The sequence below is a fragment of the Arachis ipaensis genome, chromosome B4 (genome assembly GCF_059453495.1).
Source record: "Arachis ipaensis isolate K30076 ecotype BB chromosome B4, ASM5945349v1, whole genome shotgun sequence".
Taxonomy (NCBI): Eukaryota; Viridiplantae; Streptophyta; class Magnoliopsida; order Fabales; family Fabaceae; genus Arachis; species Arachis ipaensis.
The window spans coordinates 53,588,358-53,660,446 of NC_142439.1; the positions used below are offsets into that span (position 1 = coordinate 53,588,358).

Below are 72,089 nucleotides of genomic sequence, written 5' to 3' on the forward strand. Positions count from 1 at the left end.
AAACATAAAATTGCATTAAAAGGAAATTAGATCCAACAATGGTTCATCAACATAAAAGTAACAAAATAAGGGAAATGAACTAGAGGAACTAAGAAGATTAAGATGTAACAACAAGAAATTAAAAGGGAAGACTAAATCAAAACAAGAATTGAAAATTGGGTTTAAGAAAATTAAACTTAAACTACCCTAAATTCTAGAGAGAAGAGAGAGCTTCTCTCTCTAGAATTCTACCCTAAAACATGATGAAAACTAAACTATGACTACTTGGTTCATTCCCCCCTCAATCCTTGGGTTCAATAGCATCAGAAATGAGTTGGATTGGGCCCAAAATGCTTCAGAAATCGCCCCCAACGAGTTGCTTAAAGTGGACCCACGTTGATCCATTGGTGCACACACGTACAGTGCGCGTGCGCGTCCCTAAATGCGAAGCAACTATAGCAAATTTTATATCATTTTGAAGTCCCAGATGTTAGATTTCCAACGCAACTGGAACCACCTCATTTGGACCTCTGAAGCTCAAGTTATGATCAATTGAGTGCAAAGAGGTCAGGCTTGACAGCTTTGCGGTTCCTTCATTTCTTCATGAGTTCTCCCACTTTGCATGCTTTTCTCCTCGCTTCTTCCATCCAATACTTGCCTTCTAAACCTGAAATCACTCAACAAACATATCAAGGTATCGAATGAATTTAAAGTGAGTTAAATTTAGCTATTTTAAGGCCTAAAAAGCATGTTTTCACACTTAAGTACAAATTTAGGGAGAATTACAAAACCATACTATTTCATTGAATAAATGTGAGAAAAGTTGATAAAACAACCCAAATTAAGCACAAGATAAACCACAAAATCAGAGTTTATCAACAGCACAAGCACCAACACTCTTAAGATTCCTGGAAGTTCCAAAAGATTGCAAACAAACACGTCAAGAAGAAACAAAGCTACTATAATAAAGACTCAAAAGGCCACCCGAGAGTCGACCTCAAGAGTTCAACAGCATTTGTTTTTCTAAAGAAAGCTGCTAACAAAAGCAACTAAAATGTCAAAGTCAAAAAGAACTACTAATTACAAAAAATCCAGAATACCCAAAAAGTCGGGTCACGAGATACCAAAGCAAAACAAAAACTACAAAGGATTCAAAGACTCCCCAGTGGCGGCATCTTGGGGTGACGGAGGACAAGTCGCAAGAGGGACAGCATCAACTGTTCCATCCGGCCGAGTCAGAATCTAAACATCAAGATCAGACTCGGGATGGCCGACCTCAGGTGCAGGAGCTGGGGAAGTCTGCACAACAGAAGCTTTGGTGGATGGCACTAGAGGTGGATCTACATCATCAGAATCTTCATCCGGGGCAGGGACGATCTTCTCATTTTCCATAATATTGTCCAAACTGAAGAGAGACAGGTCGAGATCGGGAGCAAGAACTCGGACCTGATCCTTCAAATTCTTATAGGCAGAACTCACACTGCCCACTAGAAGGCCCTGGAGCTCAGCATAATCAGCTTGGGCAGATTCTAACCTCTCCCTGAGCTCTATCATCTCACCATAAGTCCTAACATTGCTATCCTTATGCTGCTGCACCATCTCCTCAGCCAGATTTGCAGAAGCCACCACAGCAGTAGCCCGGGTCTTCTCACCTTCCAACTCTTTTTCCAGCTTTGCCACCTTCACCTCAAGTCCTCATTTAACCCCTTGATCCGGTCGAATTCCGACTTGGCCTCTTCCATAAAAGCCTTTGTCACATGAACCGGAAAATCCTGGGCAGTTCGGTATAAGGCTGCTCCCATGTGTGCCATCTTAATACTGCTTCGGGTAATGAAGTCCAGATGACAAAGAATGGATACATCATCAGTAGGAACAACACCATAAGGGGCGATTTGATGATCGACAAATCCCACAGCATCAAAATCAAGGGCGTCCAAATTAACAGGCTCTACAGTCCTCTGTCTTTTTAGAGGAGGGCCGCCAGTGGGAGAAGTGGTAGCAGCAGAAGTCTGGGGAGAATCAACCAAATGGATCTGAGGAGTAGGAATCGCCCTCCTCGGCCCAGAGGTACTCAAAGTCGGCTTTTTAGGAGGGACCTGAGAAGATCCTTCCCCAGCAGGCTTAGCCGAGATGTTCTGGGCAGCTGTAGCTTTCCTCACCTTCTTAAAGGCCTTCATGGAATCATTATTCTTAACCACCTCTGAGAAACACAGGAAAACCAAGTTAAAAAACTGGAAGAAAAGAAACAAAAGCAAGTAAATAAAGCGAAAAAAAAGAAGTCGACTACTACCCAGCTCAGCTCGGAGAAGGGAGGGGTCCCTTAAAAATTTTTTTGTCGAGATAGGGGGACTGCCCCCAAATCTCCTCCAACACATTCACAAAAGCCTGCTCGACCTCATCAAGCATCTCCCATGAATATCTAGACACCACAACATTCTTTTGCCAACATAAGGGGAAGGTAGGTTCATTATTCGGCTCTAAAAAAATGGTCGAGCTCCCTCAAAAGCTCGGATGTTAAAAAAGTAGTTCTTGAAGTCCCTAAAGGACTCATCATACATAGAAAACACTTTATGTCCTTGGGTAGACCGAAAAGAAATCCAAGAAGCTTTCTTTTTGGAAGTCTCAGGTTTGGTCAAAACAAAGAGGTAAAGAAAGAGAGTTTGAAAAGGCTTGACATCCAATTCTTGGCAAAGCAACTGAAGGATCTTAATAAAGCCCCAGGAGTTTGCATGGAGCTGGGACGGAGCTACATTACATGACCACAACAGATCGGTCTCGAAAGAGGTAAAAGGAAGGGAAATGTTCATTTGGCTAAAGAAGTAGTCATAAGCAAAAAAGAAGGGACGTTCCCCCTGGGTCAGAGAAGGAAAGCAAACCCTCTCGTCAAGGTCAGGCGCTACCAACTCGTAATTCTTCTCCTGATCCCTACTACTACAGATTCGGTGATGTTTTCTAAGCTCCATGCAGTATTCAGAGTTAACCACTGAAACACACATTAGGACGAGGGAGTCCAGCCAGTCAGACAAGCCCTCGGGGACTTTGGAAGATGTCTCGACAATATTTTTGCAAGAAGACATGGGTCAACTAGTCCTACAGCGAGAAAAAGAAAAATGGGTTACTGATGAGCGGATAATTTATACCCTTTTTGGCACAATTTTTATATAGTTTTTAGTATGTTTTAATTACTTTTTATTATATTTTTATTAATTTTTATTCAAAAATCACATTTCTGGACTTTACTATGAGATTGTGTGTTTTTCTGTCATCTCAAGAATTTTCTGGCTGAATTTGAGGAACCTGCACTCGAAGTGGATTTTATGGGGCTATAGAAACCCAATTGGCACGCTCTAAATTGCGTTGGAAAATAGACATCCTGGGCTTTCCAGCAATATATAATAGTTTATACTTTGCCTGAAATTTGATGGCCCAAACTAGTGTTCAAAGTAAGCCTAAAACATCTTGGCGTAAAGCGTCCAAACTATCACCAGAATTGGAGTTAAACGCTCAAAATGGAACCAAAGTTAGCGTTTAACTCCAGGAACAGCCTATGCATGTGTAAAGCTCAATGCTCATCCCAAGCACACACCAAGTGGGCCCCGAAAGTGGATTTCTGCACTATCTGCACTTAGTTACTCATTTTCTGTAACCCTAGGTTACTAGTCTAGTGTAAAAATTACTTTTGGAGATTTATTTTACGTCTTTTGACCGTCTAGTCATTTGACCGTCTTTCATCTTTTCACGTTTGGAGGCTGGCCTCACGGCCATGCCTAGACCTCTTTCACTTATGTATTTTCTACGGTGGAGTTTCTACATCCCATAGATTAAGGTGTGGAGCTCTGCTGTTTTTCATGAATTAATGCAGTTACTACTGTTTTCTATTCAATTCACGCCTACTTCTTCTCTAATATATACTCTCATTCTTAATTCAGTTAAGTCAGAATGAAGGGGTGACCCGTGACAATCACCCAATCTTCATTACTCGCTTAGCCAAGGTCGCGTGCCTGACAACCACAAAGCGATCTACATGATGTTCAACATAGTCATTGGACGACAGTTGGAGTATATTCTCTTGGGTTTCTAATCTAAGATTAGAACCTTCGTGGTATAGGCTAGAATTATTGGTAGCCATTCCTGGGATCCGGAAAGTCTAAACCTTGTCTGTGGTATTCCGAGTAGGATCTGGGAAGGGATGACTGTGACGAGCTTCAAACCTGCGAATGTTGGGCACAAGTGATAGTGTGAAAAAGGACAAAAGTCCTATTCCAACACTAGCGAGAACCGACAGATGATTAGCCATGCAGTGACAGCGCATATGGATTTGTTTTCATCCGAGAGGATCATACAGCTTGCCATGGAAGGAGGTAACGCATGGTTGGAACAAGGCAGTAGGAAAGCAGAAGTTCAGAAGCAACAAAGCATCTCTAGACTCTTATCTGAAATTCCCACCAATGAATTACATAAGTATCTTTATCTTATTTTATATTTCATTTATATTTTAATTATCAAAACCCCATAACCATTTGAATCTGCCTGACTGAGATTTACAAGGATGACCATAGCTTGCTTCAAGCCGACAATCTCCGTGGAATCAACCCTTACTCACGTAAGGTATTACTTGGACGACCCAGTGCACTTGCTGGTTAGTTGTGCAGAGTTGTGAAAAAGTGTTGAGATTACGATCGTGCGTACCAAGTTGTTGGCGGCGTTGAGATCACAATTTCGTGCACCAAGTTTATGGCACCGTTGCCGGGGATTGTTCGAGTTTGGACAGCTGACAGTTCATCTTGTTGCTCAGATTAGGTAATTTTATTTTATTTTAAAGCTTTTTATTTTTGAAAAATTTTCAAAAAAAAAATGAATTCTAGAGTTTCAGATGATGCTTTTATCATCGCAGGAGCTAGTTGATTCCCATCAAATCGGTTGTTGTATGTAATGTCCTGCTGAAGCTTGGCTAGCCATGTCTAATCTTTTTTTAGACTGAAGCTTTAGACTAACATTGCATTATTCCTGGAATTCCTATTAAAAATTTTGAATTTCTTATTTTTCTTTTTCCAAATTTTTTTCAAAAAATCCAAAAAATTTTATAAAATCATAAAAACAAAAAATTTTGTGTTTCTTGTTTTAGTCTTGTGTCAAATTTTAAGTTTGGTGTCGATTGCATGTTGGTGCACGAAATTGTGATCATCAACAATGGCGCCAAAGGCTTGGTGCTCTCAAACGTGAATCACACTTTGTCACAACTTCGCACAACTAACCAGCAAGTGCATTGGGTCGTCCAAGTAATAAACCTTACGTGAGTAAGGATCAATCCCACGGAGATTGTCTGCTTGAAGCAAGCTATGGTCACCTTGTAAATCTCAGTCAAGCGAATTCAAATGGTTATGGTGAATTGATAATAAAAATAAAAATAAAATATAAACTAGGATAGAGATACTTATGTAATTCATTGGTGAGAATTTTAGATAAGCTTATAGAGATGCTTTCGTTCCTCCTGAACCTCTGCTTTCCTGCTGTCTTCATCCAATCATTCCTACTCCTTTCCATGGCGAGCTGTATGTTGGCCATCACCGTTGTCAATGGCTACATCCCGTCATCTCTGTGAAAATGGTCCAACGCGCTGTCACTGCATGGCTAATCATCTGTCGATTCTCGATCATACTGGAATAGGATTTACTATCCTTTTGCGTCTGTCACTACGCCCAACACTCGCAAGTTTGAAGCTCGTCACAGCCATCCCTTCCCGGATCCTACTCGGAATACCACAGACAAGGTTTAGACTTTTTGGATCTCAGGAATGGCCGTCCATGGGTTCTAACTTATACCACAAAGACTCTAATATCTGGGACTCGGTCCCCTGTATTAGATATCTAAGAGATACTCATTCTATCTCATCTTCATGTAGAACGGAAGTGGTTGTCAAGCACGTGTTCATAAGTGAGAATGGTGATGAGCGTCACATAATCATCACATTCATCATGTTCTTGGGTGCGAATGAATCTTAGAATAGGAATAAGCTTGAATTGAATAGAAAAACAATAGTTCTTTGCATTAATACTCGAGGAACAGCAGAGCTCTACACCTTAATCTATGGTGTGTGGAAACTCTACCATTGGAAATACATAAGTGATAATGGTCCAGGCATGGCCGAATGGCTAGTCCCCATAAAGGTCTAAGATAGCATAAAACTGATCAAAGATCAAATTCAAAGACTCTGAATACAATAGTAAAAAGTTCTATTTATACTAAACTAGTTACTAGGGTTACAGAAATGAGTAAATGGTGCAGAAATCCACTTCCAGGGCCTACTTGGTTTGTGCTTGGGCTGAGCATTGAGCTTTACACGTGTAGAGGCTTCTCTTGGAGTTGAACGCTAGTTTGTAACCTGTTTCTGGCATTTAACTCCACTTTGTAACCTGTTTCTGGCGTTTAACTCTTGAATAGGGCAGGAAGCTGGCGTTGAACGCCAGTTTGTGTCATCTACTTTCCAACGCAATTTAGAGCACGCCATTTGGAGTTCGTTAGCTCCAGAAAATCTACTTTGAGTGCAGGAAGGTCAGAATCCAACAACATCTGCAGTTCTTCTTCAACCTCTGAATCTGATTTTTGCTCAAGTCCCTCAATTTCAGCCAGAAAATACCTGAAATCACAGAAAAACACACAAACTCATAGTAAAGTCCAGAAATGTGAATTTTATTTAAAAACTAATAAAAATATACTAAAAACTAACTAAATTATATTGAAAATTATGTAAAAACAATGCCAAAAAGTGTATAAGTTATCCGCTCATCACATGTTTTAATTTTTCACAAAATTTTCGAAAACTCATGCATTGTGTTCTTCATAATCTTCAAGTTGTTCTTGATGACTTCTTTGTTTGATCTTTACATTTTCTTGTTTTGTGTCTTTTCTTGTTTTTCATATGCATTTTAGAATTAGAGTAAAGTATCATTTTTGTCCCCAACGTTTGGAGTAAGTCCCAAAGTTGTCCCTAACGTTTCAATCGTCCTATTTAAGTCTTTAACGTTTTAAAATTGACTTAATGTTGTCCTGCCGTTAGGGATCCGTTAACAGAATTGACGGCGGGACAAAATTGAGACAATTTTGAAATGTTAAGGACTTAAATAGGACGAAAACGTTAGGGACAAAAACGATACATAAAAATAAATTTAATTTAATTTTATCTTTCAATAATATTAATTTTTTACTATACATAGTATTCAATTATTTTTTAATTACATCTAAATAAATTACATTTAATCACATTACTTTCATTTTAAATAAATTTATTTTTTTATAATTTCAAAAAATTTTCATACATTAGAGACAAAAGTAATATGATTAAGTGTAATTTACTTAGGTGTGATTAAAAAATAATTAAATACTATGTATAGTAAAAAATTGATATTATTGAATGATAAAATTAAAATTTATTTCTATATATCATTTTTGTCCCTAACGTTTCAAAATCGTCTCAATTTTGTCCCGCCGTCAATTCTGTTAATGGATCCTTAACAGCAGGATAACACTGAGTCAGTTTTGAAACGTTACGGACTTAAATAGGACGATTGAAATGTTAGGGACAACTTTGGGACTTACCCCAAACGTTGGGGACAAAAGCAATACTTTACTCTTAGAATTATTAGTGTCTATAGATTAAAATTTTTAAGTTTGGTTTCTTGCATGTTTTTCTTTTCTTAAAAATTTTCAAAAATGTGTTCTTGATGTTCATCATGATCTTCAAAGTGTTCTTGGTATTCATCTTGACATTCAAAGTATTCTTGCATGCATTATTAATTTTGATCTTAATTTCTTGTGTTTTGCATCATTTTTATGTTTTTCTCTTTTCTCATTAAAAATTCGAAAATAAAAAAAATATATTTCCCTTATTTCACTCATAATTTTCGAAATTTTGAATTGATTCAGTCAAAAAGTTTTAAAATTTAGTTCTTTCTTGTTAGTCAAGTCAAAATTTCAATTTAAAAACTTTATCTTTTCAAATCCTTTTCAAAAATAAAATCTTTTTCAATTTTTCCTTAATATTTTCGAAAATTTTAAAATTTGATTTTCAAAATCTTTTTCTTATTTTTATTTCATATTTTCGAAATTGATTGCTAACATTTAATGTTTTGGTTCAAAAATTTTCAAATTGTTACTTGCCTATTAAGAAAAGATCAATCTTTAAATTCTAGAATCATATCTCTAGTTTCTTGTTAGTCAAGTAATCAACTTTAATTTCAAAAATCAAATCTTTTTAATTTCCTTTTCAAATCTTTTTCAAAATGAATTTCAATCATATCTTTTTCAAAATTTAATTTCAAAATCCCTTTTCTAACTTATTATCTTTTCAAAATTGATTTTCAAATATTTTTAAATTAACTACTTAACTTTTTGTTTGATTTTAAAAGTTTTCTTTTTCAATCGTATCTTTTTCAAAACCACCTAACTACCTTTCTCTCTCCAATTTTCGAAAAATACTAACACTTTTTCAAAAGTCTTTTTAATTAATTAATTTAATTAGTTTTCAAACTTTATTTTATTTCTTCCCTTAATTTTCGAATATTAACTAATAATTAAAATAAAAATAAAAATATTTTCCTTTTATTTTAATTTAAAATTCAAATTCTCTCCCCCTCTCATCTCTTTCTATTTATTTATTTATTTACTAACACCTCTCTTCTTCTTATAATTCGAACCCTCTCTCCCTCTCTGTGTTCGAATTCTTCATCTTCTCTCTTCTTCATTCTATTTCTTTTATTCTTCTGCTCACATAATGGAATCTCTATACTGTGACATAGAGGATTCTTATACTTTTCTGTTCTCTTCTTTTTCATATGAGTAGGAGCAAGAATAAGAACATTCTTGTTGAAGCTGATCCGGAACTTGAAAGGACTCTAAAGAGGAAGCTAAGAGAAGCTAAAGCACAACACTCTGGAGAGGACCTGACAAAATTTTTCGAAAAAGAAGAAGGGATAGCCGAACCCAACAACAATGATGGAGATGCAAGGAAGATGCTTAGTGACTTTATTGCACCCTCTTCTGACTTCTGTGGAAGGAGCATCTCAACTCCTGCAATTGGAGTAAACAACTTTGAGCTTAAGCCTCAATTAGTCTCTCTAATGCAGTAGAATTGCAATTTCCATGGACTTCCATTGGAAGATCCTCATCAGTTTTTAGCTGAATTCTTTCAAATATGTGACACTGTTAAGACCAATAGAGTTAATCCTGTGGTCTACAGACTTATGCTTTTCCCCTTTGCTGTAAGAGACCGAGTTAGGACATGGTTGGACTCACAAACTAAAGATAGCCTGAACTCTTGGGAAAAGTTGGTCAATACTTTCTTGGCCAAATTCTTTCCACCTCAAAAGTTGAGCAAGCTTAGAGTGGAAGTCCAAACCTTCAGACAGAAGGAAGGTGAATCCCTCTATGAAGCTTGGAAAAGATACAAGCAATTGATCAGAAGGTCTCCTTCTGGCATGCTTTCAGAATGGAGCATCATATGCATACTCTATGATGGTCTGTCTAAATTGTCCAAGATGTCATTGGACAACTCTGCTGGTGGATCTCTTCATCTGAAGAAGACGCCTGCAGAAGCCCAGGAACTCATTGAAATGGTTGCAAATAACCAGTTCATGTACACTTCTGAATGAAATCCTGTGAATAATGGGATAACTCAGAAGAAAGGAGTTCTTGAGATTGATACTCTGAATGCCATATTGGCTCAGAACAAAATATTGACTCAGCAAGTTAATATGATTTCTCAGAGTCTGTCTGGAACGCAAGCTACAACAGGCAGTACTAAGGAAGCTTCCTCTGAAGAAGAAGCCTATGATCCTGAGAATCCTAGAATGGAAGAGGTGAATTACATGGGAGAATCCTATGGAAACACCTATAATCCTTCATGGAGGAATCATCCTAATCTCTCATGGAAGGATCAATAGAAGCCTAATCAAGGCTTCAATAATAATAATGGTGGGAGAGCATGGTTTGGCAATAACAAACCTTTTCCATCATCTTCTCAGCAACAGACAGAGAATTCTAAGTAGAACCACTCTGACTTAGCAACTGTAGTCTCTGATCTATCTAAGACCACTCTTAGTTTCATGACTGAAACAAGGTCCTCCATTAGAAATTTGGAGGCACAAGTGGGTCAGCTGAGTAAGAAAGTTACTGAACTCCCTCCTAGTACTCTCCCAAGCAATATAGAAGAGAATCCAAAAAGAGAGTTCAAGGCCATAAATATAACCAACATAGCCGAATGCATAGAGGAGGGAAAGACAGTGATTTCCAGTGAGGAAGACCTCAATAGACGTCCACTGGCCTCCAAGGAGTTCCCTAATGAGGAACCAAAGGAATCTGAGGCTCATACAGAGACCATAGAGATTCCACTGAACTCACTGTTGCCATTCATGAGCTCTGATGAGTATTCTTCCTCTGAAGAGGATGAAGATATTATTGAAGAGCAAGTTGCTCAATATCTAGAAGCAATCATAAAGCTTAATGCCAAGTTATTTGGTAATGAGACTTGGGAGGAAGAACCTCCATTGCTCATCAATGAACTGAATGATCTAGTTCAACTGAAATTATCTCAGAAGAAACAGGATCCTGGAAAGTTCTTAATACCTTGTACCATAGGCACCATGACCTTTGAGAAGGCTCTGTGTGACCTGGGGTCAAGTATAAACCTCATGCCCCTCTCTGTAATGGAAAAACTAGGGATCTTTGAGGTGCAAGCTGCAAGAATCTCACTAGAGATGGCAGACAATTCAAGGAAACAGGCTTATGGACTTGTAGAGGATGTCTTAGTAAAGGTTGAAGGCCTTTACATCCCTGCTGACTTCATATACCTAGACACTGGGAAGGATGAAGATGAATCCATCATCCTTGGAAGACCCTTCCTAGCCACAGCAAGAGCTGTGGTTGATGTGGACAGAGGAGAGCTAGTCCTTCAATTGAATGAGGACTACCTTGTGTTTAAGGCTCAAGGATCTTCTTCTGTAACCATGGAGAGGAAGCATGAAAAGCTTCTCTCAATACAGAGTCAAATAGAGCCCCCACACTAAACTTCTAAGTTTGGTGTTGGGAGGCCACCATTAAGCTCTGAGTCTCTGTGAAGCTCTCTAAGAGCTTCACTGTCAAGCTATTGACATTAAAGAAGCGCTTGTTGGGAGGCAACCCAATGTTATTTAATTATATTTATTTATTTTCTATTGTTATTTTATGTTTTCTTTAGGTTGATGATCATGTGAAGTCACAAAAACAACTGAAAAATCAAAAACAAAATGAAAAACAGCATTAAAAATAGCATACCCTGGAGGACAGACTTACTGGCGTTTAAACGCCAGTAAGGATAGCAGAATGGGCGTTTAACGCCCAGCCTGACAGCATTCTGGGCGTTAAATTCCAGAATGGGCAGTAGTCTGGGCGTTTAACGCCAGAAAGGGCTGTCTGGCTCTGGCTGGCGTTAAACGCCAAAAATGGGCATTTGGCTGGCGTTTAACGCTAGAAATGGGCAGTAGAGTGGTGTTTAACGCCAGGAAAGGTAGTAGAGCTAGCGTTAAACACCAGGTTTGGCACAGAATGGGCGTTTGAACGCCAGAATGGTGCAGGGACTCAAATTCCTTGACATCTCAGGATCTGTGTACCCACAGGATCCCCACCTACCCCACCTCTTCTTCTTTCCTCTTCAAACCTTTCCATAACACTCTTCCCCAAACACCATTGACTAATCACCTCAATACCTCTTCCCCAAATACCCTTCACCTATCAAATCCTACCCTCTTCCCCACAACCTCTACACCACTTATATCCATCCATCATTAAACCCCACCTACCACACCATTCAAATTCAAACCATTTCCCTCCCAAACCCACCCATTCATGACCGAAACCCCCCTCTCTCCTACATTATATATACCCCTCCTCACTACCTTCAATTTCACACAACATACACACTACAACCCACCTTGGCCGAACCTACACCAACCCTCCATCTCCTCTATTTCTTCTTCTTCTACTCTTTTCTTTCTTCTTTTGCTCGAGGACGAGCAAATCTTCTAAGTTTGGTGTGGGAAAAGCTAAAGCTTTTTGTTTTTCCATAACAACTAAGGGCACCTAAAGCCGGAGAAACCTCTAGAAAGAGGAAAGGGAAGGCAATTGCTTCCACCTCCGAGTCATGGGAGATGGAGAGATTCATCTCAAAAGTGCATCAAGACCACTTCTATGAAGTTGTGGCAAAGAAAAAGGTGATCCCCGAGGTCCCCTTTAAGCTCAAAAAGAGTGAATATCTGGAGATCTAACATGAAATTCGAAGAAGAGGTTGGGAAATTCTCACCAACCCCATTCAACAAGTCGGGATCTTAATGGTTCAAGAGTTCTATGCTAATGCATGGATCACTAAGAACCATGACCAAAGTGTGAACCCGAACCCAAAGAATTGGCTCACAATGGTTCGGGGAAAATACTTGGATTTTAGTTTGAAAAATGTGAGGTTAGCATTCAACTTGCTAACGATGCAAGGAGACCCTCACCCTTTCACTAGAAGGGTCAACTTTGATCAAAGGTTGGACCAAGTCCTCTTGGACATTTGTGTGGAAGGCGCTCAATGGAAGAGAGATTTAAGAGGCAAGCCGGTTCAACTAAGAAGGCTTGACCTCAAGCCCGTGGCTAGGGGATGGTTGGAGTTTATCCAACGCTCTATCATTCCTACTAGCAACCTATCTGAAGTTACAATAGACCAGGCTATCATGATTCATAGCATCATGAATGGAGAGGAAGTAGAAGTTCATGAGATTATATCCCTAGAACTCTACAAGGTGGTAGACAAGTCTTCCACTTTGGCAAGGTTAGCCTTCCCTCATCTTATTTGTCACCTATGCAATTCAACCGGAATTGTCATAGAGGAAGATACCCTCATTGAAGAGGACAAGCCCATCACTAAGAAAAGGATGGAGCGAACAAGAGAGCCCAATCATGGACCTCAACAAGAGCTTGAGAAAGTTCCTCATTATGAAATCCCTGAGATGCCTCAACGGATGCACTTTCCTCCACATAACTATTGGGAGCAAATCAACACTGATGAGCGGATAATTTATACGCTTTTTGGCACTGTTTTTAGTATGCTTTAGTAGAATCTGGTTACTTTTAGGGATGTTTTCATTAATTTTTATGTTAAATTCACATTTCTGGACTTTACTATGAGTTTGTGTGTTTTTCTGTGATTTCAGGTATTTTCTGGCTGAAATTGAGGGACTTGAGCAAAAATCAGATTCAGAGGTAGAAGAAGGACTGCTGATGCTGTTGGATTCTGACCTCCCTGCACTCAAAGTGGATTTTCTGGAGCTACAGAACTCAAAATGGCGCGCTTCTAATTGCGTTGGAAAGTAGACATCCAGGGCTTTCCAGCAATGTTTAATAGTCTATACTTTGAACGAGTTTAGACGATTTAAAAGGGCGTTGAACGCCAGTTCTATGCTGCTATCTGGAGTTAAACGCCAGAAACAAGTCACAAACCAGAGTTGAACGCCAGAAATACGTTACAACCTGGCGTTCAACTCCAGAAAGAGCCTCTGCACGTGGAACATTCAAGCTCAGCCCAAGCACACACCAAGTGGGCCCCGGAAGTGGATTTATGCATCAATTACTTACTTCTGTAAATCCTAGTAGCTAGTTTATTATAAATAGGACTTTTTACTATTGTATTTGACATCCTGGATTGTATTTTTGATCCTGTGATCACGTTTTGGGGGCTGGCCATTCGGCCATGCCTGGACCTTTCACTTATGTATTTTCAACGGTAGAGTTTCTACACTCCATAGATTAAGGTGTGGAGCTCTGCTGTTCCTCAAAGATCAATGCAAAGTACTACTATTTTTCTCTTCAATTCAACTTGTTCCACTTCTAAGATATTCATTCGCACTTCAACCGTAATGTGATGAACGTGACAATCATCATTATTCCCTCTGAACCCGTGCCTGACAACCACTTCCGTTCTACCTTAGATTGAATGAGTATTTCTTAGATCTCTTAATCAGAATCTTCGTGGTGTAAGCTAGATTGATGGCAGCATTCATGAGAATCCAGAAAGTCTAAACCTTGTCTGTGGTATTCCGAGTAGGATTCTGGGATTGAATGACTGTGACGAGCTTCAAACTCGCGATTGCTGGGCGTAGTGACAGACGCAAAAGGAGGGTGAATCCTATTCCAGCATGATCGGGAACCTCAGATGATTAGCCATGCTGTGACAGAGCATTTGGACCATTTTCACAAGAGGAGGGGATGTAACCATTGACAACGGTGATGCCATTGCATAAAGCCAGCCATGGAAAGAAGTAAGACTGATTGGATGAAGACAGCAGGAAAGCAGAGGTTCATAGGAACGAAAGCATCTCTATACGCTTATCTGAAATTTTCACCAATGAATTACATAAGTATTTCTATCCCTATTTTTTGTTTAATTAATATTAATTTCAAAAACTCCATAATCAATTATTATCCGCCTGACTGAGATTTACAAGGTGACCATAGCTTGCTTCATACCAACAATCTCCGTGGGATCGACCCTTACTCACGTAAGGTTTATTACTTGGACGACCCAGTGCACTTGCTGGTTAGTTGTATCGAAGTTGTGACAAATTATGAATTGAGATTAGAGCACCAAGTTTTTGGAGCTATTACCAGAGATCACAATTTCGTGCACCAAACACCTCCTTAGGAGAATTAAGTTCCAACATGGGACAACTAAGGGTGGAGCACCAAGAGCATTCCATCCTCCTCCATGAAATTAGAGAAGACCAAAGAGCCATGAGGGAAGAGCAACAAAGGCAAGGAAGAGACATAGAGGAGCTCAAGCACTCCATAAGATCTTCAAGAGGAAGAACTAGCCGCCATCACTAAGGTGGACCCGTTCTTTAATTTCCTTGTTTTATTTTTCTATTTTTCGTTTCCTATGCCTTATATTTTATTTATGTTTGTGCCTTTATTACATGATCATTAGTGTCTAGTGTCTATGCCTTAAAGCTATGAACGTCCTATGAATTCTTCACCATTCTTAAATGAAAAATGTTTTAATTGCAAAAGAACAAGAAGTGCATGGTTTCGAATTCTATCTTGAAACTAGTTTAATTATTTTGATGTGGTGGCAATACCTCTTGTTTTCTGAATGAATGCTTGAATAGTGCATATTTATGAATTTGTTGTTTATGAATGTTAAAATTGTTGGCTCTTGAAAGAATGATGAAAAAGGAAAAATGTTATTGATAATCTGAAAAATCATAAAATTGAGTCATGAAGCAAGAAAAAGCGGTGAAAAAGAAAAAGCTTGCAAAAAAAAATTGGCGAAAAAAAAAAAGAAAAAAAAAAGAAAAAGCAAGCAGAAAAAGCCAATAGCCCTTTAAACCAAAGGGCAAGGGTAAAATCAAAAAAGGATCCAAGGCTTTGAGCATTAATGGATAGGAGGGCCCAAAGGAATAAAATCCTGGCCTAAGCGGCTAAACCAAGTTGTCCCTAACCATGTGCTTGTGGCGTGAAGGTGTCAAGTGAAAAGCTTGAGACTGAGTGGTTAAAGTCGTGGTCCAAAGCAAAAAAAAAAAGTGTGCTTAAGAACCCTAGACACCTCTAATTGGGGACTCTAGCAAAGCTGAGTCACAATCTGAAAAGGTTCATCCAGTTATGTGTCTGTGGCATTTATGTATCCGGTGGTAATACTGGAAAACAAAATGCTTAGGGTCACGGCCAAGCCTCATAAAGTAGCTGTGTTCAAGAATCAACATACTGAACTAGGAAAATCAATAACACTATCTGAATTCTAAGTTCCTATAGATGCCAATCATTCTGAACTTCAATTGGAATTCATTGTATATTCTCTTCTTTTTATCCTATTTTGTTTTCAGTTGCTTGGGGACAAGCAACAATTTAAGTTTAGTGTTGTGATGAGCGGATAATTTATACCCTTTTTGGCACTATTTTTATATAGTTTTTAGTATGTTTTAATTACTTTTTATTATATTTTTATTAGTTTTTATTCAAAAATTATATTTCTGGACATTACTATGAGTTTGTGTGTTTTTCTGTGATTTCAGGTATTTTCTAGCTGAAATTGAGGGACCTGAGCAAAAATCTGATTCAGAGGCTGAAAAAGGACTACAGATGCTGTTGGATTCTGACCTCCCTGCACTCAAAGTGGATTTTATGGATCTATTGAAGCCCAATTGGTGTGCTCTCATTTGCGTTGGAAAGTAGACATCCTGGGATTTCCAGCAATATATAATAGTCTATACTTTGCCCGAGATTTGATGGCCCAAACTGGCGTTCAAAGTCAGCCTAAAACATCTTGGCGTAAAATGCCCAAACTGGCACCAAAGCTGGCGTTTAACTCCATGAACATCCTATGCACGTGTAAAGCTCAATGCTCAGCCCAAGCACACACCAAGTGGGCCCCGGAAGTGGATTTCTGTACTATCTGCACTTAGTTACTCATTTTCTGTAACCCTAGGTTACTAGTCTAGTATAAAAACTGCTTTTAGAGATTTATTTTACGTCTTTTGACCGTCTAGTCATTTGACCGCCTTTCATCTTTTCACGTTTGGAGGCTGGCCTCACGGCCATGCCTAGACCTTTTATACTTATGTATTTTCTACAGTGGAGTTTCTACACCCCATAGATTAAGGTGTGGAGCTCTGCTGTTCTTCATGAATTAATGCAATTACTACTATTTTCTATTCAATTCACGCCTACTTCTTCTCTAAGATATACTCTCCTTCTTAATTCAGTTAAGTCAGAATGAAGGGGTGACCCATGACAATCACCCAATCTTCATTACTCGCTTAGCCAAGGTCGCGTTCCTGACAACCACAAAGCGATCTACATGATGTTCAATGTAGTCATTGGACGACAGCTGGAGTATATTCTCTTGGGTTTCTAGTCTAAGATTAGAACCTTCGTGGTATAGGCTAAAATTATTGGCAGCCATTCCTGGGATCTGGAAAGTCTAAACCTTGTCTGTGGTATTCTGAGTAGGATTCAGGATCCAAAAAGTCTAAACCTTGTCTGTGGTATTTCGAGTAGGATCTGGGAAGGGTTGACTGTGACGAGCTTCAAACCTAAGAATATGGGGTACAAGTGACAGCGTGCAAAAGGACAATGGTCCTATTCTGACGCTAGCGGGAATCGACAGATGATTAGCCGTGCGGTGACAGTGCATATAGATTTGTTTTCATCCGAGAGGATCATACAGCTTGGCATGGAAGGAGGTAACGCATGGTTGGAAGAAGGCAGTAGGAAAGCAGAAGTTCAGAAGCAACAAAGCATCTCCAGACACTTATCTAAAATTCCCACCAATGAATTACATAAGTATATTTATCTTATTTTATATTTCATTTATATTTTAATTATCAAAACCCCATAACCATTTGAATCTGCCTGACTGAGATTTACAAGGATGACCATAGCTTGCTTCAAGCCGACAATCTTCGTGGGATCGACCCTTACTCACGTAAGGTATTACTTGGACGACCCAGTGCACTTGCTGGTTAGTTGTGCGGAGTTGTGAAAAGGAGTTGAGATTACGATCGTGCGTACCAAGTTGTTGGCGCCGTTGAGATCACAATTTTGTGCACCAGTTACTAACCAAAACAACTCAGGCAATCAAGAAATCAGCTCGGACAAATATGGGTACAACTCAGACTAAAGTATACAACAGCAAAAGGAGACCCCAGGACTCACACCAAGGTCCAGGGGCATCCTTTAGAGGCAGTAATAAAATAGGGACTCGGGAAAAATCTACAAGTACTATGTCTCCACATCTCTCAACAAAAAATAACCCTCTTTGAACAAGCGACACTCCGAAGTCACGAATTAAAAAGTCATCAAAAATCTCCATCCTTTTACAATCTATCAGAAAAGAAACATCAAACATGCCAAATGGAAATCACCAAAGACGCAACCTTTTTTATAATCAAATAGTTCAAAGCTTCAAAACGGAGGACACAATCAGAAACAATAAACAACATTCAAAACCCTAGAAGCATCAGCAATCAGGAAACGCAAAAAGGTTCATACAAATCGAAGAAGCTCTCAGCACACATCATAGCGATGACCAGATGCAACAAAACCAAAGAAAAACTTAAACTTTCGAACAAGAAATCAAACAAATATCAAAACTTTTTCAAATCCAAGCATGAAGAAATAGCACGGAAAAAAGAAAAATGAAGAAAAGCACCTACCTGTAAAGAAAGTAGTGAAGACTTGACAAGACCGCGCTGATAATCACCTCCGAAAGCAAGGAAAGCACGAAGACGTGAAAACTTGGGAGCAAGAGAAAGGAAGAAGCACAGAGAACAAAAGAAAGAACTAAAGGGACGGCACTTTGTGAAAATTCAAAAATGAAATGAGAAAGAGGGAAGAAGGGAGCGGCAAAAGGGAATTAATGAGTCCTTAAAGGCCCTCGCATGTTCCCTAGGATAAACGCAAACGCACGATGCAGTTAAAGGAGTGAGAAAAATGCTCCATATTCAAATGGAAGCTCTACAAAATGGAATAGAAGTCTAAAGGACTCTACCCTAAAAAGAAAGACCGCACTCAAGCAGGGGCACTATTCATGCCCAGGGTCGAACTGTATGACCCGGGCTGATTGACGACCAGTTGACCGACCTCTTCATGTCAAGATTACTAGTGCACGAAATTATGATCTCAACAAACCAGCAAGTGCACTGGGTCGTCCAAGTAATACCTTACGTGAGTAAGGGTCGATCCCACGGAGATTGTCGGCTTGAAGCAAGCTATGGTCATCTTGTAAATCTCAGTCAGGCAGATTCAAATGGTTATGAAGTTTTAAGAATTAAAAGATAAATAAAACATAAAATAAAATAGAGATACTTATGTAATTCATTGGTGAGAATTTCATATAAGCGTATGGAGATGCTTTGTTCCTTCTGAATCTCTGCTTTCCTACTGTCTCCATTCAATCATTCATACTCCTTTCCATGGCAAGCTGTATGTTGGGTATCACCGTTGTCAATGGCTACCTCCCGTCCTCTCAGTGAAAATGGTCCAAATGCGCTGTCACCGCACGGCTAATCAGCTATTGGTTCTCGATCGTGTCGGAATAAGATCTAATGATCCTTTTGCACACTGTCACTGCGCCCAACACTCGCGAGTTTGAAGCTCGTCACAGTCATTCCTTCCCAGATCCTACTCGGAATACCACAAACAAGGTTTAGACTTTCTGGATCTTAGGAATGGCCGCCAATAATTCTACCCTATACCAGGAAGACTCTGATCGTGAACCAGGAGGCTAAGAGATACACACTCAAGCTATTGCAGATAGAACGGAAGTGGTTGTCAAGCATGCGTTCATAGGCGAGAATGATGATGAGTATCACGGATCATCACATTCAACAGGTTGAAGTGCGAGTGAATATCTTAGAATAAGAATAAGCTTGAGTTGAATAGAAAAACAATAGTACTTTGCATTAATTCATGAAGAACAGCGGAGCTCCACACCTTAATCTATGGGGCGTAGAAACTCCACCGTTGAAAATACATAAGTGATAATGGTGTTCATTGGCTTTGGTCCCAGAGGGGGAACCAGAATGACCAAGACGCAAATACAATAGTAAAAAGTCCTATTTATAATAAACTAGTTACTAGAGTTTACATAAATAAGAAAATAGTACAGAAATCCACTTCCGGGGACCACTTGGTGTGTGATTGGGCTAAGCATTGAAGCTTTCATGTGTAGAGACTTCTTTTGGAGTTAAACGCCAGTCTGTAGCCTATTTCTGGTGTTTAACTCTAGTTTGTAACTTGTTTCTGGCGTTTAACGCTAGAATAGGACAGGAAGTTGGCATTTGAACGCTAGTTTGCATCGTCAAAACTCGGGCAAAGTATGGACTATTATATATTTCTGGAAAGCCATGGATGTCTACTTTCCAACGAAATTGAGAGCGCACCAATTGGGTTTCTGTAGCTCTTGAAAATTCATTTCGAGTGCAGGGAGATCAGAATCCAACAGCATCTGCAGTCCTTTTTCATTCTCTGAATTAGTTTGTTGCTCAGGTCCCTCAATTTCAGCCAGAAAATACCTGAAATTATAGAAAAACACACAAACTCATAGTAAAGTCCAAAAATGTAATTTTTGCATAAAAACTAATAAAAACATAGTAAAAACTAACTAAATTATACTAAAAACTACTTAAAAACACTGCCAAAAAGCGTATAAATTATCCGCTCATCACAACACCAAACTTAAATTGTTGCTTGTCCCCAAGCAACTGAAAATCAAATAGGATAAAAAGAAGAGAATATACTATAAATTCCAAAATATCAATGAAACTTAACTCCAATTAGATGAGCGGAACTCGTATCTTTTTGCCTCTGAACAGTTTGGGAATCTCACTTTATCCTTTGAACTTTAGAATGATTAGCTTCTATAGGAACTCAGAATTTAGATAGCATTATTGATTCTCCTAGTTCAGTATGTTGATTCTTGAACACAGCTACTTTATGAGTCTTGGCCGTGGCCCTAAGCACTTTGTTTTCCAGTATTACCACCGGATACATAAATGCCACAGACATATAACTGGGTGAACCTTTTCAGATTATGACTTAGCTTTGCTAAAGTCCTTAATTAGAGGTGTCCAGAGTTCTTAAGCATACTCTTTTTGCTTTGGATCACGACTTTAACCGCTCAGTCTCAAGTTTTTCACTTGACACCTTCACGCCACAAGCACATGGTTAGGGATAGCTTGGTTTGGCTGCTTAGGCCAGGATTTTATTCCTTTGGGCCCTCCTATCCATTAATGCTCAAAGGCTTGGATCCTTTTACCCTTGCCTTTGGGTTTAAAGGGTTATTGGCTTTTTGCTCTTGCCTTTTGGTTTAAAGAGCTCTTGGCTTTTTCTGCTTACTTTTTCTTTTCTTTCTTTTTTTTTTCTTTTATTTTCACCATTTTTTTTGCAAGCCTTGTTATTCACTACTTTTTCTTGCTTCAAGAATCAATTTTATGATTTTTCAGATTATCAATAACATTTCTCCTTTTTCATCATTCTTTCAAGAGCCAACAATTTTAACATTCATAAACAACAAATTCAAAAAAATATGCACTGTTCAAGCATTCATTCAGAAAACAAAAAGTATCGTCACCACATCAAAATAATTAAACTAATTTCAAGGATGAATTCGAAATCATGTACTTCTTGTTCTTTTGTGGTTAAAACATTTTTCATTTAAGAAAGGTGATGGATTCATAGGACACTCATAGTTTTAAGGCATAATCACTAGACACTAATGATCATGTAATGAAGACACAAACATAAATAAAAATAAAGCATAGAGAATGAAAATAGAAAAAATAAATAGACAAGGAGATTAAGGAACGGGTCCACCTTAGTGAGGGTGGCATCTTCTTCCTCTTGAAGAACCAATGGTTCTCTTGAGCTCCTCTATGTCTCTTCCTTACCTTTGTTGCTCCTCCCTCATAGCTCTTTGATCTTCTCTAATTTCATGGAGAATGATGGAGTGCTCTTGGTGCTCCACCCTTAGTTGTCTCATGTTGGAACTTAATTCTCCTAGGGAGGTGTTAATTTGCTCCCAATAATTTTATGGAGGAAAGTGCATCCCTTGAGGCATCTCAGGGATTTTATGATGAGGAATTTCCTCATGCTCTTGTTGAGGTCCATGAGTGGGCTCTCTTGTTTGCTCCATCCTCTTTTTAGTGATGGGCTTGGGAGATGAATTTCTCCATCTCCCATGACTCGGAGGTGGAAGAAATTGTCTTCCCTTTCCTCTTTCTAGAGGTTTCTCCGGCCTTTGGTGTCATTAGTGGTTATGGAAAAACAAAAAGGCTATGCTTTTTCTACACTAAACTTAAAATGTTTGCTCATCCTCGAGCAAAAGAAGGAAGAAGAGAGGAGGAGAAGAAGAAATGGAGGAGGTGGAGGTGTGTGGTGGGTTTCGGCCAAGGGGGGAGGAAGTGTGTATGAAAAGGTGTGAAGAAGGGAGACGAAGAGGTGTGGCAGGTGGGGATCCTATGGGGTCCACAGATCCTTAGAGTGCAATCCTGGCGTTTAACACCAGACTGCTGCTTGTTTCTGGCATTAAATGCCAAGCTGTAGCCTGTTTCTGGCGTTTAACGCCAGACTGTAGCCTGTTTCTGGCATTTAACGCCAGCTTGATGCTTCTTTCTGGCGTTAAATGCCAGTCTGATGATTCTTACTGGCGTTTAAACGCCAGTAAGCTTATCCTCTAGGGTGTGCTATTTTTAATGCTGTTTTTCATTCTATTTTTGATTTGATTTTTTTCAGTTGTTTTTGTGACTTTACATGATCATCAACCTAAAGAAAACATAAAATAGCAATGGAAAATAAATAGATATGATTAAATAATATTGGGTTGCCTCCCAATAAGCGCTTCTTTAATGTCAATAGCTTGACAGTGAGCTCTCATGGAGCCTCACAGATAATTAGAGCAGGGTTGTGGCCTCTCAACACCAAACTTAGAGTTTGGTTGTGGCCTCCCAACACCAAACTTAGAGTTTGAATGTGGGGGTTTTTTTTGACTCTGTAGTGGGAGAAACTTTTCATGCTTCCTCTCCATGGTTAAATAAGGAGAACCTTGAGTCTTGAATACAAGGTAGTCCTCATTCAACTGAAGGACCAACTCTCTTCTGTCAACATCAATCATAGCTTTTGCTGTGGCTTGGAAGGGTCTACCAAGGATGATGGATTCGTCTTCATCCTTCCCAGTGTCTAGGATTATGAAATTAGCAGGGATGTAAAGGCCTTCAACCTTTACTAGCACGTCCTCTACTTAGGATGCCGACTTGTTGGATGGGATTTGTTAGAACTTCCCAACCTCTTCTTTGAATTTAATGTCGGATCTCCGGATACTCATTTCTTTTGAGTTTAAAAGGGACCTCAGGGATCGCCTTCTTCTTGGCCACAACATCATAGAAGTGGTCTTGATGGGCTTTGGAGATGAACCTTTCCATCTCCCATGACTCGGATGTGGAAGCTTTTGTCTTCCCTTTCCCTCTTCTAGAGGATTCTCCGGTCTTTGATGCCATCAATGGTAATGGAAAAACAAAAAAGCTATGCTTTTACCACACCAAAATTAGAATATTGCTCGCCCTCGAGCAATAAACAAAAGAATAGAAGAAGAAGAAGAAGAAGAAGAAGAAGAAATATGGAGAGGGGGAGGGAGATGTGGTTTTGGCCAAGAGGAGTGTAGAGGGGTGTGTTGTGTGAATTTGAAGAAGAATGGATGGCTTTATATAGGGTAGGGAGGTGGGGTATTGGTTTGGCTATATGGGTGGGTTTGGGTGGGAAATTGGTTTTGAATTTTGAAGGTAGGTGGAGTTTATGAGGTAGGTTTATTGGGAAGAGTGGGTGGATGTGAGTGGTGAAGGTTTAGTGGGGAAGAGAGATTGAGGTGATTGGTGAGGGGTTTTTAGGGAAGAGTGTTTATGGGGTTGTGTGAAAGAGAGTGGTGAGAAGAAGTGAGTGGAGGTAGGTGGGGATCCTGTGGGGTCCAAAGATTCTGAGTTGATCCTGTGGGGTCCACAGATCCTGAGTAGATCCTGTGGGGTCCACAGATCCTGAGGTGTTCAAGGATTTACATCCCTACACCCATTAGGCATGTAAAAATGCCTTTGTACCCAACTCTGGGCATTCAGCGCCAGGTTGGTGGCCATTTTGGGCGTTCAACGCCCATTTGTGTGCCATTTCTGGCGTTGAACGCCAGAACCATGCTTGTTCTGGCGTTCAGCGCCCAGAAGCTGCCCATTTTGGGCGTTCAGCGCCAGAACCATGCTCTGTTCTGGCGCTGAACGCCAGACAGATACTCCTCCAGGGTGCGATTTTTCTTCTGCTGTTTTTGATTCCGTTTTCAATTTTTATATTTATTTTGTGACTCCACATGATCATAAACCTAAGAAAACATGAAAAACAATGAAAATAAGAATTAGATAAACATTGGGTTGCCTCCCAACAAGCGCTTCTTTAATGTCAATAGCTTGACAGTGGGCTCTCATGGAGCCTCACAGATGTGCAGAGCTTTGTTGAGACTCTCCAACACCAAACTTAGAGTTTGGATATGGGAGTTCAACACCAAACTTAGAGTTTGGTTGTGGTTTCCCAACACCAAACTTAGAGTTTGACTGTGGGGGCTCTGGTTGACTCTGCTTGGAGAGAAGCTTTTTCTGCTTCCTCTCCATGGTTGCAGAGGGAGATCCTTGAGTTTTCAACACAAGGGAGTCCTCATTCCATTGAAGGAATATTTCACCTCTGTCAACATCAATCACAGCTCTTGCTGTGGCCAGGAAAGGTCTTCCTAGGATGATGGATTCATCCTCTTCCTTTCCAGTATCCAGGACTATGAAATCAGCAGGGATGTAAAGGCCTTCAACCTTTACTAACACGTCCTCTACTTGTCCATAAGCCTGTTTTCTTGAACTGTCTGCCATCTCTAATGAGATTTTAGCAGCTTGCACCCCATAGATTCCCAGTTTCTCTATTACAGAGAGGGGCATGAGGTTTATTCCTGAACCAAGGTCACACAGAGCCATAAAGACCATGGTGCCTATGGTGCAGGGTATTATGAACTTTCCAGGATCCTGTCTCTTCTGAGGCAATGTCAGTTGATCCAGATCACTTAGTTCATTGATGAACAAGGGAGGTTCAACTTCCCAAGTATCAATGCCAAATAATTTGGCATTCAGCTTCATGATTGCACCAAGAAACTTGGCAGTTTGCTCTTCAGTAACATCCTCATTCTCTTCAGAAGAGGAATACTCATCAGAGCTCATGAAGGGCATAAGGAGGTTCAATGGAATCTCTATGGTCTCTAGATGGGCCTCAGAGTCCTTTGATTCATCAGAGGGAAGCTCCTTATTGATCACTGGACGTCCCAGGAGGTCTTCCTCCTTGGGATTCACGTCCTCTCCTTCCCTTACAAGTTCGGCCATGGTGCTTATGTCAATGGCCTTGCACTCTCCTTTTGGGTTCTCTTCTGTATTGCTTGGGAGAGTACTAGGAGGGATTTCAGTGATCCTTTTACTCAGCTGGCCCACTTGTGCTTCCAGATTTCTAATGGAAGACCTTGTTTCATTCATGAAACTTACAGTGGCCTTAGATAGATCAGAGACTAGATTTGCTATATTAGAAGCATTTTGTTCAGAGTTCACTGTCTGTTGCTGAGTTGATGATGGAAAAGGCTTGCTATTGCTAAACCTGTTTCTTCCACCATTATTAAAGCCTTGTTGGGGCTTTTGATCCTTCCATGAGAAATTTGGATGATTTCTCCATGTTGAGTTATAGGTGTTTCCATAAGGTTCACCTAAGTAATTTACCTCTGCTATTGCAGGGTTCTCAGGATCATAAGCTTCTTCTTCAGAAGATGCCTCTTGAGTACTGTTGGATGCAGCTTGCATTCCATGCAGACTCTGAGAGATCATATTGACTTGCTGAGTCAATATTTTATTCTGAGCTAATATGGCATTCAGAGTATCTACTTCAAGAACTCCCTTCTTCATAGGCATCCCATTACTCACAGGATTCCTTTCAGAAGTGTACATGAACTGGTTATTAGAAACCATGTCAATGAGTTCTTGAGCTTCTGCAGGCGTTTTCTTTAGGTGAATGGATCCACCTGCAGAAGTGTCCAGTGACATTTTTGATAGCTCAGATAAACCATCATAGAATATATCCAGGATGGTCCATTCTGAAAGCATGTCAGAAGGACACTTTTTGGTCAACTGTTTGTATCTTTCCCAAGCTTCATAGAGGGATTCACCTTCTTTCTGTCTGAAGGTTTGTACATGAGCTCTAAGCTTGCTTAGCTTTTGAGGAGGAAAGTACTTGGCTAAGAAAGCCGTGACCAGCTTATCCCAAGAGTTCAGGTTGTCTTTGGGTTGAGAGTCCAACCATAATCTAGCTCTGTCTCTTACAGCAAAAGGGAAAAGCATGAGCCTGTAGACTTCAGGATCTACGCCATTAGTCTTAACAGTATCACATATCTGCAAGAATTCATTTAAGAACTGAAAAGGATCTTCAGATGGAAGTCCATGAAACTTGCAGTTCTGCTGCATCAGAGAAACTAATTGAGGTTTCAGCTCAAAGTTGTTTGCTCCAATGGCAGGAATGGAGATGCTTCTTCCATGTAAATTGGACTTAGGTGCAGTAAAGTCACCAAGCATCTTCCTTACATTATTATTATTTTTGGCTGCCATCTCCTCTTCCTGTTCGAAAATTTCTGAAAGGTTATTTCTGGATTGTTGTAATTTAGCTTCTCTTAATTTTCTCTTCAGAGTCCTTTCAGGTTCTGGATCTGCTTCCACAAGAATGTTCTTATCCTTGCTCCTGCTCATATGACAAAGAAGAAGGCACAGAAAAATAATAATAATAATAATAGAGATCCTTTATACCACAGTATAGGGATCCCTGTGTGAGTAGAAGAAAAGAAGAAGAAATTCGAACACAGATAGAGGAGGGGGTTCGAATTTGGTGATGATGTGAGGAAGAGATGTTAGTAGATGAATAAATAAATAGAATAAGATGAGAGAGAAGGAGGGAATTTTCGAAAATTATTTTTGAAAAGGAGTTAGTGATTTTTGAAAATGGTTTTTGAAAAATGTTAGTGATTTTCGAAAATTTTTGAAATCAAAAATAAAAAATAAAAATAATTAGTTAATTAAAAAGAAATTTTGAAAAAGAGGGAAGATATTTTCGAAAATTAGAGAGAGAAAGTTAGTTAGGTAGTTTTGAAAAAGTTAAGAAACAAACAAAAAGTTAGTTAGTTAATTGAAACAAATTTTGAAAAGATAAGCAGTTAGGAAGTTAGAAAAGATATTTTGAAAATATATTTTTGAAAAAGATAAGATAAGAAGATATTTTTGAAAAGATATGATTGAAATTAGTTTTGAAAAAGATTTGATTTTTAAAATCACAATTAATGACTTGATTCATAAGAAATCACAAGATATGATTCTAGAACTTAAAGTTTGAATCTTTCTTAACAAGCAAGTAACAAACTTGAAATTTTTGAATCAAAACATTAATTGATTATGTTATTTTCGAAAATTTGATATAAAAATAAGAAAAAGATTTTTGAAAAATATTTTTAGAATTTTCGAAAATAACTAAGAAATTTGAAAAAGATTTGATTTTTGAAAAAGATTTTGAAAAAGATAAGATTTTCAAATTGAAAATTTGATTTGACTCATAAGAAACAACTTGATTTTTAAAAATTTTTGAAAAAGTCAACTCAAATTTTCGAATTTGATGAGAGAAAAAGGGAAAGATATTTTTTTGATTTTTGAATTTTTATGATGCAAGGGAAAAACAAGAAAAATGATGCAATGCATGAAATTTTTAGATCAAAACAATGAATGCATGCATGAATGATATGAGTGTCAAGATGAACACCAAGAACACTTTGAATGTCAAGATGAACATCAAGAACATATTTTTGAAAAATTTTTGATGCAAAGAAAACATGTAAGACACCAAACTTAGAATTCTTTAATGCTTAGACACTAAGAATTCAAGAATGCATATGAAAAACAAGAAAAGACACAAAACAAAAAATCATCAAGATCAAACAAGAAGACTTACCAAGAACAACTTGAAGATCATGAAGAACACTATGAATGCATGATATTTTCGAAAAATGCAAGATGCATATGCAAGTGACACCAAACTTATGATATGACTCAAGACTCAAACAAGAAATAGAAAAATATTTTTGATTTTTATGATTTTCTAATTTTTTTTGGATTTTTTCGAAAATTATATGAAAAAGAAAAAATAAGGATTCCAAAATTTTTAACATGAATTCCAGGAATCTTGCATTCTTAGTCTAAAGCTTCAGTCCAGGAATTAGACATGGCTCACTAGCCAGCCAAGCTTTCAATGAAAGCTTCAGTCCAAAACACTAGACATGGCCAATGGCCAGCCAAGCTTCAGCATTTAACACGAGAGTATATTGCTCTTGATAACAAATTGCAAGCCTCAGTCCAAATAAATTTAGACATGGCTTTACAGCCAGCCAGGCTTTACATGCTTCATGAAACACTAGAATTCATTCTTAAAAATTTTGAATAAAATATTTGAAAACATTTTTTTTTTCGAAAACAGATGAGAAAAGTTTTGAAATATTTTTGAAAAAATTTTTGAAAAGAAAACGAAAAGAAAGTTACCCAATCTGAGCAACAAGATGAACCGTCAGTTGTCCAAACACGAACAATCTCCGGCAACGGCGCCAAAAACTTGGTGCAAGAAATTGTGATGTCTAGGCGCAAACTATTCCTGGCACGTGAGCAACTTGGTACGCGTAATCGTGATTACACATTCATAATTCGTCACAACTTCGATACAACTAACCAGCAAGTGCACTGGGTCGTCCAAGTAATACCTTACGTGAGTAAGGGCCGAATCCCACGGAGATTGTTGGTATGAAGCAAGCTATGGTCACCTTGTAAATCTCAGTCAGGCAGATATAAAGTGATAATGGTGTTTTCGAATATTATATAATAAAATAGGGATAGAGATACTTATGTAAATCATTGGTAGGAATTTCAGATAAGCGAATGGAGATGCTTTTCATTCCTCTGAACCTCTGCTTTCCTGCTATCTTCATCCAATCAGTCTCATTCCTTTCCATGGCTGGCTTTATGTGATACATCACCACTGTCAATGGCTACTTTCGGTCATCTCACGGGAAAATAATCCAATGCCCTGTCACGGCACGGCTAATCGTCTGGAGGCATCACCCTTGTCAATGGCTTCATCTTATCCTCTCAGTGAATAATATGCTCACGCACCCTGTCACGGCACGGCTATTCATCTGTCGGTTCTCGATCATGCCGGAATAGGATTTACTATCTTTTTGCGTCTGTCACTAACGCCCTGCAATCGCGAGTTCGGAGCTCGTCACAGTCATTCAATCATTGAATCCTGCTCGAAATACCACAGACAAGGTTTAGACCTTCCGGATTCTCTTGAATGCCGCCATCATTCTAGCTTACGCCACGAAGATTCTGGTTAAGAGATCTAAGAGATATTCATTCTAGCTTATTTCATGTAGAACGGAAGTGTTTGTCAGGCACGCGTTCATAAGGGAGAAGGATGATGAGCGTCACACATAATCATCACCTTCATCACGTTCTTGGGTGCGAATGGATATCTTAGAAGAGAAATAAGAAGAATTGAATAGAGAACAGTAGTACTTGCATTAATCTTTGAGGAACAGCAGAGCTCCACACCTTAATCTATGGAGTGTAGAAACTCTACCGTTGAAAATACATAAGTGAAGGTCCAGGCATGGCTGAGATGGCCAGCCCCCAAAACGTGATCAAAAGATCATAAGGTAATCCAAAGATTCCAAATACAATAGTAAAAGGTCCTATTTATAATAAACTAGCTACTAGGGTTTACATGAGTAAGTAATTGATGCATAAATCCACTTCCGGGGCCCACTTGGTGTGTGTTTGGGCTGAGCCTGAGTGTTGCACGTGCAGAGGCCATTTGTGGATTTGAACGCCAGTATTTGTGCCAGTTTGGGCGTTCAACTCTGGTTTTGGATCCTTTTCTGGCGCTGGACGCCAGATTTGGGTAGAAAGCTGGCGTTGAACGCCAGTTTACGTCGTCTATTCTTGACCAAAGTATGGACTATTATATATTGCTGGAAAGCCCTGGATGTCTACTTTCCAACGCAATTGAAAGCGCGCCATTTCGAGTTCTGCAGCTCCAGAAAATCCACATTGAGTGCAGGGAGGTCAGAATCCAACAGTATCAGCAGTCCTTCTTCAACCTCTGAATCTGATTTTTGCTCAAGTCCCTCAATTTCAGCCAGAAAATACCTGAAATCACAAAAAAATACACAAACTCATAGTAAAGTCCAGAAATGTGAATTTAACATAAAAACTAATGAAAACATCCCTAAAAGTAACTAGATTCTACTAAAAGCATACTAAAAACAATGCCAAAAAGCGTATAAATTATCCGCTCATCAGTGTTCCTCCTCGAGGATGCACCCGAAGGCGAAGAGATGTGAGCTCATGACCGTCCAACTTAAGGACGTTAAAGAAAAGTGTTAGGTGGGAGAAACCCCACCATGGTAAGATCTTCCTTTTGTGTATCTTTTGCATGTAGTTTTTAGACTCTTTACTTGATTTTAGGCTTTATTTTGCTTGACTTGGTTAAGATTTTCATGATGATTTTCATTAATGTTGAAGAAAACACTTCATTTTGACTATTGCATGGATTTTTTAGTGTTTTTTACCTGTTTAGATTGAATGACTGCCAAGATTGTGTATAAAGTGCATTTCTTCATGCTTATGAAAAAAAAGGGGTGTCCACGCGCAAGCGTGGAGGATGCTTATGCGTCGATTGCACTTCTCCAACTCTTGGTACAAAAAACCCGAGAGTTGTGCAAGATTTGTGCTAACAATGTGCCCAACCCACAACCCCTTTCACGTGTGCGGGTCGCTTGACGTGTAAGCATCCCTCTCTGTTTCACGCATCCACGCGTAAGCATGGGTAACGCGCGTGTGTCCCTAAATTCTCTTTCGCAACCCACGCGTAAGCATGGGCGATGCATACGAGTCGATCGCAATTCCCCAACTCCTAGTACAAAAAACCCGAGAGTTGTGCGAGAATTGTGCGAAAATTATGCTGGGAGCACAACTGCTGCCCACGCATAAGCGTGGGAGATGCTTACGCGTCATTTTCCCTTCTACCTATCCGCGCGTATGCATCGCATGACGCGTATGCGTCGCTTGCACTACAGCCAACTCCCGGTACAAAAACCTGAGAGTTGTGCGAGTTTCATGCTGCCTCTGTGCGCAACGTGCGACTGTTTCCATGTGTGCGCGTCCCTAGATGCGTATGCGTTCTCTCCCGTTCTGCTACCCATTCGTATGCGTGTGCGATGCTCTCGTGTCACTACTCTATTCCACTCATCCACGCGTACTGATGAGCGGATAATTTATACCCTTTTTGGCATTATTTTTTCATAGTTGTTTGTATGTTTTAGTTACTTTTTATTATATTTTTAATAGTTTTTATTCAAAAATCACATTTCCGGATTTTACTATGAGTTTGTGTGTTTTTCTTTGAATTCAGGTATTTTCTGGCTGAAATTGAGAGACTTGAGCAAAAATCTGATTCAGAGGCTGAAAAAGGACTATAGATGCAAGGATTCTGACCCTCTTGCACTCGAAGTAGATTTTTGGGAGCTATAGAAGCTCAATTGACACGCTCTCAATTGCGTTGGAAATTAGACATCTTGGACTTTCCAGCAATATACAATAGTCTATTCTCTGCGCGAGATTTGATGGCCCAAACTGGTGCTAAAAAACCAGCCTAAAACTTTCTGGCGTAAAACGCCAGAACTGGCACCAGAATTGGAGTTACACGCCCAAACTGGCACCCAAGCTGGCGTTTAACTCCAAGAATAGCCTATGCTCGAAAAAGCTTCAATGCTCAGTCCAAGCACACACCAAGTGGGTCCCGGAAGTGGATTTCTGCACTATCTGCACTTAGTTACTCATTTTCTGTAAACCTAGGTTACTAGTCTAGTATAAAAACTACTTTTAGAGATTTATTCTAGATCTTTTTGGAATCATATGTATCTTTTATCATCTTTTCATGTTTGGAGGTTGGCCTCACGGCCATGCCTAGAACTCTTTTCACTTATGTATTTTCTACGGTTGAGTTTCTACACCCCATAGATTAAGGTGTGGAGCTCTGCTGTTCTTCATGAATCAATGCAAGTACTATTGTTTTTCTATTCAATTCACGCCTACTTCTTCTCCAAAATATACTCTCGTACTTATTCAGTTAAGTCAGAATGAAGGGGTGACCCGTGACAATCACCCACTATCTTCGTTACTCGCTTAGCCAAGATCCACGTGCCTGACAACAACAAGAGGTCTTCATGATGTTCAACGTAGTTATTGAACGACAGCCAGAGTATATTCTCTTGGGTATCTAATACACGTACCGAGTCCGTGGGATTAGTATCTTTGTGGTATAGGCTAGAACCAATTGGCAGCATTCCTGCGATCTGAAAAGTCTAAACCTTGTCTGTGGTATTCCGAGTAGGATCTGGGAAGGGATGACTGTGACGAGCTTCAAACCTGCGAATGTTGGGCGTAGTGACAGTGTAAAAATGGATCAATGGATCCTATTCCGACGCTAGCGGAAACCGACAGATGATTAGCCATGCGGTAGCTGTGCCTGGTATTTTTCATCCGAGACGAGAAATCCGACAGTTGATTAGCCATGCAGAAACCGTAGACCACCATTTTCACTGAGAGGATCCTACAGCTTGCCATGGAAGGGAGCATGCATGGTTGGAAGAAGGCAATAGGAAACCAGAGGTTCAGAAGCAACAAAGCATCTCCAGACGCTTATCTGAAATTCCCACCAATGAATTACATAAGTAACTTTATTTTATTTTATGTTTTATTTCTCTTTTAATTATCAAAACCTCATAACCATTTGAATCCACCTGACTGAGATTTACAAGGATGACCATAGCTTTCTTCAAGCCGACAATCTCCGTGGGATCGGCCCTTACTCACGTAAGGTTTATTACTTAGACGACCCAGTGCACTTGCTGGTTAGTTGTGCGGAGATGTGAAAAGTGTGAATCACGATTTCCCACACCAAGTTTTTGGCGTCGTTGCCGGGGATTGTTCGAGTTTGGACAACTGATGGTTCATCTTGTTGCTTAGATTGGGTAATTTTATTTTATGTTTAAGCTTTTTATTTTTATTTTCAAAAAAAATAAAAAAATAAATATAGTTTTCAAAAAATTCAAAAAAATGTGTTCTTCAGAATTTTTAAGAATGAATTATAGAGTTTCATAAGATATGCTGAAGCCTGGCTGGCTGTTATGCCATGTCTAATCTTTTGGACTGAGGTTTCCACTTATCTTTGCAGGAGCCTTTTGGTTCCCATCAATTTCGCTGTTGTATGTAATGCTCTGCTAAAGCTTGGCTGGCCATTTGGCCATGTCTAATTCTTTTGGACCGAAGCTTTAGACTAGCATTGTATGATTCCTGGAATTCTTATTAAAAATTTTGTATCTCTTTATTTCTTTTTCCAAAAAAATTTTCTAAAGATATACAAAAAAAATTAATAAAATCATAAAAACCAAAAATATTTTGTGTTTCTTGTTTGAGTCTTGTGTCAAATTTTAAGTTTGGTGTCAATTACATGTTTTAATTTTTCTTTAATTTTCGAAAATATATGCATTGTGTTCTTCATTGATCTTCAAGTTGTTCTTGATGATTTTCCTTGTTTGATCTTTAAATTTTCTTATTTTGTATCTTTTCTTGTTTTTCATATGCATTTTCGAATTATTAGTGTCTAAAGTTTAAAAAATTTTAAGTTTGGTGTCTTGCATGTCTTTCTTTTCTTAAAAATTTTCAAAAATATGTTCTTGATGTTCATCATGATCTTCAAAGTGTTCTGGCATGCATTTATTATTTTGATCTTAAATTTTTATGTTTTGTTTCATTTTTGCTGTTTAATGAAAAAAAAAGGAGAAAAACAACAAAAATTATATCTTTTTTTTCTCTCTCCTCATTAAAAATTCAAAAATAAAAAATAATACCTTTTCCTTATTTTACTCATAAATCTCGAAATTTTGGGTTGATTTAGTCAAAAGTTTTAAATTTTAGTTGTTTCTTATGAGTCAAGTCAAAATTTCAAATTAAAAATTCTATCTTTTCAAATCTTTTTTTCAAAAATCAAATATTTTTCATTTTTCTTCTTAATATTTTCGAATTTCTCAAATAAATTTTCAAAATCTTTTTCTTATTTTTATTTCATATTTTCGAAATTATTGGTAACATTTAATGTTTTGAGTAAAAAATTTTTAAGTTGTTACTTGCCAATTAAGAAAGGATCAATCTTTAAATTCTAGAATCATATCTTTTAGTTTCTTGTTAGTCAAGTAATCAACTTTAATTTCAAAAATCAAATCTTTTTAATTTCCTTTCAAATCTTTTTAAAAATAAATTTCAATCATATCTTTTTCAAAACTTAATTTCAAAATCGTTTTCTAACTTCTTATCTTTTCAAAATTTATTTTCAAATCTTTTTCAATTAACCACTTGATTTGTTTATTTTAATTTTAAAAAGTTTACTATTTCTTATCTTTTTCAAAACCACCTAACTACCTTTCTCTCTCTCTAATTTTCGAAAAACCCCTCACCACTTTTTCAAAATTATTTTTAATTAACTAATTATTTTAAATTCTAATTTTATTTTATTTCTTTTAATACTTTCGAATTCTCACTAATAATTAAAATAAAAACAAAAATATTTTTTTTTAATTAATATTCGAATACTCTCTCTCTCTTTCATCTCTTTCTATTTATTTTATTTATTTGCTATCACTCCTCTTCTTCTTATAATTCGAACCCTCCCCCTCTCTCTGTGTTCGAATTCTTCTCATTCTATCTTTATCTCATTCTTCTATTCTTCAACTCATAAAAAGGAATCTCTATACTGTGACATAGAGGATTCCTCTTCTTTTCTATTATCTTCTTTTTGATATGAGCAGAAACAGGGATAAAGACATTCTTGTTGAAACTAATCCTGAACCTTAAAGGACTCTGAAGAGGAAGCTAAGAGAAGCTAAAACATAACACTCTGGAGAGGACCTTACAGAAATTTTTAAAAAAGAAGAAGACATGGCAGCCAAAAATAACAACAATGGTGGAGATGCAAGAAAGATGCTTGGTGACTTTACTGCACCAACTTCTGACTTCTATGGAAGAAGCATCTCAATTCCTGCAATTTGAGCAAACAACTTTGAGCTTAAGCCTCAATTAGTTTCTCTAATGCAGCAGAATTGCAAGTTTCATGGACTTCCATTGGAAGATCCTCATCAGTTCTAGCTGAATTCTTACAAATCAGTGACACTGTTAACACCAATGGAGTTAATCCTGAGGTCTATAGGCTTATACTTTTCCCCTTTGCTGTAAGAGACAGAGCTAGGACATGGTTGGACTCGCAACCTAAAGAAAGCCTGAACTCTTGGAAAAAGTTAGTCAATGCTTTCTTGGCAAAATTCTTTCCACCTCAAAAGTTGAGCAAGCTTAGAGTGGAAGTCCAGACCTTTAGACAGAAGGAAAGTGAATCCCTCTATGAAGCTTGGGAAAGATACAAGCAATTTATCAAAAGGTGTCCATCTGACGTGCTTTCAGAATGAAGCATCCTATGTATATTCTATGATGGTCTGTCTGAATTATCCAAGATGACCTTGGATCACTCTGCTGGCGGATCTCTTCATCTAAAGAAGACGCCTGCAGAAGCCCAGAAACTCATTGAAATGGTTGCAAATAACCAGTTCATGTATACTTCTGAAAGAAATCCCGTGAATAATGGGATGACTCAGAAGAAAGGAGTTCTTGAGATTGATACTCTGAATGCCATATTAGCTCAGAACAAAATATTGACTCAGCAAGTCAATATGATTTCTCAGAGTCTGACTGGAATGCAAGCTGCATCCGACAGTACTAAAAAAGCTTCCTCTAAAGAAGAAGCTTATGACCCTGAGAATCCTGCAATGGAAGAGGTGAATTACGTGGGAGAATCCTATGGAAACACCTATAATTCTTCATGGAAGGATCAACAGAAGGCTCAACAATGTTTCAATAATAATAATGGTGGGAAAAATAGGCTTGGCAATAGCAAGCCATTTCCATCATCTTCTGAGCAACAGACAGAGAATTCTAAGCAGAGCCTCTCTGACTTGGCAACCATAGTCTCTGATCTATCTAAGACCACTCTCAGTTTTATGACTGAAATAAGATCCTCATCAGAAATTTGGAGGCACAAGTGGGTCAGCTGAGTAAAAGAGTTACTGAAATCCCTTCTAGTACTCTCTCAAGCAATACAGAAGAAAATCCAAAGAGAGAATGCAAGGCCATCAATATACCCAACATGTCCAAAATTGTAGAGGGGGAAGAGGCAGTGATTTCCTGTGAGGAAGACTTTGTTGGACGTCCACTGACCACTAAAGAGTTCCCTATTGAGGAACCAAAGGAATCTGAGGCCCATACAGAGAACATAGAGATTCCAATGAACTTACTGTTGCCATTAATGAGCTCTGATGAGTATTCTTCCTCTGAAGAGGATGAAGGTATTATTGAAGAAACTGGATCCCAAAAAGTTCTTAATACCTTGTACCATAGGTACCATGACCTTTAAGAAGGCTTTGTGTGACCTGGGATAAGGAATAAGCCTCATGTCATTCCCTGTAATGGAGAAACTAGGGATCTTTGAGGTACAAGCTGCAAGATTTTCACTAGAATTGGCAGACAAATCAAGGAAACAGGCTTATGGACTTGTAGAGGATGTCTTAATGAAGGTTGAAGGCCTGTACATCCCTGCTGACTTCATAATCCTAGACACTAGGAAGGATGAAGATGAATCCATTATCCTTGGAAGACCCTTCCTATCCACAGCAAGAGGAGAGTTAGTCCTTCAATTGAATGAGGACTACCTTGTGTTTAAGGCTCAAGGATCTTCTTCTGTAACCATGGAGAGGAAGCATGAAAAGCTTCTCTCAATACAGAGTCAAACAGAGCCCCCACACTCAACTTCTAAGTATGGTGTTGGGAGGCCACCATTAAGCTCTGAGTCTCTGTGAAGCTCTCTAAGAGCTCACTGTCAAGCTATTGACATTAAAGAAGCGCTTATTGGGAGGCAACCCAATGTTATTTAATTATATTTATTTGTTTTCCATTACTATTTTATGTTTTCTTTAACTAGATGGTCATGTGAAGTTATAAAAACAACTGCAGAATTAAAGCGGAATCAAAAACAGCATAAAAAATAGCACACCCTGGAGGATAGGCTTACTGGCGTTTAAACGCCAGTAAGGATAGCAGAATGGGCGTTTAACACCCAGTCTGGTAGCATTATGGGCGTTAAATGCCAGAAATGGCAGACAAACTGTCGTTTAACGCCAGAAAAGGGTGTCTGGATGGCGTTAAACGCCAAAATTGGCACACAGAGGGCGTTTACACACCAGAATGGTGCAGGGAGCGGAATTCCTTGACACCTCAGGATCTGTGGACTCCACAGGATCTCCACCTAGCCTACCTCTTCTTCTCTCCTCTTCACACGTTTCCATAACACTCTTCCCCAAATACCCTTGACCAATCCCATCAATACCTCTTCCTCAAACACCATTCACCTATCAAATCCTACCCTCTTCTCCATATTCTCTTCACCACTCACATCCATCCATCATAAACCACACTTACCTCACCGTTCAAATTCAAACTATTCCCCTCCCAAACCCACCCTTTCATAACTGAATTCCCTCTCTCTCTTACCCTATAAATACCCCTCCTTACAACCTTCAATTTCACACCTCATACACACTTAACCCATTTGGCCGAACCCACTCATCACCTCCATCTCCTCCATTTCTTCTTCTTCTCTTTATTTCTTCCTTTTTTTTGCTCGAGGACGAGCAAACCTTCTAAGTTTTGTGTGGGAAAAGCTTTGCTTTTTATTTTTTCATAACCATTAATGGCACCTAAGGCCGGAGAAACCACTAGAAAGAGGAAAGAGAAGGCAATTGCTTCCACGTTCGAGTCATGGGAGATGGAGAGATTCATCTCAAAAGTGCATCAAGACCACTTCTATGAAGTTATGGCCAAGAAAAGGGTGATTTCCGAAGTCCCCTTCATGCTCAAAAAGAGTGAATATCCGGAGATCCGATGTGAGATTCAAAGAAGAGATTGGAAATCTCTCACCAACCCTATCCAACAAGTCGGAATCTTAATGGTTCAAGAGTCCTATGCTAATGCATGGATCACTAAGAATCATGATCAAAGTGTGAACCCGAACATAAATAATTGGCTCACAATGATTCGGGGGAATTACTTGGATTTTAGTCCGAAAAATGTGAGGTTGGCATTCAACTTGCCAATAATGCAAGGAGATCCTCATCCTTTTACTAGAAGGGTCAACTTTGATCAAAGGTTGGACCAAGTCCTCATAGACATCTGTATGGAAGGAGCTCAATGGAAGAGAGACTCAAGAGGCAAGCCGGTTCAATTAAGAAGGCTTGACCTCAAGCCCGTGGCTAGGGGATGGTTGGAGTTCATCCAACGCTCTATCATTCCTACTAGCAACCGGTCTGAAGTTACAATAGACTGGGCTATCATGATCCATAGTATCATGAATAGAGAGGAAGTAGTAGTTCATGAGATCATATCCTCTACTTTGGCAAGGTTAGCCTTCCCTCATCTCATCTGTAACCTATGCAATTCAGTTGGAATTGTCATAGAGGGAGACATCCTCATTGAAGGAGACAAGCCCATCACTAAGAAAAGGATGGAGCAAACAAGAGAGCCCACTCATGGACCTCAACAAGAGCATGAGGAAATTCCTCATCAAGAAATCCCTGAGATGCCTCAAGGGATGCACTTTCCTCCACACAATTATTGGGACCAAATCAACACCTCTGGTGCACGAAATTGTGATCTCCAGGCTCGAACAAATCCTGGTAATGGCTCCAAAGCTTGGTGCTCTGATCTTAATTCATAATTGTCACAACTTCGATACAACTAACCAGCAAGTGCACTGGGTTGTCCAAGTAATACCTTACGTGAGTAAGGGTCGAATCCCACGGAGATTGTTGGTATGAAGCAAGCTATGGTCACCGTGTAAATCTCAGTCAGGCGGATATAAAATAATCATGGAGTTTTCGAATAATAAATAATAGAATAGGGATAGAGATACTTATGTAAATCATTGGTAAGAATTTCAGATAAGCGAATGGAGATGCTTTTCGTTCCTCTGAACCTCTACTTTCCTGCTATCTTCATCCAATCGGTCTTACTCCTTTCCATGGCTGGCTGTATGCAAGGGCATCACCGTTGTCAGTGGCTACATCCCCTCCTCTCAGTGAATCATATGCTCACGCACCCTGTCACGGCACGGCTATTCATCTGTCGGGTTCTCGATCATGCTGGAATAGGATTCACCCTCCTTTTGCGTCTGTCACTAACGCCCAGCACTCGCGAGTTTGAAGCTCGTCACAGTCATTCAATCATTGAATCCTACTCAGAATACCACAGACAAGGTTTAGACCTTCCGGATTCTCTTGAATGCTGCCATTATTCTAGCTTACGCCACGAAGATTCCTGTTAGGAGATCTAAGAGATACTCATTCTAGCTTATTTCATGTAGAACGGAAGTGTTTGTCAGGCACGCGTTCATAAGGGAGAAGGATGATGAGCGTCACACATAATCATCACCTTCATCATGTTCTTGGGTGCGAATGGATATCTTAGAATAGAAATAAGAAGAATTGAATAGAAAACAGTAGTACTTTGCATTAATCTTTGAGGAACAGCAGAGCTCCACACCTTAATCTATGGAGTGTAGAAACTCTACCGTTGAAAATACATAAGTGAAAGGTCCAGGCATGGCCGAGATGGCCAGCCCCCTAAACGAGATCACAGGATCAAAATACAATCCAGGATGCCTAATACAATAGTAAGAGATCCTATTTATAATAAACTAGTCACTAGGGTTTACATGAGTAAGTAATTGATGCATAAATCCACTTCCGGGGCCCACTTGGTGTGTGTTTGGGCTGAGCTTGAGTGTAGCACGTGCAGAGGCCATTTGTGGAGTTGAACGCCAGTTTCTGTGCCAGTTTGGGCGTTCAACTCTGGTTTTGGATCCTTATCTGGCGCTGGACGCCAGATTTGGGCAGAAGGCTGGCGTTGAACGCCAGTTTACGTCGTCAATTTTTGACCAAAGTATGGACTATTATATATTGCTGGAAAGCCCTGGATGTCTACTTTCCAACGCAATTGAAAGCGCGCCATTTCGAGTTCTGTAGCTCCAGAAAATCCACTTTGAGTGCAGGGAGGTCAGAATCCAACAGCATCAGCAGTCCTTTTTCAACCTCTGAATCTGATTTCTGCTCAAGTCCCTCAATTTCAGCCAGAAAATACCTGAAATCACAGAAAAACACACAAACTCATAGTAAAGTCCAGAAATGTGAATTTAACATAAAAACTAAAGAAAACATCCCTAAAAGTAACTAGATCCTACTAAAAATATACTAAAAATAATGCCAAAAAGCGTATAAATTATCCGCTCATCACAACACCAAACTTAAATTGTTGCTTGTCCCCAAGCAACTGAAAATCAAATAGGATAAAAAGAAGAGAATATACTATAAATTCCAAACTATCAATGAAACAGAGCTTCAATCATATGAGCGGGACTTATAGCTTTTTGCCTCTTGAATAGTTTTGGCATCTCACTTTATCCATTGAGGTTCAGAATGATTGGCATCTATAGGAACTTCAGATTTCGAATAGTGTTATTGACTCTCCTAGTTCAGTATGATGATTCTTGAACACAGCTTCTTTATGAGTCTTGGCCGTGGCCCTAAGCACTTTGTTTTCCAGTATTACCACTGGATACATAAATGCCACAGACACATAATTGGGTGAACCTTTTCAGATTGTGACTCAGCTTTGCTAAAGCCCCCAATTAGAGGTGTCCAGGGTTCTTAAGCACACTCTTTGTTTTTTTTTTTTTTTGCTTTGGACCTTGACTTTAACCGCTCAGTCTCAAGTTTTCACTTGACACTTACACACCACAAGCACATGGTTAGGGACAGCTTGGTTTAGCCGCTTAGACCAGGATTTTATTCCTTTAGGCCCTCCTATCCACTGATGCTCAAAGCCTTGGGATCCTTTTTATTTGCCCTTGCCTTTTGGTTTTAAGGGTTATTGGCTTTTTCTACTTGCTTTTTCTTTTTCTTTCTATTTTTTTCTTTTTTTTTCGCCTATTTTTTTTTCTTTCTTTTTTCTTTTTTTCTGCAAGCTTTGTTCTTTGCTGCTTTTTCTTGCTTCAAGAATCATTTTTATGATTTTTCAGATTATCAAATAACATGTCTCCTAGTCATCATTCTTTCAAGAGCCAACATTTTTAACATTCTTAAACAACAACTTCAAAATACATATGCACTGTTCAAGCATACATTCAGAAAACAAGAAGCATTGTCACCACATCAATATAATTAAACTAAGTTCAAGGATAAATTCGAAACTCATGTACTTCTTGTTCTTTTGAATTAAAACATTTTTCATTTAAGAGAGGTGATGGATTCATAGGACATTCATATCTTTAAGACAAAGTTACTAACTACTAATGATCATGTAATGAAGGCACAAACATAGATAAGCACATATCAGAGAAAACGAAAAACAGAGAAATAAGAACAAGGAATGAATCCACCTTAGTGATGGTGGCGTTTCCTTCTTGAGGAACCAATGATGTCCTTGAGCTCTTCTATGTCTCTTCCTTGTCTTTGTTGCTCCTCCCTCATTGCTTTTTGATCTTCTCTTATTTCATGAAGCATGATGGAGTGCTCTTGATGTTCCACTCTTAGTTGTCCCATATTGGAACTCAATTCTTCTAGGGAGGTGTTGATGTGCTCCCAATAGTTTTGTGGAGGAAAGTGCATTTGAGGCATTTCCGGAATTTCATAGTGATGAGCTTCTTGCGCCTCTTGAGTTCCATGACTGGGCTCTCTTGCTTGCTCCATCTTTTTCTTAGTGATGGGCTTGTCCTCTTTAATGAGGATATCTCCCTCTATGTCAATTCCAACTGAATTGCATAGGTGGCAAATGAGGTGAGGAAAGGCTAACCTTGCCATGGTGGAGGACTTGTCAGCCACCTTGTAGAGTTCTTAAGGTATAATCTCATGAACTTCCACCTCTTCTCCAATCATGATGCTATGGATCATGATGGCCCGGTCTATAGTAACTTCAGACCGGTTGCTAGTGGGAATGATTGAGCATTGAATAAACTCCAACCATCCTCTAGCTATAGGCTTGAGGTCCAATCTTCTTAGTTGAACCGGCTTGCCTTTGGAGTCAATCTTCCATTGAGCTCCTTCTACACATATGTCCATAAGGACTTGGTCCAACCTTTGATCAAAGTTGACTCTCCTTGTGTAGGGGCGTGCGTTCTCTTCCATGTATGGCAAGTTGAACGCCAACCTCACATTCTCCGGACTAAAATCTAAGTATTTCCCCCGAACCATTGTAACATAGTTCTTTGGATCCGGGTTCTTACTTTGATCATGGTTCTTGGTGATCCATGCATTGGCATAGAACTCTTGAACCATTAAGATGCCGACTTGTTGGATGGGATTTGTTAGAACTTCCCAACCTCTTCTTTGAATTTCATGTCGGATCTCCGGATACTCATTTCTTTTGAGTTTAAAAGGGACCACAGGGATCACCTTTTTCTTGGCCACAACATCATAGAAGTGGTCTTGATGGGCTTTGGAGATGAACCTTTCCATCTCCTATGACTCGGATGTGGAAGCTTTTGTCTTCCCTTTCCCTCTTCTAGAGGATTCTCTGGTCTTAGATGCCATCAATGGTAATGGAAAAACAAAAAAGCTATGCTTTTACCACACCAAACTTAGAATATTGCTCGCCCTCGAGCAATAAACAAAAGAATAGATGAAGAAGAAGAAGAAATGGAGGAGAGGGAGAGGGTGATGTGGTTCGGCCAAGAAGGGTATAGAGGGGTTGTGTTGTGTGAATTTGATGAAGAAAGGAGGTCTTTATATAGGGAAGGAAGGGGGGGAGGTTTCAGCCATATGGGTGGGTTTGGGTGGGAAATTGGTTTTGAATTTTGAAGGTAGGTGGAGTTTATGAGGTAGGTTTATTGGGAAGAGTGGGTGGATGTGAGTGGTGAAGGTTTAGTGGGGAAGAGAGATTGATGTGATTGGTGAGGGGTTTTTAGGGAAGAGTGTTTATGTGGTTGTGTGAAAGAGAGTGGTGAGAAGAAGTGAGTGGAGGTAGGTGGGGATCCTGTGGGGTCCACAGATCCTGAGGTGATCCTGTGAGGTCCACAGATCTTGAGGTGTCAAGGCATTTACATCCCTGCACCAAGTTAGGCATGCAAAATGCCCTTGCACACAACTCTGAGCGTTCAGCGCCAGGTTGGTGCCCATTTTGGGCGTTCAACGCCCATTTGCTGCCATTTCTGGCGTTGAACGCCAGAACCATGCTTGTTCTGGGCGTTCAGCGCCAGGATGCTCCCATTCTGGGCGTTCAGCGCCAGAACTATGCTCTGTTCTGGCGTTTGAACGCCAGACAGATGCTCCTCCAGGGTGTGATTTTTCTTCTGCTGTTTTTTATTCCGTTTTTGAATTTTTTGTTTATTTTGTGACTCCACATGATCATGAACCTAAGAAAACATGAAAAACAATAAAAATAAGAATTAGATAAACATTGGGTTGCCTCCCAACAAGCGCTTCTTTAATGTCAATAGCTTGACAGTGGGCTCTCATGGAGCCTCACAGATGTGCAGAGCATTGTTGAAACTCTCCAACACCAAACTTAGAGTTTGGATATGGGAGTTCAACACCAAACTTAGAGTTTGGTTGTGGCCTCCCAACACCAAACATAGAGTTTGACTGTGGGGGCTCTGGTTGACTCTGCTTGGAGAGAAGCTTTTTCTGCTTCCTCCCCATGTTTGTAGAGGGAGATCCTTGAGTTTTAAACGCAAGGGAGTTCTCATTCCATTGAAGGAATATTTCACCTCTGTCAACATCAATCACAGCTCTTGCTGTGGCCAGGAAAGGTCTTCCTAGGATGATGGATTCATCCTCTTCCTTTCCAGTATCCAGGACTATGAAATCAGCAGGGATGTAAAGGCCTTCAACCTTTACTAACACGTCCTCTACTTGTCCATAAGCCTGTTTTCTAGAGCTGTCTGCCATCTCTAATGAGATTTTAGCAGCTTGCACCCCATAGATTCCCAGTTTCTCTATTACAGAGAGGGGCATGAGGTTTATCCCTGAACCAAGGTCACACAGAGCTTTAAAGATCATGGTGCCTATGGTGCAGGGTATTATGAACTTTCCAGGATCCTGTCTCTTCTGAGGCAATGTCAGTTGATCCAGATCACTTAGTTCATTGATGAACAAGGGAGGTTCAACTTCCCAAGCATCAATGCCAAATAATTTGGCATTCAGCTTCATGATTGCACCAAGAAACTTGGCAGTTTGCTCTTCAGTGACATCCTCATTCTCTTCAGAAGAGGAATACTCATCAGAGCTCATGAAGGGCATAAGGAGGTTTAATGGAATCTATATGGTCTCTAGATGAGCCTCAGAGTCCTTTGGTTCCTCAGAGGGAAGCTCCTTATTGATCACTGGACATCCCAGGAGGTCTTCCTACTTGGGATTCGCGTCCTCTCCTCTCCTCACAGGTTCGGCCATGGCGCTTATGTCAATGGCCTTGCATTCTCCTTTTGGGTTCTCTTCTGTATTGCTTGGGAGAATACTAGGAGGGATTTCAGTGATCCTTTTACTCAGCTGGCCCACTTGTGCTTCCAGATTTCTAATGGAAGACCTTGTTTCATTCATGAAACTTACAGTGGCCTTAGATAGATCAGAGACTAGATTTGCTAAATTAGAAGCACTTTGTTCAGAGTTCTCTGTCTGTTGCTGAGTTGATGATGGAAAAGGTTTGCTATTGCTAAACCTGTTTCTTCCACCATTATTAAAGCCTTGTTGGGGCTTTTGATCCTTCCATGAGAAATTTGGATGATTTCTCCATGTTGAGTTATAGGTGTTTCCATATGGTTCACCTAAGTAATTTACCTCTGCTATTGCAGGGTTCTCAGGATCATAAGCTTCTTCTTCAGAAGATGCCTCTTGAGTACTGTTGGATGCAGCTTGCATTCCATGCAGACTCTGAGAAATCATATTGACTTGCTGAGTCAATATTTTGTTCTGAGCCAATATGGCATTCAGAGCATCAACTTCAAGAACTCCCTTCTTCATAGGCGTCCCATTACTCACAGGATTCCTTTCAGAAGTGTACATGAACTGGTTATTAGCAACCATGTCAATGAGTTCTTGAGCTTCTGCAGGCGTTTTCTTTAGGTGAATGGATCCACCTGCAGAGGTGTCCAGTGACATCTTTGATAGCTCAGATAAACCATCATAGAATATATCCAGGATGGTCCATTCTGAAAGCATGTCAGAAGGACACTTTTTGGTCAACTGTTTGTATCTTTCCCAAGCTTCATAGAGAGATTCACCTTCTTTCTGTCTGAAGGTTTGAACATCAGCTCTAAGCTTGCTCAGCTTTTGAGGAGGAAAGTACTTGGCTAAGAAAGCCGTGACCAGCTTATCCCAAGAGTTCAGGCTGTCTTTAGGTTGAGAATCCAACCATAATCTAACTCTGTCTCTTACAGCAAAAGGGAAAAGCATGAGCCTGTAGACTTCAGGATCTACTCCATTAGTCTTAACAGTATCACATATCTGCAAGAATTCAGTTAAGAACTGAAAAGGATCTTCAGATGGAAGTCCATGAAACTTGCAGTTCTGCTGCATCAGAGAAACTAATTGAGGTTTCAGCTCAAAGTTGTTTGCTCCAATGGCAGGAATAGAGATGCTTCTTCCATGTAAATTGGAATTAGGTGCAGTAAAGTCACCAAGCATCTTCCTTACATTATTATTATTTTCGGCTGCCATCTCCTTTTCCTGTTCGAAAATTTCTGAAAGGTTATCTCTGGATTGTTGTAATTTAGCTTCTCTTAATTTTCTCTTCAGAGTCCTTTCAGGTTCTGGATCTGCTTCCACAAGAATGTCCTTATCCTTGCTCCTGCTCATATGACAAAGAAGAAGGCACAGAAAAATAATAATAATAATGGAGATCCTTTATACCACAGTATAGGGATTCCTGTGTGAGTGGAAGAAGAGGGGGAGACAAAGAATGTAATATAATGGAAGAAACACAACTGTGAGGATGGAAGAGAGGTGAAATGAGATGTTAGGATATGAATGAATAAATAGAATGAGATGGGGGAGGGATAATTTTCGAAAATTATTTTGAAAAAGAGTTAGTGATTTTTGAAAAATGTTAGTAATTTTCAAAAATTTTTGAAATCAAAAATAGAAAATAAAAATAATTAGTTAATTAAAAAGAAATTTTTGAAAAAGAAGGAGATATTTTCGAAAATTAGAGAGAGAGAGAGTTAGTTAGGTAGTTTTGAAAAAGTTAAGAAACCAACAAAAAGTTAGTTAGTTAGTTGAAACAAATTTTGAAAAGATAGGAAGTTAGGAGGTTTGGAAAGATATTTGGAAAAGATATTTTTGAAAAAGATAAGGTGAGAAGATATTTTAGAAAAGATATGATAGAAATTAGTTTTTGAAAAAGATTTGATTTTTAAAATCTCAATTAATGACTTGATTCATAAGAAATCACAAGATATGATTCTAGAACTTAAAGTTTGAATCTTTCTTAACAAGCAAGTAGCAAACTTGAAATTTTTGAATCAAAACATTAATTGTTATTGTTATTTTCGAAAATTTGGTATAAAAATAAGAAAAAGATTTTTGAAAAATATTTTTTGAATTTTCGAAAACAACTAATAATTTTGAAAAAGATTTTGATTTTTGAAAAAGATTTTGAAAAAGATAAGATTTTCAAATTGAAAATTTGATTTGACTCATGAGAAACAATTTGATTTTAAAATTTTTTGAAAAAGTCAATCCAAATTTTCGAATTTGATGAGAGAAAAAGGGAAAGATATATTTTTTTTATTTTTTAAATTTTTATGAAAAACATGAAAAATATGCAATGCATGAAATTTTTAGATCAAAACAATGAATGCATGCAAGAATGCTATGAATGTCATGATGAACACCAAGAACACTATGAATGTCATGATGAACATCAAGACACAATTTTGAAAAATTTTTAATGCAAAGAAAACATGCAAGACACCAAACTTAGAATTCTTTAATGCTTAGACACTAAGAATTCAAGAATGCATATGATAAACATGAAAAGACACAAAACAAAAAATCATCAAGATCAAACAAGAAGACTTACCAAGAACAACTTGAAGATCATGAAGAACACTATGAATGCATGAAATTTTTGAAAAATGCTAGATGCATATGCAAGTGACACCAAACTTATGATATGACTCAAGACTCAAACAAGAAACATGAAATAGTTTTTTGATTTTTATGATTTTCTAATTTTTTTGGATTTTTTCGAAAGTTATATGAAAAAAAGAAAAAAAATAAGGATTCCAAAATTTTTAATATGAATTCCAAGAATCTTGCCATGTTAGTCTAAAGCTTCAGTCCAGGAATTAGACATGGCTCACTAGCCAGCCAAGCTTTCAAAGAAAGCTCCAGTCCAAAACACTAGGCATGGCCAATGGCCAGCCAAGCTTCAGCAGGTGATCAGAAACAGTAGCAGGTGGATTAACTCCAACTAGCTTGCTCTTGATAGCAAATTGCTGCCTCAGTCCAAATGAATTTAGACATGGCTTTACAGCCAGCCAGGCTGCAACATATAATTACATGGGCTGGAGTGATTAGTTGAATACCAATCCCAAAGTAGTTTGGGTATGGCTTTACAGCCAGATATGATTCAACATATTTCATGAAACACTAGAATTCATTCTTAAAAATTTTGAAGCCATAGAATAATTTATTTTTGAAAACATTTTTATTTTTTTTGAAAACAGATGAGAAATTTTTGAAAATATTTTTGAAAAATTTTTGAAAAGAAAATAAAAAGAAAATTACCTAATCTGAGCAACAAGATGAACCGTCAGTTGTCCAAACTCAAACAATCCCCGGCAACGGCGCCAAAAACTTGGTGCTGTTGCCAGATCAAAAGGGAATCTGGCACTGATGTTACCGGACCAAAAGCTTGCCGAAGACTCAAACAATCCCCGGCAACGGCGCCAAAAACTTGGTGCACGAAATTGTGATCTCCAGGCTCGAACAAATCCTGGTAATGGCTCCAAAGCTTGGTGCTCTGATCTTAATTCATAATTGTCACAACTTCGATACAACTAACCAGCAAGTGCACTGGGTCGTCCAAGTAATACCTTACGTGAGTAAGGGTCGAATCCCACGGAGATTGTTGGTATGAAGCAAGCTATGGTCACCTTGTAAATCTCAGTCAGGCGGATATAAAATAATCATGGAGTTTTCGAATAATAAATAATAGAATAGGGATAGAGATACTTATGTAAATCATTGGTAAGAATTTCAGATAAGCGAATGGAGATGCTTTTCGTTCCTCTGAACCTCTGCTTTCCTGCTATCTTCATCCAATCGGTCTTACTCCTTTCCATGGCTGGCTGTATGCAAGGGCATCACCGTTGTCAGTGGCTACATCCCCTCCTCTCAGTGAATCATATGCTCACGCACCCTGTCACGGCACGGCTATTCATCTGTCGGTTCTCGATCATGCTGGAATAGGATTCACCCTCCTTTTGCGTCTGTCACTAACGCCCAGCACTCGCGAGTTTGAAGCTCGTCACAGTCATTCAATCATTGAATCCTACTCAGAATACCACAGACAAGGTTTAGAACTTCCGGATTCTCTTGAATGCTGCCATCATTCTAGCTTACGCCACAAAGATTCCTGTTAGGAGATCTAAGAGATACTCATTCTAGCTTATTTCATGTAGAACGGAAGTGTTTGTCAGGCACGCGTTCATAAGGGAGAAGGATGATGAGCGTCACACATAATCATCACCTTCATCATGTTCTTGGGTGCGAATGGATATCTTAGAATAGAAATAAGAAGAATTGAATAGAAAACAGTAGTACTTTGCATTAATCTTTGAGGAACAGCAGAGCTCCACACCTTAATCTATGGAGTGTAGAAACTCTACCGTTGAAAATACATAAGTGAAAGGTCCAGGCATGGCCGAGATGGCCAGCCCCCTAAACGAGATCACAGGATCAAAATACAATCCAGGATGCCTAATACAATAGTAAGAGATCCTATTTATAATAAACTAGTCACTAGGGTTTACATGAGTAAGTAATTGATGCATAAATCCACTTCCGGGGCCCACTTGGTGTGTGTTTGGGCTGAGCTTGAGTGTAGCACGTGCAGAGGCCATTTGTGGAGTTGAACGCCAGTTTCTGTGCCAGTTTGGGCGTTCAACTCTGGTTTTGGATCCTTATCTGGCGCTGGACGCCAGATTTGGGCAGAAGGCTGGCGTTGAACGCCAGTTTACGTCATCAAATCTTGGCCAAAGTATGGACTATTATATAGTGCTGGAAAGCCCTGGATGTCTACTTTCCAACGCAATTGGAAGCGCGCCATTGTAAGTTCTGTAGCTCCAGAAAATCCACTTTGAGTGCAGGGAGGTCAGAATCCAACAGCATCAGCAGTCCCTTTTCAACCTCTGAATCTGATTTCTGCTCAAGTCCCTCAATTTCAGCCAGAAAATACCTGAAATCATAGAAAAACACACAAACTCATAGTAAAGTCCAGAAATGTGAATTTAACATAAAAACTAAAGAAAACATCCCTAAAAGTAACTAGATCCTACTAAAAATATACTAAAAACAATGCCAAAAAGCGTATAAATTATCCGCTCATCAACCTCCTTAGGAGAATTGAGTTTCAACATGGGGCAACTAAGGATGGAGCACCAAGAGCATTCCATCATCCTCCAAGAAATTAGAGAGGACCAAAGAGCCATGAGGGAGGAGCAACAAAGGCAAGGAAGAGACATTGAGGAGCTCAAGCACTCCATAAGATCTTCAAGTGGAAGAAATAGCCGCCATCACTAAGGTGGACCCGTTCTTTAATTTCCTTGTTGTTATTCTTCTGTTTTTCGAATTCTATGCTTTATGTTTTGTCTATGTTTGTGTCTTTATTACATGATCATTAGTGTCTAGTGTCTATGTCCTAAAGCTATGAATGTCCTATGAATCCTTCTCCTTTCTTAACTAAAAGATGTTTTTATTTGCAAAAGAACAAGAAGTGCATGATTTCAAATTCTATCTTGAAATTAGTTTAATTATTTTGATGTGGTGGTTATACTTTTTGTTTTCTGAATGAATGCTTGAACAGTGCATATTTTTGATATTGTTGTTTATGAATGTTAAAATTGTTGACTCTTGAAAGAATAATGAAAAAGGAGAAATGTTATTCATAATCTGAAAAATCATAAAATTGATTCTTGAAGCAAGAAAAAGCAGTGAACACAGCTTACGAAAAAAAAAAGAAAAAAAATTTGGCAAAAAAATTAAAGAAAAAAAAGAAAGAAAAAGAAAAAGCAAGCAGAAAAAGCCAATAACCCTTTAAACTAAAAGGCAAGGGTAAAAAGGATCCAAGGCTTTGAGCATTAATGGATAGGAGGGCCCAAAGGAATAAAATCCTGGCCTAAGTGGCTAAATCAAGCTATCCCTAACCATGTGCTTGTGGCGTGAAGGTGTCAAGTGAAAAGCTTGAGACTAAGCAGTTAAAGTCGTGGTCCAAAGCAAAAAGAGTGTGCTTAAGAGCTCTGGGCACCTCTAACTGGGGACTCTAGCAAAGCTGAGTCATAATCTGAAAAGTTTCACCCAGTTATGTGTCCGTGGCATTTATGTATCCGGTGGTAATATTGGAAAACAAAATGCTTAGGGTCACAGCCAACACTCTTAAAGTAGCTATGTTCAAGAATCAACATACTGAACTAAGAGAATCAATAACACTATTTGAATTCTAAGTTCCTATGTATGCCAATCATTCTGAACTTCAAAGGATAACGTGAGATGCCAAAACTATTCAGAAGCAAAAAGGCTAGCCCCGCTCATCTAATTTGAACTAAGTTCATTGATAAGTTTGGAATTCATTGTATATTCTCTTCTTTTTATCCTATTCTGTTTTTAGTTGCTTGGGGACAAGCAACAATTTAAGTTTGGTGTTGTGATGAGCGGATAATTTATACCCTTTTTGGCATTGTTTTTACATAGTTTTTAGTATGTTTTAGTTACTTTTTATTATATTTTTATTAGTTTTTATCAAAAATCACATTTCTGGATTTTACTACGAGTTTGTGTATTTTTCTGTGAATTCAAGTATTTTCTAGCTAAAATTGAGGGACCTGAGCAAAAATCTGATTCAGAGGCTGAAAAAGGACTGCAGATGCTATTGGATTCTGACTCACCTTCACTCGAAGTCGATTTTCTTGAGCTACAGAAGTCCAATTGCTGCACTCTCAATTGCGTTGGAAATCAGACATCTTGGGCTTTTTAGCAATATATAATAGTCTATCCTTTGCTCGATATTTGATGGCCCAAACTGGCGCTAAAATCCAGCGTAAAACTCTCTGGCATAAAACGCCAGAATTGGCACCAGAATTGGAGTTAAACGCCCAAAATGGCACCCAAGCTGGCGTTTAACTCCAAGAACAGCCTATGCACGAAAAAGCTTCAATGCTCAGTCCAAGCACACACCAAGTGGGTCCCGAAAGTGGATTTCTACACGATCTGTACTTAGTTACTCATTTTCTGTAAACCTAGGTTACTAGTCTAGTATAAAAACTACGTTTAGAGATTTATTCTAGATCTTTTTGGAATCATATGTAACTTTTATCATCTTTTCACGTTTGGAAGCTGGCCTCACGGCCATGCCTAGACCTCTTTTCACTTATGTATTTTCTACGGTGGAGTTTCTACACCCCATAGATTAAGGTGTGGAGCTCTGCTGTTCTTCATGAATCAATGCAAGTACTATTGTTTTTCTATTCAATTCACGCGTACTTCTTCTCTAAGATATACTCTTGTACTTAATTCAGTTAAGTCAGAGTGAAGGGGTGACCCGTGACAATCACCCACTATCTTCGTTACTCCCTTAGCCAAGATCCGCGTGCCTGACAACCACAAGCAGTCTACATGATGTTCAACGTAGTTATTGGACGACAACCGGAGTATATTCTCTTGGGTATCTAATACACGGACCGAGTCCGTGGGATTAGTATCTATGTGGTATAGGCTAAAACCAATTGGCAGCATTCCTGCGATCCAGAAAGTCTAAACCTTGTCTGTGGTATTCCGAGTAGGATCTGGGAAGGGATGACTGTGACGAGCTTCAAACCTGCGAATGTTGGGTGTAGTGACAGTGTAAAAAAGGATCAATGGATCCTATTCCAACGCTAGCGGGAACCGACAGATGACTAGCCATGCGGTAGCTGTGCCTGGTATTTTTCATCCGAGACGAGAAATCTGATAGTTGATTAGCCGTGCAGAAACCGTAGAGGACCATTTTCGCTGAGAGGATCCTATAGCTTGCCATGGAAGGGAGCATGCATGGTTGGAAGAAGGCAATAGGAAAGCAGAGGTTCAGAATCAACAAAGCATCTCCAGACGCTTATCTGAAATTCCCACCAATGAATTACATAAGTAACTTTATTTTATTTTATGTTTTATTTATCTTCTAATTATCAAAACCTCATAACCATTTGAATTCGCCTGACTGAGATTTACAAGGATGACCATAGCTTGCTTCAAGCCGACAATCTCCGTGGGATTGACCCTTACTCATGTAAGGTTTATTACTTGGACGACCCAGTGTACTTGCTGGTTAGTTGTGCGGAGATGTGAAAAAGTGTGAATCACGATTTTCCACACCACGTACGAGTGGATGACGCGCACGCATCGCGTCCCCGACACAGCTAACATGCAGCGTGCTCTGTTTTCATTTCTTTCTTCAATCTCCTTCTTCCATTCCTTCTTCCTTTCTTCTTCTTCCTACCACCTTGCTTTCACTCAGTACCACTGGCGGCATCGTCCACTAGCGACCACCACCTCCGGCGGTCCCACATTCTCTCTCCTCTCTTTCTTTTTTTTCTCTTCTCCTATCTCCACTTGCACTCTACCTCACCTTCTTCCTCTTCTCAAGGTTTTACTCACCTTCCTTCTCTTTTGTTTTTTGTTTCAATTTTTTTCTCTTATTAGTTGCATTTCATTGCTCTATTCCATTTCTTCTTAGTTACATTTTTGATTAATTCATTCTTGTTTATTTGCTTGCTTTCTTTTGCTATTTTCCATGGGTGTTGAACTTTGACTTATCTTTTGCATTGATGGGTTGTCTTGATATGTTTTAACTCCTTTGTGATATGTGGTGTTGTTTGATGATTGGTATTGTATTTTGGGGGTGCTACATTTCTGCATTTCCTCAATTTTTCTTATTGTTTGGAGGTTGCACACCAAGTGTTTGTTGAAAGGCACCAATGAGTTGTTGATTCAAAATTGACATTATGCTTTCAACTTGGTGCATCTTTCCCATATACTTACTTGTCTTTATGTGCATTGAGCCTATTGTTCTTCATCTTTACCATTCAAATGCTCATTGCCTAGATTTGCTCCCTTGTAGCATATTGCAAGATTAGTGGTTCCACTTTCTCTAATTCTACCTTACTCCAATTGCATGCCTCATTCTCATGGATTTAGACAAAGTTTATGACTTTCTTGTGCTTATTACCTTTCTTGCATATGTTACTTTGTCTTGTTATTGATGCTTGAGCTTATTCCTCTCATGCCTTTTAATGGCATGCTTATCTCACTATTGCATCTCATGTTAGTGACTTGCCCCGTGTTTCCAATGTTGTCTTGCTTGCATGTTGCAACTGTCATGTCTTTAAGACACCTATCCTTTTGTGGCATTATTTATCACTTGCATATTATTATTCAAGTGTTATTTCTTTGAGTTAATGTTTTCTCCCTTCCTTCCTTTTTTCAGGATGGCCACCAATAAGGGCAAGAAAAAGGCATCGGCATTGTTTCGTTGAGTTAATGTTTTCTTCCTTCCTTCCTTTTTTCAGGATGGCCACCAAAATGGGCAAGGAAAAGGCATCGGCAAAGCCGCCCACAAAAAGGGCACCTCAAAGATAAACCACCAAGGTGCACCATTTACCAAAAGCTAAGCCTCTCTCCAAGAAGGTGAAAAGCATCATTCATATTCATGAGCAAGAGAAGTGCAATCCTACGAGGGACCCCACAAGGTTTCTCAACCGCTACTGTGAACTCCTGTTCCCCCTTATGGTTGAAAGAAGTTATCATCCTGAACATCTCCTCGCCCCTCTGGAGCACCTTGTTCAGTTGGTGATGCCCCGCATTGGGAGGCGACAATGGGGATTTCTCATACGATGACCGCTGGAAGCTAATTTTTCTTGGGTGGTAGAGTTCTACTCCAACTATCTTTGTGCGTCGGAAGCAAGTCCCCATTTTGGAAGAAGCCATTAAGAGGATACTTAAGGTTTTGCCAGTGGCGGATGGGGCAGATGGTTACCAAGAGGTCCTGTTTCAGCACTGCACATACAGTTTTGATTGGGATGCTATCCTCAGAGTAATTGCCGAACTGGAATCATTTTAGACTTGAGGGAGACTCAGACCCTGGCCTAAGTACATTGATGCACGCGCTCTTTGATAGGAGGATTTATACTGGTTCAGAATTCCACAAAATAATTCCGTTGTTAGTATAGTCCAAACCAATAGTCATCCTCAAATCAAATTAAATTTTGGTTTTGTCACAAGTACAAACCCCAATGAAAATTAACCGGAGTATTTAGACTCCGGGTCGTCTCACAAGGAATTGCAATGAAGTGTATGATTATTGGCTATGAAGATATTTTGGGGGTTTTGGGATAAGAGACATGAAATGTAAATAACAATGAAAATAAACTAACTAAAAAGGTCTTGGCAAGTGTTGGCGATCAAGGATCTCTATCCTTATCACTAACCACAACATGAGAATTGGAAAGGATCAACCCCATTAAGTCATCCTCTAACTAATAAAGGAAAGTCAAATGAGCTATGTCAATCCAAGTCCATAAGTCGTAGTTCTCCACCAATTCAATTAGTGAGATCTAGCGTTAATGGTTCCCAATCGTCAATCACTTGGACATTAGTAACTCAAGAGTTCCTAAGTTACCTTCCCAAGCCAAGAGCACTAAAATCTACTCTAAATCGCAACCAAGCATTTTATCAAACACTTGGAAGGCTGATAAAGCCATATTTTATGAAATATTTTGTGCTCAATTCAAGAGATTTATTCAATCCTTCACCCACTTAATCATGTAAATTGCATGGTTTTACTTTTCCTTCCTTATTATGTGATATATGTGAAATACATGTTTCCTATGCTTTGAAATTATATATTTTAATTACCCTTTATTACCATTCGATGCCGTGATTTGTGTGTTGAGAAGTTTCAGATCTTCTAAGGAAGGAATGACTTAAAGGATGGAAAGGAAACATACAAAAATGGAAGGAAAGCACAAAATGGAGTTTTTGAAGAAACAGGCAGCGACGCAAATGCATGGACGATGCGGCCGCCTGCCCAGCGCGATAAGGCAGCGACACGAACGCGTGACTGACGCGGATGCACGCCTTAAGCAGAACACAGATGACACGGACGCATGACCGAAGCGAACGCGTGATAAGGAAAACTCCAGATGACGCGACCGCGTGACCCACGCGGACGCGTGACAGACGCCAGACACCATAAATTACAGAAAACGCTCCCAGCGATTTCTGAAACCCTTTTTGGCCCAGATCCAAGTCCAGAAGGCACATATTAGAAGTTATAAAGTAGGGGAATGCATCCATTCAGGGGGGGCATTCACTTATTCACTTTTCATGATTTAGATGTAGTTTTTAGAGAGAGGTTCTCTCCTCTCTCTCTTAGGACTAGAAATTAGGATTTTTTCTCGCCTTCACGATTGTCTATTTTTATCAGGTTCAATGTTTCTTTTTATTTATTTTATCAACTTAATTTATAAACTATTCCATGTTACATATAATTCTCTTAATTAATGTTATTTGAGGTATTTCAGTTTATGATTGCTCTCTTTTATTTATGTTACTGTTGCTTCCAATCTGAAGACAATTTTATTCGATTAAGCTTACTTTTCCCCTTTTGGCCTTGGTTAAGTAATTGGTAAATCATGAGTTATCAAACTCAACGTAATTGATAATTGTTGTCTTTGCTAATTGAATTGAACTTCAATAACTCTAGTCCTTTCTTAAGAATTGACTAGGACCTGAGGATCAAACTAATTGGTCCACTTGACCTTCCTTTGCTTTAGTAAAGGCTAACTAAGTGGGATTAAAACTCAATTCTCATCACCATTGATAAGGATAACTAGGATAGGACTTCCAATTTCTCATACCTTGCCAAGAGTTTATTTTATAGTTATTTATTTATTTTATTTGTCATTTAATTACTTGTTCCTTACCTTCAATACCCCAATTTACAAAACTCATAACCAATAATAAGAACATACGTCCCTGCAGTTCCTTGAGAAGACGACCCGATATTTAAATACTTCGGTTATCAATTTTAAAGGGGTTTGTTACTTATGACAACCAAAACGTTTGTAAGAAAGGACCTTTGTTGGTTCAGAATCTATACTTGCAATGGGAATTTATTCTAAATTTTAGACCACGCAAAAGTTCTCTCTTCAAAATGGCGCCGTTGCCGGGGAACTGCAAACGTGTGCCTTACTACTGGTTATTGTAAATATTTTTCTTTTATTTGTTTATTTATTTTTTATTTTTCCCTTTTTATTTTTATTAGCTACTATGAATTTTCACCCCTCTCGCTTTGAGTTTAGTTCTAATATTGTTGAAAGGAACGGAAGTCATAGCAGGAACATGCATCAAGGTCAGAGCAATCAAGGATGGATAGAGCCAAGAGGATCTGATCAACCCTTTAAGCAACAACACCCTCCAAGATATCATGGGCGAGGACCACTATACAATGCATAGCAAGCTAATAGACATGGTAGACCACCTTGCGATTACCAACAAGGCCCACCCTGTGCTTATAGACCATCCTCTCAATGTAGATTTGAACCACCACACTCACAAGCTCCTTTTCACCATTCACCACCGTACGATCCTTATTTACCCCAACTCCAATCCATTTACTCCCAAACACCACCACTTTTCTGTGTACCATGTCCATATCCATCACCTCGGGAATCACAGGCTCGCCTCAAGGAAACAGTAGATCAACTTCATACAACCCTTCATCAGCTGCAGCAAGCAATATATCAATTATCTTCCAGACGTTTAGACACTCAAGGAACTCTAATAGCTTTATGTGGAGAATCTAATGACAAACGTAGCATGAAGGAGACATTGGAAACCCCAGTAGGCAGTAGTGAGCATAACTTTGTTCTGGAACAATTGGAGGAAGCTCAAATTATCCAAGAAGAAGAAGTACTGGTTGAAGATTTTGGAGATGCTGAACCTCCATGGGAATCTAGAGTTGTGAAAAATTTCGTCAAGGACGTTACAATTGATGCTAAGGAGGATAGTGCACAATCCCCAAAGCAGGTATTTCGTGAAGAACTAGACAGAATAACCCAAGACGCAAGTTTCCTTGATAGTGATAGTCACAAGTCAAGTTCTCCTAGTGATGAACTTGCACCCGCAAGTGAATTCTCTGAGATTGAAGAATCTTCCCCAAGTGAATACGAAGATGATGCGGAGGTAGATTTCTCTCAACCTCCAGCATATGACTTAAGTGATGAGGAAGACATAGAAGATTTTGACCAGGACACAGTTGCTGTTGAAGCATTTTGCAAAGAAGTGGAGGAATCCACAGAAGAATACAAGGGAGTAGAACGTACAGAACCACTGGAAACACCCATCCCAAGGCCATTACCACCTAATACAAGCTTCAAGTGGGTATAATCCTTAACCTTTATCTTCACTTTTCCACTTGAATATGGTTTGCTTGAAACAGATGGCCAGCTTAGAGCTCTCTGCGGCTTTAAGAGTAAGAGGGAAATGGCTCGTACTCAGAGCTGGTGTACAAGATTCAATGAGGTTCCACGCTTCAATTCGAAGTGCAAGGATTGGTATCAAGTTCAATTGAATGGGTCACGGAAGACGTTTGGTCATCTTGGTGAGGATATGGTATGCGAAATTGTTACTCAGGTTGTAAAATTTGTTGTTCGTTCTCTCCCTGGCAATGGCGTCAACAAACTGGTGCACAATACCATGGTCCAAACATAACTTCACAACTTCGCACAACTAACCAGCAAGTGCACTGGGTCGTCCAAGTAATAAAACCTTACGTGAGTAAGGGTCGATCCCACGGAGATTGTTGGTATGAAGCAAGCTATGGTCACCTTGTAAATCTCAGTCAGGCAGATATCAAATGGTTATGGAGTTTTCGAATAATAATAATAAATAAACAGAAAATAAAGATAGAAATACTTATGTAATTCATTGGTGAGAATTTCAGATAAGTATATAGAGATGCTTTTGTTCCTCTGAATCTATGCTTTCCCACTGTCTTCATCCAAACAGTCTTACTCCTTCCCATGGCAAGCTTTATGTAAGGGCATCACCGTTGTCAATGGTTACATCCCATCCTCTTGTGAAAAAGGTCCAAATGCTCTGTCACAGCACGGCTAATCATCTGAGGTTCTCGATCATACTGGAATAGGATTCACCCTCCTTTTGCGTCTGTCACTACGCCCAGCACTCACGAGTTTGAAGTTCGTCACAGTCATTCACTCCCTGAATCCTACTCGTAATACCACAGACAAGGTTTAGACTTTCTGGACTCTCATGAATGCCGCCATCAATCTAGCTTATACCACAAAGATTCTGATTAAGAGATTCAATCTAAGGTGGAATGGAAGTGGTTGTCAGGGACGCATTCGTAGGGGAATGATGATGATTGTCACGTTCATCACATTCATATTGAAGTGCAAATGAATATCTTAGAAGCGGAATAAGTTGAATTGAATAGAGAAACAGTAGTACTTTGCATTAATTCGTGAGGAACAGCAGAGCTCCACACCTTAATCCATGGAGTGTCGAAACTCTACCGTTGAAAATACATAAGTGATGAAGGTTCAGGCATGGCCGAGAGGCCAGCCCTCAAACGTGATCAATATGATCTAAAGATGAAGTAAAAATCATAAGATGTCTAATACAATAGTAAAAAGTCCTATTTATACTAAACTAGTTACTAGGGTTTACAGAAGTAAGTAATTGATGCATAAATCCACTTCCGGGGCCCACTTGGTGTGTGCTTGGGCTGAGCTTGAAGTTTACACATGGAGAGGTCATTCTTGGAGTTGAACGCCAGTTTGTAACGTGTTTCTGGCGTTCAACTCTGGTTTGTGACGTGTTTCTGGCGTTTAACTCTAGACTGCAGCATAAAACTGGCGTTCAACGCCCTTTTGCGTCATCTAAACTCGGCCAAAGTATAGACTATTATATATTGCTTGAAAGCCCTGGATTTCTACTTTCCAACGCAATTGGAAGCGCGCCATTTTGAGTTGTGTAGCTCCAGAAAACCCACTTTAAGTGAGGTCAGAATCCAACAGCATCAGCAGTCCTTCTTCAACCTCTGAATCTGATTTTTTCTCAAGTCCCTCAATTTCAGCCAGAAAATACCTGAAATCACAGAAAAACACACAAACTTATAGTAAAGTCCAGAAATGTGAATTTAACATAAAAACTAATAAAAACATCCCTAAAAGTAACTAGATCCTACTAAAAACATACTAAAAACAATGCCAAAAAGCGTATAAATTATCCGCTCATCACAACACCAAACTTAAATTGTTTCTTGTCCCCAAGCAACTGAAAATCAAATAGGATAAAAAGAGGAGAATATACTATAAATTCCAAACTATCAATGAAACATAGCTTTTTGCCTCTTGAATAGTTTTGGCACCTCACTTTATCCATTGAAGTTCAGAATGATTGGCATCTATATGAACTCAGAGTTCAGATAGTGTTATTGATTCTCCTAGTTTAGTATGTTGATTCTTGAACACAGCTACTTTATGAGTCTTGGCCGTGGCCCTAAGCACTTTGTTTTCCAGTATTACCACCAGATACATAAATGCCACAGACACATAACTGGGTGAACCTTTTCAGATTGTGACTCAGCTTTGCTAAAGTCCCCAATTAGAGGTGTCCAGGGTTCTTAAGCACACTCTTCTTTTGCTTTGGACCTTGACTTTAACCGCTTAGTCTCAAGTTTTCACTTGATACCTTCACGCCACAAGCACATGGTTAGGGACAGCTTGGTTTAGCCGCTTAGGCCAGGATTTTATTCCTTTAGGCCCTCCTATCCACTGATTCTCAATGCCTTGGATCCTTTTTATTTACCCTTGCCTTTTGGTTTTAAGGGTTATTGGCTTTTTGCTCCTGCCTTTTGGTTTTAAGAGCTTTTGGCTTTTTCTGCTTGCTTTCTCTTTTTCTATTTTTTTTTCTATTTTTTTTTCGCCATTTTTTTTCTGCAAGCTCTATATTCACTGCTTTTTCTTGCTTCAAGAATCATTTTTATGATTTTTCAGATTATCAAATAACATGTCTCCTGTTCATGATTCTTTCAAGAGGCAACATATTTAACATTCATAAACAACAACTTCAAAAGACATATGCATTGTTCAAGCATTCATTCAGAAAACAAAAAGTATTGTCACCACATCAATATAATTAAACTAAGTTCAAGGATAAATTTGAAACTCATGTACTTCTTGTTCTTTTGAATTAAAACAGTTTTCATTTAAGAGAGGTGATGGATTCATAGGGCATTCATAACTTTAAGACATAGTTACTAAATACTAATGATCATGTAATAAGACACTAACATAGATAAGCACTTAACATAAAGAAAACGAAAAACAGAGAATGTAAGAACAAGGAATGAGTCCACCTTAGTGATGGTGGCGTTTCCTTCTTGAGGAACCAATGATGTCCTTGAGCTCTTCTATATCTCTTCCTTGTCTTTGTTGCTCCTCCCTCATTGCTCTTTGATCTTCTCTAATTTCATGGAGTATGATGGAGTGCTCTTGATGTTCCACCCTTGGTTGTCCCATGTTGGAACTTAATTCTCCTAGGGAGGTGTTGATTTGCTCACAAAAATTCTGTGGAGGAAAGTGCATCCCTTGAGGTATCTCAGGGATTTCTTGATAATGAGCTTCCTCACGTGTTTCTTGAGCTCCATGAGTGGGCTCTCTTGTTTGCTCCATCCTTTTCTTAGTGATGGGCTTCTCTTCCTCAATGGGAATGTCTCCTTCTATGAAAGCTCCAGCTGAGTAACATAGATGGCAAATAAGATGAGGGAAAGCTAGCCTTGCCAAAGGGGAGGGCTTTTCGGCTATTTTGTAGAGTTTAAGGGAGATGACTTCATGAACTTCAACCATCCTCTAGTTCAAGGGAGATGCTATGAATCATGATGGCTTGATCCACAGTAACTTCAGATCGGTTGCTAGTGGAAATGATGGAGCGTTGGATGAACTCCAACCATCCTCTAGCCACAGGCTTGAGGTCCAGTCTTCTAAGTTGAACCGGTTTGCCTTTTGAGTCAATTTTCCATTGAGCTCCTTCCACACATATGTCTATGAGGACTTGGTCCAACCTTTGATCAAAGTTGACCCTTCTAGTGTAGGGGCGTGCATCTCCTTGCATCATAGGCAAGTTAAACGCCAACCTCACATTTTCCGGACTAAAATCTAAGTATTTCCCCCAAACCACTGTAATATAACTCTTTGGATTCGGGTTCTTACTTTTATCATGGTTCTTAGTGATCCATGCATTGGCATAGAACTCTTGAACCATTAGGATGCCAACTTGTTGGATGGGGTGATGCGCATAAACGTGTTATGCTACGATTTAGGAAATTGCACGATCGGCAAAATTCCTTCCGGCAAGTGCACCGGTTATCGTCGTCAAGTAAAAACTCACAATAGAGTGAGGTCGAATCCCACAAGGATTGGTTGAGTGAGCAATTCGGATTAGAAGTGTGTTCTAGTTGAGCGGAATCAAGATTTGAGATGAGAATTGCGGAATGTAAAATTGGCGGGAAAAGTAAATGACAAGAAAATTAAATGGCTGAATCTTAAATTGCATGAATTAAAGAGCAAAATGTAAATTGCTGAAATTAAAAGGGAATGGGGATGATTGCAAGAATTGAATTGCAGAATGTAAAGAGAAAGTGGAAATCAGAAATGGGGAATTCATTGGGTTTAGGAGATATTGAAATCTCCGAATCAAAACATGTAAATCTCTTCCTCAACCAATGCATTCATTGAATTTTGCTTGGCAATCTTATATGATTGGATCCCAATTCCTTGGCTCACCAATGCTCTCTAAAAACAAACAAATTCCCAATCCCTTGGTTTAAATGTTCATAAGAAGAGATGATGCTTGATCACTGATTATACCACACAATTTCATGAACCACAATTTGGTAGGATTACATGTCACAATATCCATCCAAACCCCAATCCAATCCACTGTGAGAAAGCTTCTCTAGCATGAATCCTCCATTCCTTTCCCAAGGCTCCGAAGGATTCCAAGTATGAGTAGTCTCTTTCCCAAGACAACTACTCAATGGAATTAAATCGAGAAGCTTTCTAACAAAATTCAAGAGAAAAGATTGAAGAAGAAGATAAACTATTATTGATTCATTGAATTACAATAGAGCTCCCTAACCCAATGAAAGGGGGTTTAGTGAATCATAGCTCTGAATTCAATTACAAAGAAAAAGAAACTAGCTAAAAATGAATGTCAAAGTCCCTTCTAACTTAACTTCTATCCTATTTATACACTTTCTATATTGAGCTTCAGTTGTGCTTCTTGGGCTTTGAGGCCTCTCCTTGCTTTCCTTTTGTCTTGGGTTTATGATCCATAATCTTGATGAGGTTGTTGATCCAAATCCTGTAACATTTATTGAGCCAACTTAGTGATAATCAAATAATGGCACATGACTCAATAAATGAGATTTCAAACTCATCAATCCCTCAGGCCCAATCCCATAAACCATGATATTCAATTGGGTTTCATACCAAAGTAAGTTTAAGTTAATAATTGTGCTCAAAGACTAACTTAAATCACAATATTTTTGGCCCAGAAACCTTTTTTCAAGAGTGGCGTTTAAGTTGTAGTTTAAGCTTAAACTGCAACTTAAACGCCAGACACTTCCAGTGATGCCATTTGTAGAAGCACGTTTAAGCTTCAGTTAAGGTTAAACTGAAGCTTAAACGTGGAAATGGAAGAAGGTAGCCCTGGAGAGTCATGTAGTCGAACACGTTTAAGCTTCAGTTTAAGGTTAAACTGAAGCTTAAACGTGGAGATAGGAAGGGCAGCCCTGGAGGTCGAACACGTTTAACCTCCAGTTTGAGGTCAAACTGGAGGTTAAACGTAGAAGCTTGGAATGGTGGCCCTGGAGGTGTCGAACACGTTTAACCTCCAGTTTGGGGTCAAACTGGAGGTTAAACGTGGAGATGGAGAGAGCAACCCTGGAGTGAAAAAACTATCGAACACGTTTAAGCTCCAGTTTGAGTCAAACTGGAGCTTAAACGTGGAATGGCCCCTGGTACTCTTCCTGGTTCTGGCGTTTAACCTCCAGTTTGAGGTCAAACTGGAGGTTAAACATGGAACTCCTCCCTGGGTGGCATACTCATTCTGGCGTTTAACCTCCAGTTTGAGGTCAAACTGGAGGTTAAACGTGGAATGCTCCTTAAGTGAGGCTTTTCATTCTGGCGTTTAACCTCCAGTTTGAGGTCAAACTGGAGGTTAAACTTCAATCCCAGCATTTCTTATCCTTCATGATTTTGGCGTTTAAGCTCCAGTTTAGGCTTAAACTGGAACTTAAACTCCACATGTGATATTCAAGCTTCCTTTATTGATTTTGTTGCTTCCTTGCTTAGCCTCTTCTTCCCTGAAATCATCCAAACAATTGCATCAAAGTCTTGCAAAATTTCATGAGAAATCTTTCATTCATAGCATTTAAGTAATATAACTAAAACTCATGGAATTTGCATCGAAATCATATTGTTTGGATGGTTCATTACTTTGTTCTTCATTTAACCATTTTTGGTTACTTTAAGCTCAAGAAAATGCATAAAACAACTAAAACTAACAGAAAAATGCTAGTGAAACTAGCCTATGATGCCTTGGCATCACGGGGTTTGTTAGAACTTCTCAACCTCTTCTTTGGATTTCATATCGGATCTCCGGATACTCATATCTCTTGAGCTTGAAAGGGACCTCGGGGATCACCTTCTTCTTGGCCACAACATCATAGAAGTGGTCTTGATGAGCTTTGGAGATGAATCTTTCCATCACCCATGACTCGGAGGTGGAAGCTTTTGTCTTCCCTTTCCCTTTTCTAGAGGATTCTCCGGTCTTAGGTGCCATTAATGGTAATGGAAAAACAAAAAGCTTATACTTTTACCACACCAAACTTAGAATATTGCTCGCTGATAAACCCATATTTCATGAGTTCTTTTGTGCTTAATTAGAGTGATTTATTCAACTCTTCACCTACTTATTCACATTAATTGCATGGTTTTACTTTCCCTTCCTTATTATGTCATATTGTGAAAAACATGTTTCCTAAGCTTTAAAAAAATTAATTATTTTAATTATCTTTATTTCCATTCGATGCCGTGATTAGTGTGTTGAGTAGCTTCAGGTTTCCTAAGGCTGAATGACTTAAAGGATGAAAAAAGGAAACATACAAAAATGGAAGGAGAAGGCAAAATGGAGCTTTAAGGAAACTGGTATCCACGCGATCGCATGGACGACGCGATCGCGTGCCAGAAGCAAAGAAGCAGCGACGCGGCCGCATGATTGACGCGACCGCGCGCCTTGAGTAGAACACCTACGACGCGGACGCGTGACTGACGCGACTGTGTGGAAAGGAAAAGCTCCAGATGACGCGACCGCGTGACCCACGCGGAAGCGTGACAAAGGCCACGTATCAGAATTTATAGAATACGCCCCCAGCAATTTCTGAAGCCCTTTTTGGCCCAGATCCAAGTACAGAAAGCATAGATTAGAGGTTATAAAGTGGAGGAATACATCCATTCAAAAAGAGCTCGCCAATTTCTAGTTTTCATGATTTAGATTTAGTTTAGAGAGAGATTCTCTCTCTCTCTTAGGAATTAGGACTTCTTCTTGTTTTGGGAGTAACTCTGGATCCAGGTTTTAATGTTCTTTTATTTCAATTTTACTTTTATTTATTTGATTCCAATATTTGAATTGATTATTATAATTTAAATTATGAATTATTCCATGTTACAGATTTCTATTTGAATTAATGATATTTAAGGTATTTTTAAGTTTATGATTGTTCTCTTTGATTTAAGTTGCCATTGCTTCCCATCTAAGGACACTTTTATTGTTCCAGCAATTTACTTTTTCCCCTTTTGGTCTTGGTTAAGAAATCAGTGACTCAACATTATCGAACTCAGCATAATTGATAATCGTTATCTTGCTAATTGATCTGAACTTCAATAATCCCAACTTTTTCCTAGGAAATAAATAGGATTCGAAGGTCAAACTAATTAGTCCCTTGACTTACCTTTGCTTCATAGGTTAACTAAGTGGAATTAAGATACAACTTTCATTATTGTTGAGAGGGATAACTAAGTTGGACTTCTAATTTCCCTTATCTTGCCAAAAGTTGTTTTACAGTTATTATTTATTTTTAATTGCCATTTAATTCACTCGTCATTTAAGTTACTTGCTTCTCACCTTCTAAACCCCGATTACAACCTTTATAATCGATAATAAGAACATACTTCCTCGCAGTTCCTTGAGAAGACGACCCGAGGTTTGAATACTCGGTTAACAATTTTTAAGGGGTTTGTTACTTGTGACACCCAAAACGTTTGTACGAAAGGGATTTTTGTCGGTTTAGAGACTATATCTACAACGCGACTATTTTTATGACATTCTTTACTGGCAGAAATCACGATCGTCACTCGCCCTCGAGCAAGAGAAGAAAGAATAGATGAAGAAGAAGAAGAAAATATTGGGGAGAGGAGGGAGAGGTGTATTCGGCCAAGAAGGGGAAGAGAGGGTTGTGTTATGTGAAAATGAGGAAGAATGGAGGGCTTTATATAGGGAAGGGAGGGGGGGTTAAGGTTCGGCCATATGAGGAGGGTTTGGGTGGGAAAGTGATTTTGAATTTTGAAGGTAGGTGGGGTTTATGAGGTAGGTTTATGGGGAAGAGTGGATGGATGTGAGTGGTGAAGGGGTAGTAGGGAAGAGAGCTTGATGTGATTGGTGAAGGATTTTGGGGAAAGGTGTTTATTGGGAAGAGAGGATGAACATTGAGAAGAGGGAAGAGTATGAGTGGAGGTAGGTGGGGATCCTGTGGGGTCCACAGATGCTGAGTTGATCCTGTGGGGGGTCCACAGATCCTAAGGTGTCAAGGATTTGCATCCCTACACCAATTAGGCATGTAAAATGCCTTTGCATGCAATTCTGGCTTAGTTTGAAGTTCGTCACAGTCATTCAATCCCTGAATCCTACTCGGAATACCATAGACAAGGTTTAGACTTTCTGGACTCTCATGAATGCCGCCATCAATCTAGCTTATACCACAAAGATTCTGATTAAGAGATTCAATCGAAGGTGGAACAGAAGTGGTTGTCAGGAACGCGTTCGTAGGGGAATGATGATGACTGTCACGTTCATCACATTCATATTGAAGTGCGAATGAATATCTTAGAAGCGGAATAAGTTGAATTGAATAGAGAAACAGTAGTACTTTGCATTAATTCGTGAGGAACAGCAGAGCTCCACACCTTAATCCATGGAGTGTAGAAACTCTACCATTGAAAATACATAAGTGATGAAGGTTCAGGCATGGTCGAGAGCCCAGCCCCCAAACGTGATCAATATGATCTAAAGATGAACTAAAAATCATAAGATGTCTAATACAATAGTAAAAAGTCCTATTTATACTAAACTAGTTACCAGGGTTTACAGAAGTAAGTAATTGATGCATAAATCCACTTCCGGGGCCCACTTGGTGTGTGCTTGGACTGAGCTTGAAGTTTACACGTGGAGAGGTCATTCCTGGAGTTGAACGCCAGTTTGTAACGTGTTTCTGGTGTTCAACTCTGGTTCGTGACGTGTTTCTGGTGTTTAACTCCAGACTGCAGCGTAGAACTGGCGTTCAACGCCCTTTTGCATCGTCTAAACTCGGCCAAAGTATGGACTATCATATATTGCTGGAAAGCCCTGGATGTCTACTTTTCAACGCAATTTCAAGCGGCCATTTTGAGTTCTATAGCTCCAGAAAATCCACTTTGAGTGCAGGGAGGTCAGAATCTAACAGCATTAGCAGTCCTTCTTCAACCTCTGAATCTGATTTTTGCTCAAGTCTCTCAATTTCAGCCAGAAAATACCTAAAATCACAGAAAAATACACAAACTCATAGTAAAGTCCAAAAATGTGAATTTAACATAAAAACTAATAAAAACATCCCTAAAAGTAACTAGATCCTACTAAAAACATACTAAAAACAATGCCAAAAAGCGTATAAATTATCCGCTCATCAGGATACAATTTCTAAACCGCCCGGATCAAAGAATATAGAACAAGCCAAAGGCGGATTTAAAAGCAAAGTTTGGGATCCTGAAAAATATTCTAACATTCGTCACCTCGGGAGCCTAAGAGCCTGTTTGAAGCTGCTCAAAGGCTTCACATGCCTAGTTTGGGACCCCGGAGGCTGTTGGCATTCCAAACATTGGTGGAGATTTCTGGATGAATTTAAGCATAAGCCACCATAACAGGAAGCTCATCCAATGTCCAACTTAAGGACTTTAACTAAAAGTGCTAGGTGGGAGACAACCCACCATGGTATGGTCGTTCCTTTTTCAGTTATTATTTCGTATTGTTTGATTTTATGTTATATTAATTTTATTGAACCTGGATATTATTCATAGTATTTGCATTAGCATTGCATACTGCATAATTACACACCTGCATATATAACTCAAAAAAAAAAAAGGCGTGGGACGCGATCTCATCGCCAAAGCGTTCGCGTCAGTTGCGAGAACCACCTCCCACGCGTCCGCGTCAATCACGCAAACGCGTGATCTGGAAATCGGCGTAAAAATCCAACGCCCAAAAATCTGGGCTGAAATCGTGCGGCTGGTGTGCGTTTAGCACAAAACGGCCCATGCGTCTGCGTCACCGACGCGAACGCATCACTTGCACAAAAACTCATCCCACGCGAAAGCGTGAGCAACGCGTTCGCGTCGCGTGGATTGCACATCATCCAAAAAGGAGACAGAGAATTACGCTGAAACGATGCTGAAATTGTGCGCGTGACCGCGTCATTTATCCTTTTTTCTATTCCATGCGATCGCGTCACTCACGCGATCGCATCAACCCCATTTCCCCCTAGCCACGCGATCGCGTGCCCCACGCGTTCGTGTGGATTCAATTTCACTAACCCCAGTGACGCGAAACCCTACCCCCATCGTGCCCCACTCTCCTTCCCCAACCCCCTCTGTTCTCTCTCCTCCTTTCCTCTGCACCCATCGCCGCTGCCAACCACCCAGCCACAACCGCGACGCCCACCCCCTCCTTCTTCCTTCCCTCCCTTTCTTCTCTTTCTCTTCTCTTCCTCCCTCCACCACCGTTGCCCCCACCAGCGCCGACCACCCAGCCACAACCACGACGCCCACCCCCTCCTTCTTCCTTCCCTCCCTTTCTTCTCTTTCTCTTCTCTTCTTCCCTTCACCACCGTTGCCCCCATCGCGGCCAACCACCACCACCACCATGCCATCACCACCGCACCTCCCACCACCACCACCCTCACCCCTATTTTCTTACACCACCCCCTCCACCGTTAACCCTACCCATGCCACCACGAACAGCCACCGACCGCCGCCCTGTTCCGCTACCGCATCGCCGTGCCCCCTCCCAGCACCACCACCACACCCCCTCCATCTCTCTGTTCCCTAGCTTCGTTCATACGCCTACCAGGTTCCACCGAACACCATTTTCCTTCCATTCGTAGTTAGTTGCATATTTTTCCAATTATGTTCAAATTAGGCTAGTTAGATATGCATGTTTGTAGTGGATTCTACGTAGTTAGGTAGCTAAGATGTGGTTAGTGGATTTAGGCATGATTAATTGCGCTGTTCTTGCTACTTGTTTTATAATTTTTGCAATTCTGCTGTTGCTGTGATGTTAGTACTGTTCATATACTGTTCTTTACTGTTTCATGCTGCTTTTTACACTGCTTCTTCATGTTCATATTCCGTATATGTATATGCAGCTTTACTTTAATTTATATGAACTATTCTGCTTACTGTTTATTACCCGAGAACATCCGATTTTAGCCAAAATGCTGCCCAATTTTCTATAAATTATTTTGATATTCATTCATGTTTTAGTTTTGGCAACTTGAATTTGGCACTCCTCAGCCTTTACCAAACCAATTCATGAATGCACGGGCCAGCATTCTTATTCCTCTATTTTTCCCAGTTAATAAATCACATTATTGATGATTCAATTTCACTTTTCGCTATTTCTATATCTATATGAATCATCAACAACTTGATTTCCTTGCTTGAATATGAGTTGACTGTTGCTTAAAATTGTGAAATTCTTGTTACTTAGAAACCGATCATCATGCCACTTACTCTGATTTTCTTTTTACTAAGTCACTGATTTTCGCTTTCTAACCTCTTTTTCAAGTTTAACCACTTTTAACTTTCTAACTTCCCCCTCTGCTTTTTGACTAACTCTTTCAACTTTTTAACTCATGGCATGCTTATTATTACTCCTAATTAACAAGTATTCTCCTTATAATACATTTTGGATTGTAATTTCTCATCTCCGCTTTTTAACTCCAAAACAATCCAATACGCACAATTATTCAACTCATTTCATAATTCTACTGCTCCTTTACCACTATGTGCTTATCTTGTTATTTGCCTACTTGTTTTCCTGTTTTTATTATATCTTAGATTTCTGTTTTTCAGGATGTTTGACCCTCAAAGAAAAGGTAAAGGCAAGGCTACCACTGGCAAACAGAAAAGAGGTGAATCCTTTATGTCAATCCTGGAGATTATGCATGATGACTCCTGGCGGGGAAAGCACTTTACCCCGCAGGAGAAGGTTGACCAGCTCCTCCGTGCCAATGATCCCATTAAGTTTGCAAACCGATACTGTGAGCTAAAGTATCCTGTGTTTGCCACCTCCAGGAACCTATACCTGGAGAGGACTCTGAAGATTCCAGAAAAACTATAGCAGTACACCTCCGATCAAATCAAACAGAGAGGCTGGTTCTTCTTGGAGAGAAACCTGACTGAGGTCAATGCTTCCTGGGTAAGAGAGTTTTACTGCAATTATTTCAAGACTTCCCTGGATGCAGTGAACCTCAGAGGGAAACAAATACTGGTCACTGAAGAGGCCATTGAGGATATTCTGCGCCTTCAGCCTAAGTTAGATCAGCCTGACGGTTACCAAAAGGCTAAAAAGGATATGAGGTTTCTGAGATTCGACTGGGATGCTACCAAGGAGAGTATAGCCCTTGACCCTACTATCCCATGGGTCATGGGTAAGAACACCACTATGCCTAAAGGAATCAAGCTTATGTATCTGAATGATGAGGCTCAGCTCTGGCACCAGATCCTGAGCAACTTTATTATGCCGAGCACTCATGAGACGGAGCTGCCTGCCACTATGATCACCCTTCTCTGGTGTGTGCTGGAGGGTAAGGATCTGTATTTGCCACGATTCATCCAGCACTTTATGGCCAGGGTCCATGTCAGAGGCACCCTTCCTTTCCCTTACATGGTCACCCAGCTAGGCCGTCGACCTGACGTGCCTTGGGAGGATGCTGATGAGAAGCCACCTGCTGTGGACTACAAGAAGATTATCCCTCACAGCAGGAAGTTTTGAGCTTTAGGCTATGCACCTCCATTCCTGACCGCTTCTGCTGAGACAGCCACGCCTTCAGCTGCCCCTTCTTCTTCCACTGCTGCACCCGCCCCACCCACTGCACCTCCACCTGCTCTTGAGCCTATTTACCATTTGGTGCATCGCCTCTTCGCCCGATTGGACCGTATGGAGCATCGCAACAAGCGACGCTATGAGCACCTCAAGTTGATGATCCGGCGGCGACATCCCCTCCGAGCCTGACACCCCTTTTGACACATCTGAGGCGAAGGCGAGCGCTCATGAGGAGGAGACACAGGCCCAGGTTGAGCAGGCAGGTCCGGAGCAGGCTGCGCCACATCCTGAGGGTCCACACTAGATACAGGCCGCAGATGCAGAGATTCCTATCCAGTCAGAGCCTCCTTTGCAGCAGACAGATCCTCCTACCTTCATCCAGTCTACAGATCCTCAGGCCACCACCGAGACTCCAACAGCCCATCCTTCCAGTGATGACACTCCTTCACACCCAGCTTGAGTGAGCATCGGGGACGATGCTTTATTTTAAGTGTGGGGAGGTCGCCATCTCTGGCATATCTTTTTGGTGAACCACTACAGACTGTTTTATCTTATTTTGGTTATTTTTCTGTATTTTATCTTTATTTTTATTTTTTTATCTTTCAGTACTTATATATTATTCTTTTCATGTGTTTTTACTCTATTTTCGCATTTTGAACTTTAGCTCATATTTTAGCCATTTAATTTAGTTTTTAATTCTAAACTTATTAGTTATAGAATATGTGGATTAATTAGTATAGTTTAACCTTTTAGCATATGATAGTTTGGTTTAACTTGAAAATAAAAAGGAAGTAAACTAGAAACTTTAACATAATCAAAAACAATCCACACACCTTGTATATATAGCATAACATGTTAGTTAGTTAACAACATTTCATCAAGGAGGAACACTAAAACTTTAAAGCCACCCAAGAAATTTTACATTGAAAATAATGAGAACTCTTAATTTCTACTTGCATGACATGTATAACTTGATGACAAGTCATCTTAGCCTAGTTTCACTAGCCTTTTTCATTGTTTTTATTAGGTTTTATGCACTTTCTTGCATTCTAAGAAAGTAAGTTGGATTAAAAATGCATGACTTCTTTAAATCAAACAACCACCATGTAATTAATGCCAAATCATGAGGTTTAAGCTAAATTTAATTGAATTTTAATGATTTATAGACCTTGTGAATTTTGTGATACTTTGATTGGTTGTTTTGATTGCTTGTAGGTGAAGAAAGAAGAAAAGAAGAAAAGCATGGCATAATAAACGTGCCCAAGGAAGCAAAAAGCGTTCCAAAGGAAGCCACAAGCGTGCCCAAGGGAAGCAAAATCGTGGGCAACATCAAGGAAGAAAGGGAAGCTAAGTTGAGAAAGCAAATTGAGCTTCACAAGGAATGAAAGGAGAAGGCAAGCTACAAAGCTAAGTTCAAATAGTTAACTGAGCACTAAAGAAAGCAAGGAAATGGTACAAAGCTCAGTTAACTAAGTTAACTTTATCGGGGACCTCTCCAAAATAATTCAAG

At 39.4% G+C, this 72,089-nt stretch overlaps 3 non-coding genes across 3 annotated transcripts; 2 read left to right on the forward strand and 1 right to left on the reverse strand.

Annotated features, from left to right (window-relative positions):
* Positions 1–25,694: 25,694 nt before the first annotated feature.
* On the forward strand, positions 25,695–25,802 carry LOC148567605 (small nucleolar RNA R71). The gene has a single exon (XR_015882610.1). It is a non-coding gene; the product is annotated as a small nucleolar RNA R71 (small nucleolar RNA).
* A 9,278-nt stretch (positions 25,803–35,080) lies between these two features.
* LOC148567606 (small nucleolar RNA R71) lies at positions 35,081–35,184 on the reverse strand. The gene has a single exon (XR_015882496.1). It is a non-coding gene; the product is annotated as a small nucleolar RNA R71 (small nucleolar RNA).
* Positions 35,185–45,037: 9,853 nt separating this feature from the next.
* On the forward strand, positions 45,038–45,145 carry LOC148567607 (small nucleolar RNA R71). The gene has a single exon (XR_015882582.1). It is a non-coding gene; the product is annotated as a small nucleolar RNA R71 (small nucleolar RNA).
* Positions 45,146–72,089: the final 26,944 nt, after the last annotated feature.